Raw genomic sequence first — 72089 nt, 5'->3', positions numbered from 1 at the left:
TTGGTTTTCTTTGGATAAATATCCAGAAGTGGCATTGCTGGATCATATGATAGTTCTATTTTTAATTTTTTGAGGAACCTCTATACTCTTTTCCATAATGGCTGCACCAATTTACGTTCTCATCAACAGTGTATGAGGGTTTCCTTTTCTTCACATCCTCTCTAACACTTCTTATTTTTTGTCTTTTTGATAATAGCCTTTCTGACAGATGTGAGGTGATATCTCATTGTGGGTTTTTCTTTTTTTTTTTTGAGGAAGATTAGCCCTGAGCTAACATCTGCTGTCAATCCTCCTCTTTTCTCTGAGGAAGACTGGCCCTGAGCTAACATCCGTGCCCATCTTCCTCCACTTTATACATGGGACACCTACCACAGCATGGCTTGCCAAGGGGTGCCATGTCCGCACCCGGCATCCAAACCGGCAAACCCTGGGCTGCCGAAGTGGAATGTGCACACTTAACTGCTGCGCCACTGGGCCAGCCCCTCATTGTGACTTTGATTTGTATTTTCCTGATGATTAGTGATGCTGAGCGTCTTTTCATGTGCCTATTGTCCATCTATACATCTTCTTTGGAAGAACTTCTGTTCAAGTCCTTTGCTCACTTTTAATCAAGTTGTTTGGTTTTTTAATATTAAGTTGTATAAATTCTTTATATATTTTGGATATTAACACCTTATTTGTTGTATGATTTCCAAATATCTTTTCCCATTCAATAGATTGCCTTTTCATTTTGTTGATGGTTTCCTTTGCTGGGCAGAAGCTTTTTAATTTGATGACATCCCATTTGTTTATTTTGGTTTTTATTGCCTTTGCCTGAGGAGACTGGTCCAAAAAAATACTGCTAAGACCAATGTCAAAGAGCTGACGGCCTATGTTTTATTAGCGTCTGCTGACATTTTGAGCTTGGACTTGAAGCCTCTAGAACTGTGAGAAAATAAATAAATTTCTGTTTAAGCCACTCAGTCTGTGGTATTTTGCAACGGAAGCCCTAGAAAACCAATACGCCATCAATAAAGGCAGTGAAATGCATTCATGGTGCAAGCTGTAAACTGATGTATATACTGTATATAATGATCAGGCCTCAGGAAACTCTGGACAAATTTAATACTCTTAATGAGGTAGGGAAAAAAGGAAATTCCATTCTCCAGTTTCGTCTCTTTTTCTCATTTATTTTATTCCCATTATTTACACACATAACAGTTACGTTATGCTAATGTAGCTTTAAATATACACATGTTGAAATAAGTCTATTTATCTTTGCAGCAGCAGCAGTAGCCTGAACACGGGCCACCTCTTTCTGCTTCTTCTCCTTCACCCAAAATGGACAGTTAAGGGGAACAATAATGAGTGGTGCTGGTGAGAGGCTTAGAGAAAGACATGCAGGAGAGAAGCCCTTTGCTCCTTCTTCCTCAAATTTATCTTTGGTTCCATGAAATGGATATGAATGGGGGGGAATAAAGCCATCCTGGCTGGTGAGGGGGGAGTCCTCTGCAAAGCCTCAACAACATGGTTACTAAAGCTTTAAAGTCAGCTGTATGAGAAGCTGACAGACAAGAGTTAAAACATACCTTGAGATTGCTTGTCTCATCCTTTATTTTTGAACTATCGCAATCAGACCTCTGAGTTTTAGTCTAGTGATAGTTTTTTCCTCTCCTCCTTGTCCTTCTTTTTCTTCTTCTTCCTCTTCTCCTTTTTTTTATCAAGAGGAGCAGCTACTCCCTCTGGTGGGGATGGCAGATTTAGTGGCGGTAAGGGAGACGTCTGGTGAGCAGTGAGTATTTATTCATATTTCTATTTTACACACTTATCTCATTTTGGCTACGGTCATTTAGCTAATTAAAACTATTGGTTTGCTTTTTACTCAATTCTCCAACCAGTCCTCAATCTTGTACTTCCCAAGCATCCCACTTCTTCACAATTTCATATTTGGTGTTTCTTAAGTGTGACCAAAACTGTTACCTCATCTGGGCTTTCTTCACCTCCTCCTTTTGTCTCTTAGAACTTTAGTTTTACTTTCATTTGTGCATTACTGGTAATCTTCAAACACCTCTGCTTTCCCCCCAAGTGTTTCTCCAAAGGTCCTTGTTGCCACCTTAGAATTTCCTTACCTATGATTATCTATAAAATGATTATGTCAGGAGGTTCCAGACACATCTTCTTCTCCATTTCTGCCCTTAGATCTACCCATTTCTTTCAGTTCAGAGAGCATAAAGCATACACCCAAGCTTTGGAAATGGATTGACCATCTTTGTAGAGACAGGCTATATTTTCTATTGATTCTGAAAGTGAGAGAAGCAGGCGCTGGAGTCAGAGGGGCTCCCACCTAGAGAAGATAGAAGCTTCCACGGTTCAGACCATGTAGAACAGGCAAGTTCCACCCAGGACAGGAAATTGTATCGAAAAGCATTCACCTCACTAAAAAAATTACTAATTTAGACTCAATTGCACAATTATTTCTTCTGAGAAGAGTCATAGCATTGTGGTTAAGAGCACGAGCTTTGGAGTCCACCAGGGAATTGATCCAGGCTCAGCTCCTCAGCAGAGATCTGAGTGGCTTTGCTTAACATTTTTAAGCCTCAGTTTCCTCAAGTTGATTGAGGCTATTCGTATCTACTTCATGGGGTGTCATACGGACTGCATGAGATATTACAGATTTAGCATTTTTCACAATAACTGGCATATAGGTGTTCAAATAGGGTAACTTTTCCTATTATCATTTTATTACTATATACTTACCTTATTGTTTATGTTTTTTGCTATTTTATCACTGTACACACTTATACTTTAAAAATCTCTCCCTTAAAACGTTCTAAAATGTACATTATAGTCTTAGATTATGACCTATACTTTCACCCCTTTTATTTCACCACTCTCTGTTGTTCATATTTTTTATTTTTTAATTTGTTTTCTTGGAAACCTTTAGGGTTATGGTTTTAATGTATTTTTTGATCATTTGCAGCATATTTTTTACTAATGTTCTATAGAAAACATTAAGGAACTCATCAATTTCTCATGACGAGATTTTTACATATTGAGGTATATGGGGTAACTATATGGGTTCAAAACTGATTCAGCTTGAACTAAAAAGCCTGACTTACGGCCTATCAAACATACATTGTATATCAGCTTAACCATTAAAGTAAAGAATGCAGTCTTTTAAGATAAGAATGCATTCTTCCCCTCCTACGCCCTATTGGTAACGCCCTGTTGGTCACGCCCTCCTGGATTAGTCCCTTTCCTGACATCAGGGTCATGTTGACCTGCTAATTTGCAACTGAATACCTCTTTGAAATTTTGATGAAAATGTATCCTGTGTGTCTTTAATGTACGTTCTTTGTTCTAAAAAGATACAAAACTGTACTGAAATCCATGCTTATCCGGAATGCCTTCTAAGGCCTTCCTGGGTTACAATCCTCACTCTGGCTCATAATAAACTCATCCCAGTTTTGATTTATAGGTTGGTTATGGATTATTTGTGTCGACACCCATAAGACTGCAATTTTTGTTTATATAGTTTTCCTACATTCTTGTTTTAAAAACCTTAGCACATGAATCAATCTTCTCCATGAGCCAATCAAAATATCCTTAGGAATACTATGCCAAGAATCAAAATAAAATAACTCAGATCCCTAGGAATTTATATTGGAGTATTTCTACAAGTCTATATACTTTCTATCATGTCTGAATCTTGAGAAGCAGATCTTGAGGTTAATCAAAGTCCCCTTGTGATTAACCAGTTAAAATCTTTTAACTAGAAATGATGGCTCTTCAGCCAGGATGCTGAGCCTCAATGAGACCCTATCTCAGTGATTGCATAGCTTCTCCAGTCTCAGTATACTTCTCCTTCCCTGACATTCCTGACTTCCTAAGTTCTCCACTTCCCCACTCCTCCACTCCGTATTAAAGCTAAGGATAATCAGTGCCATTAAAATTAATTTCCATCCATCAGTAGCAGACCTCTATAAGTTGTCCAATTGAAACACTTTAGTATTTGTAAACTTTCTTTAGTGTTTATATTACACTATATTTTAATATTATTTACATGAGGGCTGGCCCCATGGCTGAGTGGCTAAGTTTGTGTGCTCTGCTTCGGTGGCCCAGGGTTTTGCTGGTTCAGATCCTGAGCGCAGACCTAGCATGACTCATCAAGCCACGCCGAGGCAGTGTCCCACATAGCAGAACTAGAAGGACCTATAACTAGAATATACAGCTATGTACTAGGGGGATTTATGGGGGAAGAAAAAATAAAAAGATTGGCAACAGATGTTAGCTCAGGGCCAATCTTAAAAAGAAAATTATTTACATGGATAACCCACACCTATGGGTTATTTATTTATTTATGTTTGCATGCCATCATGACAGGTCAGAAAAATTCAAGAAAGAGAAGGGTATCAGTTCCAAAGACTGCTACTATTGTCAGGATTAGACTCAAGCATTCACTAGTGCCAGGAAATTAAAAAAAAAGAAGTCCACACATGCTCTGGTAATTTTGTTTGCTCCAAATGACATTAGCAAACATGTACAGTATTATTGAAGAATATTTCCAGTTATAATTATATTAAATATAATTTATAATAAATTATATTCTAAAACTGATAGATTCCATTTTAACAAAATTGCATCAGCAAATTATTCAGATTCATTAAACCTCAAAAGGAAAATACAATCAAAGTAAAATAATTATAAGGCATGTTGACATTTGCTGAGTGATCTTTCCATTTAGAAGTGGATGTAGACAGTGGGGTCCTGGGCCTCTAGAACAGAGAGAATCTTACATACACATGTTCATATAGTCTTTTAGATTAGTAGATATAGAGGGACAAATATTGATGTTTTTACTCAGTAAAGAAGATTTAAAAGTCTTCTCAACATTAAAATTTATAATTCAGGAGTTATACCTTAAAAAACAAGTTAGAGTGTTTTTTTTTAAAGCTTTATTTATTATTTATTTATTTTGGTGAGGAAGAGTGGCCCTGAGCTAACATCCATTGCCAATCTTCCCCTTTTTGAATGAGGAAGATTGTTGCTGAGCTAATCTCTGTGCCAATCTCCCTCCATTTTGTATGTGGGATGCTGCCACAGCATGACTTGATGAGTGTAGCTCCCTGTGCCTGGGATTCAAACCTGTGAACCCTGGGCTGCTGATGCAGAGCGGGCAAACTTAATCACTAGCCACCAGGCTGGCCCCAGTTAGGGTGTTTTTTTTAAATGTCAGCATGAGCAAGTATGCTGATTATTATCTGAGTGATCCAACACATCCACTCTCCAGATTTCTCTTACTTGTTCAGTGCCCCAAGAGGCTGACCTTTACAGATTGCATTCCCAGAGTCTGCTCCAAGATTTCTTGTTGAGTTGAGTCAACTGACCAAACTAGCCAAAGTTTGGAGTATGAGGAGAAAAAGACGCCAAGGGACTCTTTTTGTGAGCTATCTTTTTCCCCCTGAGACCCTAGCTGATAATGGTCCCAGAAGTGACCCCAGAGGACAGATCCTCAAAATAGGATTCTAGAATTGTGATGCTCATATATTTGAGTGCATGGACAATTGCCTTGTTGGGAGGAAATGGGATACAATGTAACACGCAATAATGTCACATTATTCATATGTGATGCCATTTGAAGGTGGCATGTGATGGAGTTCAGGGAGAGGACAAAGTGAGAGATCAAGTAGCTGTGGCACTTAGTTGCTATGACAAGCATGAGGTGGATTGTGGAATGGACTGGACACTTCTGGCTGCTCTGGAGAGTGTACATAAAGGATAAACTTAAAGTCGAGGATTCCAAGCTCAAAGCACTAGTCAACGGAAAACTGTATGAGGTTAATTAAGTCAACATCACCGAGGACTCAAATTTTGCAGGAAAGAAGGTTTGGGTAACTCCACTAGATGAAGAATTGTATTCGGCCAAGTTGTTGGTAGAGGGTAAGGGAATGAACAGTAAAACAGGGAAGCTATTGTTACCAGTTTAGGTCTTGTGATCAGAGCCCTGTATCAGCTGGTTTTAAGTTAATTAATTGTTTTCCCCCTTTCTTCTTCTCACATTTTATAAAGAGTGCTATTGGTGGCTAACATTAAAATTTAGGTTTCAGTAGGAAATATGACAGAACTGACATCACTCAACAATGATACTGTGACTTGTGAGGTTTGGTGTTTCTCCTACATTAGGGTCACAAGTTCTTCCTCCAGACAAAGGTCAAGAGTGGAAGCTGAGTAGCAAACAGGGTGGACTGTACTGGTTATTCTCTGTTTGCTTCCCCCGACCCATACCTTGATCCATACCATGCCCCAGGCTGTGTGCCGCAGGATTGACCTCTCTGGATTCCATTATCAGGCTTCTCTTGCTCTTTGACTTTCAGCTAGGTTCGGCCAAAGGGAGGCAGCAGCAGGGGATTGGAAGGCAGCAGAAGAAACAGGTTGTGGTGTGTATTTCCCCCTCTCCCAGCTTTGCTCGGCCACAGTTTTGGCAGTGGCTATCTTCTATGGTTACAGCTTCTGTCCAGAAGTTCCTCTTCTACAGCTCCGAACTTTTTCCAGGCTCTGCAAACACTATTCCCCATTCTTGCCCCTTAAGTTCTGGAGTAGCAATGATTTCTCTCTCCTACCCGTCCCTGCATGTTTCACCAAGTCTTTTGGTTCCCTTAGCCTTGTCCATATCTCTTTAGATAATACTTTTCATTGAACTCTTTCAGCTACAGCCTTTGTCTGTCCCATTTTTTGCCTGCTAGTACATTGACTGATACACTATAGAAAGAAGGACAAATTGAAAGGGACCAGGTGAGGACAGTCATAGGCATTGGGATCCAGCTACAACTGGAGAAAATGCAGCAAGGAGGGCAGAACACAGAATACAGAGAATATGGGCACAGACAACAGTTGGCGTTCTAGATGAGCAGTCAGCGCTAGAGAGTAATAACTAGGACTAGTGCTGTGAATTGCAGGCACGTGGAGTAAGGAAGCATGAATCCAAGATAAGGTAGTTTTGGGGAGAACCTGGTAGCCAAGCAGACAGAATAAGAGAATTAGGGTTTCCAGCCGTCAAGCCTCCAGGAATCAGAGAATTCTTGTCTCTGTTTGGGACTTGGCAAGTGCATAGAAAAGCATCAGTCTAGATAATTCAGTTTCTAAACAATTATCAAATACTGGTTCATTTACTCCATACGTTTGTTTGTTCATCCATTCATCAAATATTTATTGAGCCCCTTCTATATTGTAGGCCCTGATTTGGACACCAAGGATATATAGGTGAATAAGATAAATTATCTGACTTCATGGAGCTCACAACCCCGCCAGGAGGTGAAGATGAGTAGGAATGTAATTGTAGTACGTGGTTATGAAACATCTTTATCTGGATATATTCTGCAGGTTTCTCAAACTAAATATGCATGAAACTCAATTCATTATCTTCTAAAAAGCACATCTCCTCCTCTACTCTGCATTTCATGAACTGCACTGCTGTGACCTTGTCTCAGCGAAACATGGTGTGACTCTTTCTAACTAAGGCACTGGTGTATCCCTTGATCCAATGGAGTTGATTATTCCTCTTATTTTTAAAAATCTATTTTGCATATATCCTTATTAGAACATTTTTTTCCTGGTAATTCTGAGGCACAGCCAAGGTCGAGAACTACTGTACTAGATATAAATTCATCCTAAACTGAGGTCATAATTGCTCCTTAGAGAATGGAGTGAGGTGTATCTTGTGTGTGTGTCTGGGAAAGGAAAGAGTCAAGTATTTCTTGCGAAGTGGACATATGGGCTTGGAGTCGGACAGTCTTTGTTGGAGATGTCAAATATATAGTACAGCTAGTTGTTCTACCAGGATGACATTATTTGTTGGAGTTCCCACATTCAAGCTCCCTCATTCTTATCACTCACTTTTGGTTCTTACGGACTGACTCATGCAAATTGAACTCAAAAGAGATTGACAAGCAATACATCAGTTTATTATTAATTTGCGATGAGAAATACATGGCACTGCTTGACAGTGCATTCTCTCTTGCACAGGGAAGTCTCTATTACAGCTGGATGCAACCTTCTCTACAGAAGTAGATGTAACATAAAGTAAAAAGACTTCAGCTTTGGCCCCACCCTTACGTGAGCCCTGTGGGAGCTATAGAGTGTTCTAGGTAGAGAAGGTAAGACAGAATTGCACCCAGGAAGCATTTTTGTACAAGCTTTTTTGGTAAATTGCCTGAAGAGATCTCAGAAGAATGGGACCTGAATTTTCAAGCCTCTAATAATTTACTGTGAATTATTTTCTTGGTGTATTTACTTTTGTACTTAATTTTGAATTTACAATTTTACCTTTTTTTATTAAAAAAGATCCACCAGATAGTATTTCATGCCCCCCAAAATCTGGATCTGCCCCTGTGTCTCTAATGTAGGGATACAGACACCCTGCTGGCCTGGTCAGACTCTGTTTACCTTTTTTAGATTCCATGAATCTCACTACTCTTCTGTTACTATATCATTGCTTCAGGCAGAAAACAAGCATTTAACTTACGTATGTTTATATGATTGTATCCCATAGAGGTCTTCTTGAGAAGACAGAAGGAGACCTGGGAAATTCCTTTGTACCTTCAGCAATTTGTTTAAAAACACTCTCTAAAGTTGGCCACTCATCTCTCCATTTTGTTGATTTTCATCTGTTTTATTTGAAGGGGATACTTTTCTGACTTTTTTTCTTTTTGAGGGCGATTAGCCCTGAGCTAACATCTGCTGCCAATCCTCCTCTTTTTGCTAAGGAAGACTGGCCCTGAGCTAACATCCATGCCCATCTTCCTCTACTTTCTATGTGGGATACCCACCACAGCATGGCCTGATAAGCAGTGTGTAGGTCCGGGCCTGGGATCCAAACTAATGAAGCCTGTGCCGCTGAAGGGGAGCACGTGAAACCAACCGCTGGGCCACAGGGCCAGCCCCTCTGACTTTTTCCTTAATCACATTCTGGGGGTTGTTGTGGCCAGTGTACCATGTATAATAATAACAATGATGCTGTTTTCAAGATCGTGTTCACCATTCTCTGATATGCTTTTTGTCAGCCTACCTAATGAGGAAGCATGAATTACAGAAGACTTGTCAGGGAGGAAGTGATTAAAAACAACTTTGTTTCCACCAGTTCCTTTTCATACATTTTTGTAAGGGACGTACTGTTGCTAAATGTGTTTGTAGAAATCACAGTTATAAGGTTGTTTCTCCAAGATCCATAGGAATAGTCACTAGAGGCCATAGCTCAGTGCACGGGTCTTTTAAAAGTAGAATCAAACAGCTTCAGCCTACCCGTATTTCACACTGATTTCAGAGCTCACAGTGAAGCTGTAGCCCATGTTCAATTTCTCTAGACATTTAGAGCAAACAGTCTTCTGAAGATCAATCTAGTGAAGAAAACTTGACTTTAAATTTCTGCCTATGCAGCTATGTATGTTTCCATCTTCTTTGTTGATTGTATGATTTCATTTTGTTTTGTGTCCTCAGACAGTGATACACGAATGCTCACCCCAACCTTGGAGGGCAACCTAGACCTTTGGTGATTTAAAGTTGTATCAATTTCTTAGAGCTGCCATGACAAAGTACCACAAACTGCGTGGCTTACAACAGAAATTTATTATTCACTGTTCTGGAGACCAGAAGTCCACTATCAAGCTGTTGGCAGGGCCATGCTCCCTCTTAGGCTCTAGAGGAAGAATCCCTCTTTGCTTCTTCCAGTTCCTGGTGGCTTCTGGTTCCCCTTGGCTTGTGGCAGCATAATTCCAATCTCTGCTCCGTCTTCACATGGCCTTCTTCCTGGTGACTGTGTGTTCTTTTCTGTCTCTTGCAAGGACATTTTCAATGGATTTAGAGCCCACCTAAATCCACTATGATCTCATCTTGATTCTTAGCATAATTTTATCTGCAAAGACTCATTTCCAAATAAGATTGCATTCTGAGGTTCTGGGTGGACACGAATTTTTGAGGGGACGTTATTCCACCCACTACAAAGGGCACTGAACTCCATTAGGTGCTAGGGCCGCAGTTCCCCTCCTGTCAGGGGAGATGGTATTTTGCTGTTGTGGGCTTAGCAGATAGCACAGCCATGCTTCTACGAGCCATGGAGCTTTGGCAGCAGTTGGGAAGCTGAGAAGCTGAGAAGCTGAGAACATAAGCAGGCAAAGGTAGCCTGTGCCCAAGAAAGAGAGGTGGAAGAAACAGGAGAAGGTGTTCCTGGCTGTGAAAGATTTCTTGAACTTAATTCCCTTCTTAAAATTCAACAGAGGTATTCTAAGATTTGGGTGTTTTCACAAAACGTGAGACCTCTTTGCTCTTTTTGAATCTCTTTTCTTTTCTGTTCTCTATAGCAGTTCATTCTCCTTGTTTTCCTCTCACTGGACTTGCTTGTAGGGAGTAAACTTCACCTTAATCCTCCTGCTGTGGGCCCCTCACCCTCCGTTCACTTCATTCTTTATCCTTGGTTTTCCTGTTCTCCTTCATTTTGTTCCTTTTTCATTTCCCAGTTTTATCTGTGGTCCAAATCTACTTCTTTCACATAACTGCATAGATCCCTGAGGCCCCAGTGTGTGGTGGGCACCAGTAGACACTGGATTCCAAAGACACCGAGCACAGGCCTCTGGCTCCTAGGAGTGTATACATTGTGGTGGTGTTTGTGGTGTTGGTCTTGACACATCTTTGGCATTTTAGGTTTTTAGCTTCTTAGGGTAGAGGAAGTGTTTATTTTATTTATTTAATTAATTTATTTTTTCCTCCCCAAAGCCACAGTACATAGTTGTATCTCCTAGGTGTAAGTCCTTTCAGCTCTTCCATGTGGGATGCCACCACAGCATGGCTTGATGAACGGTGTGTAGGTCTGTGCCCAGGATCCAAACCAGCAAACCCCAGGCCACTGAAGAGGAGCAAGGGAACCTAATGGTTACACCACCAGGCCAGCCCTGGAAGTGTTTATTTTAACTATGTTTATAAAATAGCTAATAAATGTTTGGAGTTAACCTGCGTATACAGGCCCAGACAGTACTCTATTTAGTTAATTCTTGTCTTTTAGGCTTTTGCCTTTGTTTTGTTTGAGGAGGTTGGGGTCACTCAATAATAGAAAATGACAATGACAGAAAGGCCTGTGCCTGTCATGGGCAGTGTCAACATTACACCATCCAATGGGAACATCCTTCTTTGATATTTTTTCTCTGTTCATTCAAATTCTATTATATTTGTTTCTGATGAGCTATACAGATGGCAATTATCATGAGAGTCAGTTCAATGTCAGGGTACTCTCTCCATCTTATTTTCTGCTTCCTGCTGTGACTTTGCCTACGCTGAGATTAATTTTCCTAGCTGCTACTCCTTATACTGCAAAAAATAATTTGTATGTTGCTTTTTCTCCTTCCTATCTCTACAGTGAGACGTCTACTGTAAAAGATTGGTTTCGTTCAGGACTTGACCCAGACTGGAACTAGAAAGAGAAAAGTCCTGACTCTTCTACCTCCTAAACCTGGACCATTAGTTGTCTCCAGCTCAATTACGCTTATATTTTATTTTGGCTTTAATTACTTCCTCCCTCCTTTCTCCAATCTTTTTTCAGTCCTTCAAGACATCTTCGCTTTTGAGACTTTCATTCAAGAGAGGCTGAGAGGAGGAGCACTCGATTTTCTTCCTTGATTTGAATATATCAGATCCATCATTAGGGATATATATTCCCAAATTTGCATTTCCCAAATTAGCTTATATTATTATGGCATACAATTCTCACTTAACTTATAAAATACAGTGATGTGTAACTGAAAATTTAGAAGTCCCGGTAGACTATAATAACAGTTACTCAGCAGGTGACCATGGGCAGCAAACTTGTCCAGTGAGGTTCACCCGCATGCGTAACTCTTAAGGGATGCAATGGACCCTTGGGGACTTTCTGAAACGTTAGAAACTAACAAAGGTTGACCCTGGAAATGCCAAGAAGCTTGGAATTTTCTCGAATTTTTTTCAGGAAGGTTGCCTAAGGACTGTTAATGGTAGAGGAGGTGAACTAGCAATTAGTTTTCTCAGCTCCTTTCATCTAAGGGTAGGGAAAAAAACAATCCCCGGGGACGTCACTATCTCCGCACTGAATCTGTTTGCAGGAATTGCGATTTATCTGTGTGGGTGGTTCCCGCTCTTGCTTTACCTGATCAGGTTTTTAAATTCCTTGAAGGTAAAGAATGTATGTTCATTCCCAAGATAACTAGGGAGTTAGGCAACAACAGTGATTGTCATTTAGAAATTTTTCTAAACTATTTCTTATTTTATACAACATTTGACTTTGTCCTTTCTATCAGAAAATTCTATTTAAAATACGTAGAATATTTTATTAGGGTGGGCAGATTAGAGGTGATGTAAAAATTGCTGTTCACATAAAAAAATGTAAAGTCTTGAGAAATCAATAGAGTAAACTTAAGAGCATGTTGGATTCCTTCCTCCTCCTCCCTTCAAATGTCTACTTCTTTTCTCTTTATGGTAAAGTTCACTTAAGATTGAGAGTGGGCTTTGAATACAAAGAAGGGGGAGGGGAGGATGAAACAGAATATAATAGTAAGCTCCAATAATAGCTCACATATATGGAGAACATGCATCCTTAATCTTCTTCAGAACCTTAGGATGTTTCTCAGTGACCTGATGGGGACAATGAGGCTTAAAGAGACAAAATGACCTGTGAGCGAGTTGGAAAAGGAGGGAGTAAGTCTAGGTCCAGCTCACTCCAATGCCCACATGCCTAACTATACTCTCATGGTCTCTCAGGAAGAACAAAACCAAAGTAAGGAACAACTAGAGAAGAGAGAAAGCCAAAGAAGGTGGGAGAAAGGTAGCCAGTTTGAGTGGCCTAGAACCAACTTTCTAATTTCGGGAGTGTCAACCTAGCACCCCATATGGGTGGAAGGTTCTCTCATATTGAAAGAGTCTGAGAGGTTGGCTGTGGGAGCTGACATGGGGTATATCCAACCTGGTTTTTTCTGTCACCCATTGTCCCTTTTCACTGTGAAGAAATGAGACCTGTCACACTTATTACAACAATTATCACTATGACAAAAAACATTTGAATCCCCCATTTTAACAGTATTTAACAGAATTTACTACTATTTAATAGAAACAGTACTTCTCGTGTGCACATCTTGCAAAAGTCCTGAACACCACAAGCATTTGAAGAGTAATTTGGAATTCAGAGAGGAAGGATTTGGGCCAGGTTAATGTTTTATTGGGGTGGTAGGTCAGAGGTGCATGAGATTTCAAAGTAAAGAAAGAGAGAAGCTGCCTGAGCCTGATGGGCCCTTGGTGGAGTTTCCATGTCCCTTTCCCCGCTTTGCCCATTCAGGAATGCAATTTTGGTAGTTTTCCCATGAGTGTTCAACCATTTGGAAAGTAATTCACAGTGACCAAGTATATGATTCATGCATTTCAATGAGCATTTGCTGAAGATCTTTTGAGCTGGATATTCTTTGCAGCCTCCAGAACTTCTGCCCCATCTCCACTTGCTCTGTCCCCAGGGGCTGACTTTTATGAACCGTGCCAACCCTCTGGCTTTCCTTGTGTTCAATTAGTAAAAGGTACCAGCAGGAGAGGGGAGGGCAGGAGAGTAAAGTAGGATTCTTCATTCCCTAAGCTAGGGACATGCAAACTATGATGCTCAGTCCATATCTGGCCTGCAGTTTGTTTTTATAAATAAAGTTTTATGCCACACAGCCATGTCCATCCATGGAAGTGTTGTCTACGGTTGCTGTTACACTCCAAATGGCAGAAAAGGGTAATTTGTGACAGAGACCTTATGGCCTGCAAGGCCTAAAATATTCATTTTCTGGCCCTTTACAGAAAAAAGTTTGTTGACCCCTGCCTTACGTGGCTTTCTCTTTGGGTGGGGTCATTGATTACTTAGGCAGCTCCATCCCTTCCAAAAGCCAGCATTGTTAGGTGGCACTCTGTATAGCTTCAGCTACACCACAGCTAGAACTCTGAGTTCTGATAACCTTCTCTTCCCCTGGCCCTGTTAAGGCCTACAGTAGTTGTCACTGTTGCTAGTCTGAGGGTGCATCACCAACTTTTATTGCCTTCCTTTATCCCTGCACACAGCTAATCCCTTCAAGTCTCCTAATTTACCAGTTGGATTGTGCCATCTGTTTCCTTCTGAGACGCTGACTGGCCTCTTACATGCGTAGCATTGTTTTAGAAGTAATGGGAAAAAAAAGAGAGTAAGACCAAATATATATGCTTGCTTTTTTTTTTTTTTTTTTTTAGGCACAGCCACATTCTTTTTTTAAATTTTTTTTTGAAGATTGGCAGCTGAGTTAACAACTGTTGCCAATCTTCTTCTTTTTTTTTCTTCCCAAAGCCCCCCCAGTACCTAGTTGTGTATTCTAGCTGTGAGTGCCTCTGGTTGTGCTATGTGGGATGCCGCCTCAGCATGGCCTTCTGAGTGGTGCCATGTCCGTGTCCAGGATCCAAACTGGTGAAACCCTGGGTTGGTGAAACCCTGGGCCACTGAAACAGAATGTGTGAATTAAACCACTTGGCCATGGGGCCAGCCTCCTATACTTAATTCCGTTAAGCTTTTTATGATCTGATAGTGATGACAGGTGAGGGATGGAGATAAGATAAATACAGAAAACTATTATATAAGGAAAGACTGTGGTGAGTACAACAGGAAAGGTAGATACATATGAGAGAAGGGAGAGAGCTTAGCTGGTTGGAGTATTCAGGGAAAGCTTCATTGATAAAGTGGCATTTGAGCTGAACCCTAAAGAATGGGTTAGTTTTAGAGAGGTGGACATTTTTGTAAATGAGAATGACAGATAACTGGCCAATATGAGATATTTGAGGAAAAATCGATAATAATTGCCAGTTTCTTTATCTAGACACTTGGCAGAGCACTTTGGACATCATCTCATTTTTATCCTCACAATGACTCCACGAAGTAGTTCCTATTATTATCCTATTAACAGATAATGGAGCCTAGGCTTTTTTCGAAAACTTAGTAACTTGCCCATGATTTAGACCTTGAGGGGGAATAGTAAGGATTCTGATCCAGGCTCTTAATCCTTAGAGAGAGAGCAAAGCACAGCTTGTGTTTCAGTGTTGGCTTCAGGCTAGTTCTGCTGTAGAAATAAAGCTGAGATAGCTGATTTGGGCCATATCTTGAAGCAACTCACACATTGTGTGAAGGACTTTGGATAATGTTCTACGAATAGTGTGTAGCCCCAGAAGCTTTTTGCCTGGGCCAGTGAGTTGATCAGAGTTGTGTGTTTAAAGCAATATGGTCTAGGTCGGGTCAAAAAGGGGTTTGAATGAGAGTAATAGAGGGATTCTAAAGGATAGAATCAACACCTTGGGTAAGGTTGACAGGCCAGAAGAAGAACTGAAGCAAATTTGTTGTTTCAGCCCTGGCTAGGTGGTGATTAGGAAGTTGGTGATATCAAGAACAAAGCTGGGAAACACAGCAAGAAGGGAAGGCTATAGAGGAATGACTAGGAATACGATTTTGGATATGTGGAGTTAAAGAGACAGAGGAAAATCCCAACATCCAGAGAAGATTCTAATTTTCTCTGCATTTGGAGATGTGAGTGGAGTTTATAAGAATGTTCTAGGCTCTAGATTGTTGACATGAGAATTTAATAGTAAACACGTTTGTGGCAGATATGAGAAAAGTGTAACTGTTGGAGAAGTTATAAAAACAGGAGAAGATAACCCTCTGGCCATTGACTCCCTAGGACCACAGAGGGGCTTCAGGCATTTTGTTAGCCTGTAGTACTGAGGCTAAGTCTTTATGAAATGCGTTTATCCCTGTCCCTCTAAAGCCGCTCAGTTAGGACTTTTAAAGCACATTGGACTTTGTCATATGCACATGGATTCTTCACGTTCATTGGATGTGGATGCACTACACTTAATTTCTCAGTCTCAGTTGCTGTATTCTAAAACTCAGCTTTGCTGGATTCTAAGAACTGTCTGGCTTCACAGGCTTGTTACGAAGCTGTGAAAATGCTTTGAAAACTGCATATAGCTGAACAAACGTGATCTACCCGAACTCGTAACTTTTTTTCCAGGGGGTACACACATCTATTTAGCGTGCAACTCTCGGACTCTTTTCACCCTTCTCCGTCTCCGCCTGTCCTCTGCTATGGACGGTTACAAACTTGGTCAATAACTGTCCTGGAAAGACGTAACGCCCCCAGCTGATGACGCAAGTCGGAGATCTTAAAGGAGAAGGGTTTTCCGGCAGGAGCCGGGGCAGGGGCGGGGCATGACCTAGGAGCTGGCAGTGCCGCCGATTGGCGGAGGAGAAGGTTGTTCCCTCAGGGCGGCCGCTGATTGGCTGCGGGAGGGAGAGGCGTGACGTGCTCACAAGTTGAGCAAACACCCCTCCCCTGAAGCCCATCCCAATTTCTGCTGGGAGTTCGGAGCCTGAGCTGCCCGGACGCGGGAGCTCGGAGAGGGCGGGACAGGTGGGCGCCCCAGAGAGGACGAGGTGAGGAGGGGTGCTCGGTGAGGGCTGAGCAGGCGTGCGGGGCACCTAGCTTGCGACGTGCGCTTGGACTGGCCGGCGGGACTCCGCGGTCCGCCGAGGGGTGGGCGAGCTCGGCCTCCTGCTCCCTGCGCCCCAGCGACCCGACTCGGGACCCCGGCCGTTGCCGGGACGAGCAAGGGCGTTGGGGCCTCGCTGCCGGGCCTCCCCTCCGAGGGAAGGAGGGCAGCCGGCTCAGCTTGGGAATTTCTTAGGAAAGGGAAGGGATGGCATTTGGATTTCTTTTCTTTTTTTGGTGTGTGTGGGGGGCGGTGCGGTTGTTGGGGAGTCAAGGGTTGGTGCTGAAGCTGGAGAACGAGCACCCTGTTAATTCTTGGACTGCACGCTTCTTTAGGATGCCTGGCTGCGGGGGGTGGTTGATGGAGGTTGTGGGGACAACCCCCCCTCCCCAGCTTTCTTTCTGCGCCGTTGCCGTTGACCTTTCCAACTCTGGCCTGCGTAGCCAAACTGATCACAAAACTTCTCACTCTGGCCATCTCGGGCTGGCCATTCTCTCTGAGATAGAGACCACCGCCTCCATCCCCCGTCGTCCCCCCGCCCCCCAGCTAGCTGTTGCTCCTTGTCTACGCTCTAACAGAGAGAGGAGGCGTGAGAAAGCTGGGCGCCCGGGACGGCAGCGTCTCCTGAATCCCCGAGACCCTGCAGGGGTTGTGCCGGCCAGTGTGAGCGCTTGAGCTGGGAGGGGACGCGGGTAGCAGCAGTTTCTCGCTTACTCTGGTTGACTGAACGGGGCCAAATGTCCTGACAACTTCCAGAAGAGATGTGCTTTTTAGACTCTCATTTTAGGGGAGTGAAGTGCGGTGGGGCGTGGGAAGAGGGAGGGAGAGAGAGTGTTCCCCAACCTGAAAGAAAGATGAACATTTTTTGATATTGTGGCTCATCAGTTATCGGAATGTGGAGATGTAGTTGTGATTATGCCGATGTAACTATACAAGGACAGAGGATCATTGACTCGGGCAGTGGCTTTCGCATACTTTATAATAGTAAAAAAAAAAAACCAAAAAAAAACACACCGGTAGCACCATGTGTGGGTGCCTCTGTGTCTCTGTGTGTGTGTATTCTGCATATGTTTGTCGCTTGTACTCCCCTCCCCGTTTTGCCCCCTTGAAGATGAGTAAACTTGGGGCTACACCTTCTGGCAACGTAAACTGGTGGCCATTCTGCAAAGTGGGTTAGGAGGACAAAGGTTTAAGCCAACTTACCCAAGTACTTTCCTACTCTCCAGAACATTCTTTATTTATTTTATTTAATTGATTAATGAATTATTTTGAGGAAGATTAGCCCTGAGCTAACTACTGCCAATCTTCATCTTTTTGCTGAGGAAGACTGGCCCCGAGCTAATATCCATGCCCATCTTCCTCTATTTTATACCTGGGACACCTACCACAGCATGGCTTTTGCCAAGTGGTGCCATGTCCCCGGGGATCCCAACCAGCAAACCCCGGGCTGCTGAGAAGCAGAATGTGCGAACTTAACCGCTGTGCCACCCGGCCGGCCCCTGGAACATTCTACTTGTTATCAATCTCCCTTGTTATTGGTGAAAGCATCATCAGAACTTTAATTTGATTTATTTGCAATTGAAATTTTTCTCCCTAACTAACTAGTCCTTTATTTAAGCCTTAATAGACCTTGGCTCAGGATTTTGGAAGTGATCTTTGGTGTGTAGGCTGTGCCCATTTAACAAAAAAGTTTTCATTTTTCCAAATATTCTTGTATTAATTTTCTCATAGAAATAACATAAACAGTGGCAAGTTTTCTTGGTGAGGCCACAGAAAATTCTATGGAATTCATGGAATCACAGAAACCCTATACATTTGGTATGAGAAATAACCAACAACATTATTATCATATTCATCAAATCTAAGATGCTATCAATTTTAAGATGCATCCCTATTCAGGGATGGTAAAATGTGAAAAAAATGTCTCTTAAATTTGATGAAATACAAGATTAAATAGAGGGCTCATTGGACTCCATTTTTTTCTCCTGAAAAATACAAGCAAAGAGGGGAGAGAGAGGTAAGGCCATTGTGAAGGCCTTACCACAGTGTGACAAAGAGCAAGGGAGAGTAGTGTCTTCTGAGTGGTGTGCTTGTGCTCACCTTCAAGGAGAGGGCAGGCTTGGAGTCTTTTTCTTACCCTTTATTGAGTGTTCACAGCATGCAAGGCAATGTTCAGCACTTCATGCACATTAGCTTAGATAAACTTCACAACAGCCCTGAGAGGTAGACATTAATATGACTCCATTTTGCGGATGAGGCACAGATAGGTTAAGTTATATATCAATGTCACAGAGTGAGTGGAGAGCCAAGCAACCCAGGCTATTTGTGGAGGAGAGCCAAGGTGCCTTTGAGGCATCCCTCTCCTGTTGGAAGCTCTGGGCTCCCAGTCACTGCAGTTAATGGAGGTACCTAGATGAATGTCTTATCTTCCTTAGTGTTTTTGGTGTTTGGTTTCCCTGTTTAGTGTACTTTAGCTGGATCTTCTTCAGTGAGAGTACGTATTTATGTTTTAAAATTCTAATGCTTTTGTAATCCCTAGTGCCCAGTCAGTACCATGCTTAATAGAAGCAGGATATTAGAACTAAAAGGGACTCCAGGATTATATTCCAGTCTGGATGAGGAAACTGAGAAGGAACCCCAAAGCTAGTTAAATGTCTCAGCTCCCAGGTCTGGATTTTCCTACGTATTATGTTGCATTTCATAACATTCACTGGTCATGAGATCTTGGCAGAGAATAGATCTTTTGTGAGGTGTTGTGGTGGTCGGGGAGCGGGGATGTAAGTCCCCATTCTTATCGTGTCTATTTTTTTTTTCTCTGATGCATAGGTCTTTATGACGTGCATTTAAATTTGCTCTTTTATTCATTCATTCTTCCTTAAAACGTTTGAGTTCTCCTTTGCGCCAGTAACAGAGATGAATAAAATACAATTCATTCCCTCAAAGTGTTTACAGTTCAGCAAAGAGACAGACAAATAAGCAGATAAACGTTTTGGATTAGACTTCAATTCAGAACTAACTTTGCGTTCCATCTCAATGAAACTAAATTTGTGGGCTAGAGACCGGGAGAGTCAGGGGTCTTGTATCTTTGGATGACTTTGAGTAGGTGATGGGCTTGGGAACATATGAATATTCTCAGACCAGATTAATTAATACTATTAGACTACCCCCCCCACCCCCCCACCCCTCATAAGTCTACTTGTTTTTTAAACTTCTGGCTGGCAATTTTATAAGCGGTTTAACGTGGAAGCATTAAAAGAAGGTACCTATGCAACCGGAAGTGGAAGTGTGGAGTATTGCTGCACGTACAAGCCTAATTCTAACAAGCCTAGGGTTGGGAGGTATTTGGATTAGTTCTAGGCCATCACCGGATGTTCTATTAATTTGGAACTCTTTTGGACCTCTCTAGGATTATTATGGTCTGGATAAGAAACACGTAGTGTGAACCAAGACTCACAGCCTAGGAATGGCCCACCCTTATTTACAGTATCAGGGCTTCGTGGGAAACAATGGCTTTTTAAATACACTTGCATTTCTGGAATGAATTGGAAGGGTAGATATAAATCATTTGCATTTCTCATCTATTACTTTATTTCCTTCAACTCAAGGCTACTCTATCCTTAATCTCTCAATATTTAGTTAAGATGAATGCCTAATTATTAGAAATAACTCAGCATTGAGAAATCTCCCCATGTGATTTGATGGTTTTAGAGTCACTGAATTATGTTCTAGTGGCATTATTTTAAAGATCTAAAATATAAAGACAGGGGCTGGCCCTGTGGCCGAGTGGTTAAGTTTGCACGCTCCGCTACAGGCGGCCCAGTGTTTCGTTGGTTCGAATCCTGGGCGCGGACATGGCACCGCTCATCAAACCACGCTGAGGCACCATCCCACATGCCACAACTAGAAGGACCCACAACAAAGAATATACAACTATGTACAGGGGGGCTTTTGGAAGAAAAAGGAAAAAAAAATAAAATCTTTAAAAAAAAATATAAAGACAAAGAGCACATCTGTGACTACGGGAGCTAGAGATGGAAGATTTGGCCTTAATTTCTTCAGTAATGAATTTCTAATTTTTTTTGTTGAAAGATTGGCCCTGAGCCAATCTGTTGCCAGTCTTCCTCTTTTTTTTCCCCCTCTCCAAAGCCCCCCAGTACATAGTCGTATGTTCTAGTTGTGAGTGCCTCTGGTACTGTGTGGGACGCTGCCTCAGCCTGGCCTGATGAGCGGTGCCATGTCCGCACCCAGGATCTGAACCAGCAAAACCCTGGGCCGCCCAAGCGGAGTGCGCAAACTTAACCACTTGGCCATGGGGCTGGCCCCTGAATTTGTAATTTTTTATATATGTCCCGGTGGAAGCAACAGAAATTAGGAGGAGCCAAGCCTAGCCCTTTTTGTACTTAAGCTCTTGTATTTGCTTGCATGTTGTTCTGGTTTGGGTAGGTGGTCTTTGAGTTTAAAAAGTTTTCTGATTAGGTTGATGCTATGGAAAGGATTGAAGAGACTTAAAGAATTTTTGAATATTTGATAGAAGAATAAACAGCTCTGTGTAGACCTCAGCTCTCTTCATCCACCTACCACTCTTACTCATGAAAACCTGCACAAATCAAATACATTTTTTTATGGCATAAGTACTACCTGAACAATAGCAGGTAAATATAACCTAATCCAGTTACACTGAAGAGTTATGCCAGAACAGCTGACTGTTTTATTACGATTAATCCATAGAGGCTTGGGAAATGCTTTTTATGAAGCATGGAACATCCCTTATTTCCATGGGCCTCACTACCCTGTCTGTATTATCAGGTCCATTCTGACTCTAATATTCAGTTATAATCAGTAATTGATAATTCACCATCAGATTTTGATTGGGGCCACTTAGATGAAGCTATCCCATCTTGCTCCTGTTGGATCCCATGACAGTGAGCAAGGACTGGATTGCTGCTTCTTTACAAGTATCTAACATCATGTTCTAACACCTTAAGTACCCACAAAGTATTTTTTTGAATTAAAAAGAGAAAATTAAAATATCTCTCCCATAATTAATGATGATCAATCAAAATGATAATGTAGGTTCTATTATATTTTTGTTTAAAAATTAGAAAATATTCATTCTAGAAGCAAATTATTAGCTTCTACTATATTAATATATGTAATTGTATAAAAGACCAGTCTGCTCACCATTTGAAAGGACCTTCACAGCTGCATCTGAGGTCCTCTGCCCTTGAGAGTGTCTTTTCTTCAGATATAATCTTTTATAAATACACCTCTCAAAATCGTCTTTGGTTCCTTTATGTGATTTAGGTTGATGATGTACTCAATGACTATGGTTTATTTCATGGTCACTGAAAGAAAATGGTGGGATATGTGTCTAGTGCCAAGCTCAGTTGTTCTGTCTGTCTGTCTCTCTCTCTCTAATGACCGTTTACCTTCTCATTTCTCTTGAAAAGGATAGAAAATACAAAGAGCATTTAAGCATTTTTCTTGCCCCCTATTCTCATGTGTACATTGCAGTGATAAGATAATTTTTAAATCAAAAGAACTTTGTAGGTCTTCCCCAGATTGAAGGATGGAATGAGAGGTGAGGTGGTATCATATAGTCCGCTGTATTGTGAGACTCTGTTGCTAGAGTTCGTCCACTGGCTGTCCTCCAATCTCAGTGCCTGGCTGTGCAATTCACTATGGTGCTCCCATAACTTTTAGAGATATTTCAAATTCCTAATCAACCCCAGGTAGGTAAAAATGTATACCTTAGTGCTGTTCTTGTTTTACAAAAACATAGAGAAGAATCTTTTAAATTTCATTTTTATGCTCTTTGCAACTTTGGCCCTTCGTGTGTTGAAGGGAAGACTTTGAAATTGTCAGGGGAAAGGTCTTTTTCCCCCGCCCCCTGACCATGAGAAGCTTCTCTTTCTCCCCTTTACTCCTCTTCTCCTCATCCTCCTCCTTATTCTCCTTAGTTCTTTGTTTTCCTTCACCTCTCCTCCTCTGGCTTTTCCACATCCTGCTTCCTTGTGTTCCAGGCTTCATCAGCATCGGCACTGTCAAGTAACCTCACTAGAACCAGAGTGTAAACCAGGGGTCTTCCTGCTCTGTGTCACTGAAGGCATTGCCAGAAATGTACATCACGTTTACTTCCTGATGTTCTAGAGAAAGCCCACAAAATCTAGGGCAGGGAAATTGAGAACAGCCCACTTGGGCATTTCCATGAACTACCACCAGACACTTGCAGTGCCCTACCTAAGAGCAATTCAGAATCCTTACTGTTACTTATTTCTTGGTAACCTTAGAATGAAATGAATAATGGGGCCTGGAAAATTCTATGCTGAGACCAAGTTTCATGGTTCAGGTGGTTGCTGACATCATCATACCTGCTATAATCAAATCTTTTTCTAACCACCCAGAAACTTAGATTTACCTTGGCAGGGACACAGGAAAGATTTTTGGTGGCACATAGGAAAGCGATGGATAGAGGCACCGCCCATGCTGAGAGGAGAACTAATCATTTACTACAGCTATTAAAGTTGCTGTCCTATGCATCTGCAGGCTTTGGCAATGAAAAGAAAATCCCAAGTGTTACATATTAAGCTAGGACTCCTGCTTCTGCTTAAAAGCAAGAAATCTAGTCAGACTCCAGTTCCTTCAACTGTAAAATGAGGATAACAGCATTTACTTAATAAGATTTTACAAGGACTAGATGAAATAACATCTGTAAAGTGCTCGGCATAGTGCTTGGCATGTAATGTTAAATCAGCAGTAACTATTACTACATTTGTTTAAAAACAAAGGTACAGGAATTATGATTTAAGAATTCCCTACAAAATGTGAAAGTGAAACAACTTCCCAAATAAACTCCAGAAGGTCAGCCCCTGTCACTTTCCTTTCCTAGTTCCCATAGAAAGCCTGCCTTTGCAAATATGTGTATGTGTATTACATGTGTGCATGTGTCTGTATCTCTCCTCTCACACCGAACTCCCCACCCCAGATGAAGCAGGTGGCCAGGAGGGAGAGGGAGGTGACTGAGTGACAGGAGGCTGTGATCATAAATCAAGTTTGGACTGAGGGGAGAGATTAAATTACCTCACTGTTCCCTCATGTTAGTGCCAAGAATTGCTACTAAGAATAAAGGCTGTAAGGTCACTTGGTCGCGTATGGCATGTGAAACACAGCCCCTGCTGGGAAGATGGGTCCATTTCTGGGCTGATCAGTGTGTTCAAACGAATCACTTGTCTTTGAAATGGGTTTTCCTTAAGAACATAGGGATTCAAGTTCAATGAGACGTTGCAGCTTTTCCTTTGGCTTGGGGGAGAATAAATGCTATGGGCTTGGGCTTGTGTTTGGACCTAATGTCGTCTCTTTTAAAAACAAAACTATGTAAATAAACCCCAAATTGGAGATAGTATATACCAATCTTTCACTGAACTCTTGAATATTGGTATTTTGTCTGAGTCATCATCAGCGGCTCACTTGCGGTGTGCAGTGTCATCTCTTCCTGCCTTTCTTCTTCCTAAAGCCTTCTTAGCTGGACTCCTTGCTGTTGTCTTTATTCTTTTAGTCTGTTGTGTTGTGAGCTGACCTATACATTTTTTATCTCGGGTGGCAAGGAGTTGTTTGCCTCCAGGAACGTACTTGTATGCTCCAGTGTTTGAACAAAACTTCCCCATCTGTAAGATGGGTCTGATTGAGAGTTTGCAGTCTGATGTAACATAAATGTGTTCCATAAGAATTTGCTATATGTTAGCAGTAATTGGTTGGAAATTTCTAGAAGATGTGAAATCATTTGGTCCCTACAGTGTTTTTTTTTTTTGTAAGGATCATTGGCCCTGAGCTAACATCTGTTGTCAGTCTTCCTCTATTTTGTATGTGGGATGCTACCACAGAATGGCTTGATGAGCGGTGTGTGGGTCCACACCCAGGATCCAAATCGGCAAACCCTGGGCTAAGTGCAGGAACTTAACCACCACACCACTGGGCCAGCCCCATCCCTATAGTATTTTGATACCAATCTTAAACATAGAAAACTAAGATTTAGAATCCAATATGATCATCCAAATGATCCAACAAGTTATCATCTGAAATGGTATTTGACTACTAAATGTGTGTAACCATCTGAAGAGGGAAAGAATACTGTTTGGTATTTATGCTTTAACAATTTGTATAAAGTTTGCTGTATGTGGATGCATAGTAAACCTCTTGTACACATTTCTTGATTAAATAAAAGAATGAAATTATGCAATCTGGAATAGCAGTTAGAAAACTGATGAAGACAATTCTGGGTTTAAAGTAATAGCAAAAGGATGTGGTAAGGAGAGAGAACCCTGGAACAGCACTTTTGGAGGAACAAGAGGGTCAGTGAAGGTGGGGCTGAGGGTCTCAGGTTGGGAAGGGGGAGTCAGAGCTGCTCTTCTTAAACTTCTAGCACCTGTGGTGGAGGAACATGTTTGTTTGTTTTGTTTTCTTAAATTTCCAATCTGCCGAGACTGATACTTTTATAAAATTCAATAACAAAGAATTGCTAGAAAAATGATCATGTGATATAAAGGTTTCTAAGTGCTTACCTTCTATTTCTGTACATATCTTACCGCAGACCAGTAAAAAGCAATTCACTGATGGACAACAGGCTGCAAAACAGACTGAGTGGCACGAGTTTAGGGAACGGTCAGAGGTGAAACTTGAGAGAGGTTGGAGCTAGATTGTCAAGAATCTTGTGCACAATTAAAGGATTCCAAACTTTATGCCATCAATATTGGCATCCATTATCTTCCTGTATTTGCGTTGTAGGTTGACTTGCTGAAAACTTCTGTGTGGAATAGATGTTTGATAAAACATGTATGTAAAAATGTATTTCCGCTTAGCAGTTATTGGTTAGTGTCCTGTAAGTTGCCCTGTACTTGTTTTTATTTTGGAAATAAGTAACCTGGTTTGTGGAAATTTGGGTTTGTTTGGGTAAAGGAACACTTTATTTCCAGGTTTTCCCTCCCCTCTTCTCTATCTGGCATCTGCTATCATGTGAGTTGGTTGGATTTTACAGCAGATTTCTTAGGAGACCAGAACTGATCTGTGAGCCCTCCTGCCTTCTGTTGTCCTGTTCTCTCACGATGTCTTTACAGTCACCAGGCTTCAAGATGCTGCGGGCACATAGGACCAAACTGGACAGGCTGGTGCGCAGCTTCTCCAAAGGGCTTCACCACAAAGCTGTGATGGCCCTGAGGAGGGAGGATGTGAATGCCTGGGAGAGAAGGGCGCCTCTGGCTCCCCGGCACATCAAAGGCATCACGCAGCTGGGATACAAGGTCTTAATTCAGCCTTCCAATCGCCGGGCCATTCATGATAAGGTAAATATCGCCAATTTTTAAAAAATATGTGGGAAAAAAATGAACCTGTATATGAAAATTAAGGAGCATCTGAGTGTAAATAAAATGTTTTCTAGTGTCGCTTAAATATTATATGGCAATATTCCTTTACTTTAATTACAGTGAGATTTCTAGAAAGAATCCCTACTCAAGTCCACAATTCAGTCAAAAGTGTTATTTTCCCCCCATTCCATGCTCTCTTCAGCTGAGGGGTAGAGGGATTGCTTTTATTTATTTATTTTTTTTAAAGATTTTATTATTTCCTTTTTCTCCCCAAAGCCCCCTGGTACATAGTTGTATATTCTTCGTTGTGGGTTCTTCTAGTTGTGGTATGTGGGACGCTGCCTCAGCGTGGTCTGATGAGCAGTGCCATGTCCGCGCCCCGGATTCGAACCAACGAAACACTGGGCCGCCTGCAGCGGAGCGCGCGAACTTAACCACTCGGCCACGGGGCCAGCCCCTAGAGGGATTGCTTTTAGAAGGAGATAGTATCCTTTAGTTATTCTCTCCTTCATGTGTGATTCTGGGACAGGGGAGACAAAAATCAATGACACTACTGTCTTACTGACTTATAAGACTTGTCTCCAGGAAAGACTTTTTTGGGTAGAATTTATTCATGAGTTTACCTTGCCAGCCACTGTGTGAAGCCCCTTGCAGTGGACATTCCGTTTACTCTTCACAGTAATCTTATGATATAGATTTGACTCATTTTCATTTTAGAGGTATACATATGTTTTTTCATCCTTGAACCATTTGAAAACAGGTTGCAGACATCACAACACTTTACTATTAATTGCTTCAGTATGCATCTCCTAGGAATAAGTCATTTTCTTACATAACTACTGTAATCATTTTCACACCTAAGAAATTAATAATTCTGTAACATCATCTCAGAGAGTCCATGTTCAAATTCCCCATTGTCTGAAATGCCTTTATAGTCTTTTATTTTAATTCAAGCTTAAAGTTCACTGCATTTATTGTTATGTCTCTTTAGTTCTTTTAATTGAGAATAGCACCCCTCTTTTGATTTTTATTTCAATGACATTGACACTTTTTGAAGAGTCCAGGCCAGTTGACCTTCTGGATGTAACTACTCTGGTTGTTTCCTCGTGACTAGATTCAGGTTAAACACTTTTGACATGTATATTACATAAGTGATATATATTCTTCCCATTGTATCACCTCAAAGAGACAAAATATCAGGTCGTCACCTGGGTAGGATTGTGTGATCACTTGCCTGAGGTGTGGTTCCCACCAGATCTCTCCATTGCAAAACTACCTTTCTCCCTCTGCAATTACAGAGTCATCTGTGGGATGTTTTAGGACTTGTGAATTTCTTGTTCCTCAACAACCTTTCAGCTAATGATGTTAGTTAGGATCCATTGATAATCTTTGCCTGAATCAGTTTTTACAGAGAGGCTTACAAAGTGATGAATTTCTGATTTTATCACCCTCCCAAGTTTATTCTCGGGTATTCTCTGTAGAAAAGAGATTTCCCTTAGTTTTCCCTTTTCCCTTGCTCTTTAGAGTACCATTATGGATGCACAGGTCTTTTTCTTTTAATGTATGATAATGCATTAACCATTATTCTTTTTAATGTTCCAGTTATCCCAAATTTGGGGTGGTGAGAGTCCCTTTAAGGGGGCTCCTGTGTCCTTTAGACATGAATCCATTTATCTTTGAGCTCTCTTGTTTCCTGCAACAACAAATTGTTCTAGCCTCACCTGGTGCTTTTTCTGCCCCACTCCTGGAATTAGCCATTTCATCAGGGAGCCTTGATTTCTTTTCGTAAATAGAAACCAGGATCTGATATCTGGTGTTAGATGTGCTTATTGTTACTGAGATATTGTTGCTCTTGGGCTCATTTAGTGGACAGAGCTAAGAAATACATAGATACAGACACACACCCATATACATATATATTATGTAATCACGAGTCAGTAAGATATTCCCAATTGAAATTTAATGTGGCAGGTTTTTCTTACCTTCAAAATTTTATGTTTGCATCTTTCTCCAAAAGTAAAAATCTTAATTCTTCATAACATTAATGCACAATTTTTGCTTTATCCTGTAATATGCATAAAATCGTTTTGGAATCACAATACTAATATTACAACAATAAACCTATTAAATGGAGCTTAATGTTTCTTTGAAGTTTTTTTTTTCCCTTTGGAAAACATCTCACAAAGAATATTCACAATACTGTGTTCAAAATTATTTGAATGATTTTTTTCTATGTGGTTTCATTGTCAATATGATATTTAGTTGGATTCATTTATTTTTGATTTCTATTAAATTCTAATGTTTGCTTTTAAATCTTGTGATTTAATTTAATTTTTCAAATAAGTTAAACATTTACAAGTTTCAAAGATTAAAACCATGTAAAAAGATGTAATGTATAGAAGGCTTGGTCTCCACTTAACCCCTTACATCCTGTTCCCATCCACTCCACAGGTTATGATTTTCATTAGTTTCTGATCTGTCATTCCTATATTTATTTTTGCAAAAATAAGCATGTGTGTGTGCACGTGTATTCTTGTTTCCCCTTCAGTGTTATGCAGAAGGTTGGATACTATATATACTCTTTTGCACTTTGCTTTGTTTAGTGAACAGTGTATCCTGGAAATCACTCCATGTCAGTTCACAGTGATCTGCTTCATTCCATTTAGTGGCCCTGTAGTAATTACTCCATGGTTTATTGTGGTTTATTTAACCAGTCTACTATAAATGGGCAAATAGACCGTTTTCAAAAAGACCACGTGTGAACCTTATGTTCATTCTTTTACTCTCTCTTCTGTCCACTATACTTTCCTTTGAAGTAGATTCCTAACTAGATTTATCTTCATTTAATTCAACTGCCACCTTTGATTCTCTTTTATTCTACCTGGATAATGCCATTCTTTGATTTAAAAATCTGAAATGACTGTTTACTGCCTCCATGTGTTAGCTGTGCAGTCTCAGTTAACTGTGTAAGCCTCAGGTATCCTGTTGATAAAATGGTGACAAAAATAGCACCTACCTCATGGGAGTTTGATGAGAATTAAATGAGATAATTCATGCAAAAAGCTTAGCAAAGCACATAGTAACTTATTTATAAATGTCAATGATTATTATTTTTATCCAATGAAGTTCATATTACCCACGATAATATTCAGTCTATTTTCCAGATCGATTTACCCATCCTACCCTAAACATCTTACTTTCCTGCCTCCATATTTGTATATATTCCTTCAATTCCTCTTACTGATATTGCCACCTTGTGTTTCCCCTCTACATATCTCCACATTCTACCCAGCCTTTCAGATTAATTTAAATTTCCATATTTTCATTTCACCTGGCAATTACCTCACTCTCCATTAAAGTAATATGTCACTTAGATTCTGCTGATCGTATGTTCTTTGAATTCAGCCTCATTTATTGTGTTCCTGATTTCGTTTTACTGTATTTCATGAGCTCCTTTACAGGAAGGATCTCATTTGTTTTTCTTTGTATCTTATCGTCTCATCTTGAGCACAGTCCATTGTACAGAGTAGGGCAATAATAAACACTAATTAAACCAAAAGAAAAAGAAAAATATTGCAGACATCTCTCTTCTAAAAATACAGCGGCGTATTGTCACTATTTAGTGTTTAATGTTTCAGTGCATTGTTGGTATAAAATATACATTTCACAAATATATTTAAATCATGTGTGCTAGTGGTTTTGATCAAACTATAAACTGTTCTTAAATATGAGTATTTGCTGAATTTTCTAATTTTTTTTTACTATACAAGTCAAACACGATAGATTTAGCTTTACCTAGAAAGTAAAAATATTAAAAATAGTTGTTCTATTATTTGTTCTAGTCCTTACAGAGTTTATTCTTTCAAAAGGTGGTGCCTTTAATTGCTACCCTTATTTATTAAAGAAAATAGAATGCAACAAATTAGTGGAATAACTTTTAACCGAATTTACATTCCCAGGATTATGTCAAAGCTGGTGGCATTCTTCAGGAGGATATTTCTGAAGCTTGTCTAATTTTGGGAGTGAAAAGACCCCCAGAGGAAAAATTAATGTCCAAGAAGACTTATGCTTTCTTCTCGCACACAATAAAGGCTCAGGAGGCCAATATGAGCTTATTGGATGAGATTCTAAAACAGGTAATTAGTGACCAATGGTCATAAATATTAACAGAGAAACATAATGTTTTTTTACTTTTAACTGTCAAATGGAGTTTTAGTTCTCTTTTGGCACCTAAGAAATATACCATGTTATCCACTGGAATAAGAAAGGGGACCTGTGAGTTAGTGCTTGCATAGTTCTGCTGCTCTTAGGGCTCCTCTGTGGAGCAAGTTTGGAGTTTGTAATAAGAGGAACCAAACGTATGTCATTCCTTTTGTATTCTGAAATGCAAACAATGATAGAAGTGTTTCCCAAAAATGATTACCAATTTATAAGGCTTGTTGGTCACATATTACCACGTAGAATTTTAGAGCTGAAAAGAACATCACAGATCATGTAATCCACCACCCTAATTTTTCTTTTAGAGCTCAGAGAAGTGAAGTGACTTCCCTGAGGTTGCACAGCTCTGTAGTGGCAGACCTAGACTGAAGACTTTTGCATTATTAGCATTCAAAAAGGACAAAAGAATTTTTTGAGATGTAAATACTATGGGAAAACTATTCGCTGTTTAAAATACAGAGTATTCAGTCAACAAATATTTATCAAGTGCCTACAATGTGTCTGGCACTTTTACTGCAATGACAATAAAATATCCCTGTCTTCACAGAACTTACCTTCTGGTGGGAGGAGACAGATGATAAATAAATAAGACATCTCCCATGTTATTTGGTGATGTGTGTAATGGAGATAAATATGATGCAGAAGGAGAAAAGGAGTGCTGGGCACTGGGGAGGTGACAATGCTAGTTTAAATAGGATGATCGAGGGAGCCTCATTGTGAAGTTGGCATTCAGCAAAGATTTGAAGGACATGGAGGATCAAGTCATATCCATCTGGGAAGAGTCCTCCAAACAGAGAGGATAATAGTGAAAATGCCTGAGGGTCTTTTTGAGTGGAGGGTTAGAGTAGCTCATGTTCTAAAATGCTTGTTCTGCTGCTGTGTGGATAATAGTGGGAGGTGGAAGAAGGGTAACAAAATTGATAAGATTGTTAATCTAGGCTAGTGTGGACTCTAGGCTACAAGTGATGGTGGCTTGCATGAGGGTGGTGGTAATGGAGGTTGCGATGCGTGGACAAAGCTTGGGTGTGTTTGAGAGGTGTGATCCTACAGGATTCACTGATGAAATGAATGTGAAATCGGAGAGAAAGAGGAGTCAGAGATAACTTCAAGATTTTGACCTGAGCAACTTAAAGGAGTTGCCATAGATTAAGATGATGCTACCGCAAGAAGAGCAGGCTTGGATGGGAGGATCAAGAGTCGAGTTTAATTTGTCCATTAGACATTTAAAGGCAGATGCTGAGTGGACCGTTGGATATGAATTTGTAGCTCAGGAGGGCAGTTCCTCCTGATACATTTTGTAGTTGTCAGAGACTTGATGGTATCGAGTGGGTGTGGATAGAGAAGTCCGAGGTCCAAGACCTGGCGTAAGGATGCTAGAACATTGGAAACTCGACTAGAATCTGAGAATAGAGCACAGGAAAGGAGAGCTCACAAACGTAGAAGCAATGAAGGCAAATGTATTTTATATAGACATATAGAATCATGCCTACTAATTTCATGTATGCGAGAGCTGGGCTGTAGTTAATTTGCAGGATTTCTAAAGAACAAATTCAGAAAGTAATTAATAGAAATAATGTTATAAGAAGAACGTTTTCACCTTAAGCAAATAAACTCCTTAAAAAGTACTTTAGAAACATTTTTTTATTATATGAACTTTTGTTCATTACAAGCAAATTAATAAAAACGGACCCAGCAGGGCTGCTTTTTGGCAGCATTTTGTAACCAATTACCTGGAGTTGCATGAATATTAAACATTATTAAATTCATGCACATGGTAGAAATCATATGATCTTTGAGGAAATAAAATGTTTAAAATATTCTGTAATGCCAATGTGTCAATACCTTTTAAGCATGAATTCATAAGACTTTGCTGAGAGAGGGAAGATTTTCAAGAAAAGTGGAAGAATGTGGTTTTAGTGAAGGTGAGGAGGTGAAAAGGATGCATCATGTGCTACTTTTTAAATGAAGCTTACTTGTGAAAGGATGGAGAGAGAAAAAAAAGAGGAGAGAGAGAGTCAGAGAGGGAAAGAGATAGAGCAAGAGAGAGAGAGGGAGGGAAGGAGAGAAAGAGAATGAGATATAGGTTTGTGTATGGACTTGAGAGGGAGTGTTGTTATTATTTTTAAGGTAGAAGAGATCTGGGTGTATTTGGAATGGAGGGGAAGAAGCAATGGAAAAAGAGATGATGCAGGAAAGAGAAAAAGTTCAAGAAGAGTGGTCTCAGAGGACATGGAAAAGAGCTGGGCTCTAGCTCATAGGATTAGTCTCAGGAGGGACTTGTTTTCTTTGAGACTAAAAGAAAAGATGAGTGAGCTGTAGATATATTTGTAGATGGTGCTGGACTAAAAGTTAAAGAAAATCATGCCTTTATTGTTTTGTTGACTACCATCAAGGGGTGTTTAGCACCCTGCTAGGACCGTTCTTTCACCTGTAATACAAACCTATCATTGGGTTGTGACCCAGCATTTTCTAAATATTTCATGTTGCACCTAATGGTAACTTATGTTAGCAAGTCAAGACTTGCTCATATATGTGCTTTCCTCACTGAAATTAATGTTGATGGGTCTGGTTGAGAAATTGTTTATCCTTTCTTCAGGAAATCCGACTTATTGATTATGAGAAAATGGTGGATCATAGAGGACTTCGGGTAGTGGCGTTTGGACAGTGGGCAGGTGTGGCAGGTAGGTATGCCTGGGCTTTGACGTCACCCACTTTCTAAATTTGCCTGGGGAATCAATAGTTGTTTTTTTCGTTTTTCCTCTCTTTTCTGTTGCAATGGATTGGGAGTGTTCATTTCCACCAATAAAAATAAACATGGAGATGTGACTAAGGGTGATGAATATCAGAGGAATAGAATAAGAAGGTAAATCATTAAAATATATTTATTACAAATATTAAAAATGAAAGAGAGCAGGGAGGAGGGTAACAACTGTGGACAGGCTCTGGCTTCTTGGGTAGTTCTGTTTGGAAGACTAGAAGGAGAGGTCAGTTTGGCAGTGAGTCATTGGGGAGCAGGAGGGGGAAAAAGGGAGGAAAAAGGTACACGACAGGAACCAACAGAGGAGCAGCGTAGAAAGAATAAGAGCTGGAGTTTAGGGGAAAGCGCCGCTTGATTTTTCTCGCAATGTTACTTTGAACCTTCTGTAGTTGAGAAACACCACCATACGTTATAACTCTGTATTGGATTAGACCACTTAATGGTCTGTAATTGTCAGAACAAATAGACAGAAAATTTGTAGGGATGTAGGGCACTAAAACATGAGCACTCTCTGTGACACACCTGACAGTTATTGAAAACTCCACTCAACAACTGCAGGATACACAGTCTTTTCAAGTCATGTGGAACATTCACCCAGATGCTCCATATTCTGGGTCACAGAACAACCTTTCTTTTTTTTTTAAAGCATCTTTTTTTGTTTTTGAAGATTGGCCCTGAGTCAACATCTGTTGCCAATCTTCCTTTTTTTTTTCTTCCGAAGCTCCCCAGTACACAGTTGTACATCCTAGTTGTAGGTTCTTCTAATTCTGCCATGTGGGATGCCGCCTTATCATGTTTTGATGAACGGTGCTATGTCCCCACCCAGGACCCTTGAAAGGCACAAATTACCAAAACCAACTCAAGAAGAAATAAGAAACGTGAATATCAATGTACAAAGTAAATTCCACTGATAATTTATCAAGGAGAATGAATTATTTTCTTGTAAAGACTTATTTATAGTAGCTTCATTCCTAATAGCCTGGGAACAATCCAAATGTCCATCAGCAGAGGAATGGATAAATAAATTCTGGCATATTCATAAAATGGAAAACTTCTCAACAATAAAAAGAAGCAAACTACTGATACTCACAAAGTATATATGAATCTCAAAAACATTACGCTGAGTGAAAGCAGACACACAAAAAAAGAGTATATACTTAGAATTTCACTTATATGACACTGTAGAAGAAATTAATCTATATAGACAGAAATAAGATCACTAGTTGCCTGGGGCCAAGGATTGGGAGGATCGACTAGGGTGGGGGGATTATTCTGTATCTTGATTATGTTGGTAGTAATATGGGTGTGTACATTTGTTAACAGTTATCAAAGTATACACTTTAAATTGGAGCATTTTATTGTACATAAATTATTCCTTTAAAAGTTGACTTCAGAATAAAAAGCAAAGAAAATTTGATAGGGTTATGAAGAAGGAAAGTTCTGTTCTATAAAAAAGGAGAGGGGTGCTGAGGTCTTTGCTACAGGCATGCTGAGTTTTTGCTATTTGCAAGACATCCAGATTGAGAAATCTATAAGGTGGGGTTGGTTAGGGCTTGAAATAAAATGTCTGTGTTAGAGATACAGACCTGGGGTCAGCAGCATACAGAAAGTACTTGAAATTTAGGACTTGGTGACATTAGCTAAGGAAGAAAATGAAGAGATTGAAGAGAATAGGGCCTGGGAGAGAATTCTGAGGCTGATTAACATATGAGGAAAGGGCAGAAGACACTTATATAAAAGGAATGGGCATGGGAAGAAGCATGCACAGAAATATGGGATGAAAATTTTCAAGTCAGAGGTGCTGAGGGAAGAGAGTGTTCCAACAAAGAGGGGCTCCACATTGCCAAATGTCTCTGACAAGTAAGTCAAGATCTGAAAAGTGTCCACTGAGTTTAGCTATTTAGGTCACTAAAATTGCTGATGGGGGTCATAGGGTCAATGATGGCTTTGTTTTTGTTTGCTCATTTGTTTTTGGTATGGGAGGAATGGAAGTATGTTTAAATGTTGGTAAGGATGACCCAATAGAGAAGGATAGTGAAAGGAATAAAAGTGAAGTTTTTAGAGAGGCAAGAAGGAATGGGATCTGGAGCAAAGGTGGAGAGATTAACCTTAGAGAAGAAGAGAAACACTCTTTCCATTGTAGCAGGATTGAAAGTGGAGGGAATAGATGGGGATGCAGCTGGGTTGGTGTTTTTGATGGCAGGAAGCTGAAGGGATGCATAAGATGGCTACTGTGACCCCTTCCAATTCTGAGATGCTGTGGTCTGTGCTTCCTCAGAGCACCACAGGTTGGAGAATAGGCAGAGAGAACAGCTTCGACTCCTCCCAACTAATGGTCTTTCTATTGGTCTGATTCTGCAATAGGGATGATCAACATTTTACATGGAATGGGTTTAAGGCTCCTTGCTTTGGGACATCACACACCTTTTATGGTGAGATATTTATTTTGTTTACTTTTTTGAAAATACGTGTTACATTTCAAAAGTAGAAAAATGTCTCAGGTGGTAGACTCACTTGAATCATGTGCTTGCTTTCAGCACATTGGCATGGCTCATAACTACAGGAACAGCAGTCAGGCCGTGCAAGCTGTCCGCGATGCTGGCTATGAAATTTCTCTGGGTTTGATGCCAAAGTCCATAGGGCCCTTAACATTTGTGTTCACTGGGACTGGTAATGTATCGAAGGTAAATTCCACCTGTCTTCTTTCTGTAAAGCAGTCTGAAACTCTGAAACTAATGCAAAGGCTGTGGGCTTTCGTGGGGCGTTCAGAGCCCTGCTTTTTTGTGAATGGGCATTCTATTTTTGAAACTTTTCTTACCTATCTACTTTGCCCATAGTAAAGAGCAGTAATGGTCCAAACTTATTTTCTTTGCTTTTAGTTGATTCCAAGCTGTCAGAGGCTTTGAATGCTTTTTCTTTTCTTTTTTCTTTTTAGAGGGATAACTCATTGTTAATGGTGTAAAGGTCTGTTCTTAGGGTGATCTGTTTTACCTACATCATTGAGATGTCCAAAAGTTTGAAAGTGACCCTAGAAGGTAACTTTTGCAAGACGACTTGGAGTTTTGCCAATAAAATGTTAGGAAGCTTAATTCAGGATTGGAATGTATACTTTCTTCATTGTGGAGTGGTTTTGAGCACACATCTGTGATCCCCCAGAGAAACTTACAGTTGTAAAATATTTTAGAAATAAGACATCACTATTTGTTTTATACTGTGAGATGGGCATCTAATGTTTTACTTTCCCCACTTGAAATAATTTCTGAAATGGAGCAAAAAGCAAATAGGAATATTTTATTGTACTCTCATTTCTAAACACTCTTGTTTTTACTCTAACTTAAGTAAAAAATGAAAGCCCCTCCCAGTGTGTGCCATTCAAACTGGAGTAAATCTGTTTTGCAGGCTGTGTGCAAGAAACTCGTCTGTACTTGCATGTTACAGTCCTGGTGGCAGGGCGGGACAAGCGGATCTACGTCATTGTGGGGAGAATGAATTGGAGTCTTTGCAGGAAAATGTGTTGGCTCTTCTATTGACTTCTAGATGTTTACTCATGTGTCGTTACAGGGAGCCCAAGATATCTTCAATGAACTACCCTGTGAGTATGTGGAACCACATGAATTAAAAGAAGTTTGCCAAACTGGAGGTAAGAGGGGGACGCTGACTATGTATCTTGTACTGTTTTAAACAGTTTCTGTGTTATAATATTGTACAGCTATAAATTTTTATCGCTTGTCGCCCACTTTACTCATTTCTCTCTCCTCTGCAAGACCTGAGAAAAGTGTATGGGACGGTGTTAAGTCGTCATCATCATCTTGTCAGGAAAACAGATGGTGTATATGATCCTGTAGAGTATGACAAGTATCCTGAGCGCTACATGAGCCGCTTTAGTACTGACGTGAGTATCGTATTCAGCTTCCGAGTGGGTTGCTCATGATTCACTATAGCGAGACCGTTTTCAAGGAGAGAAGTTACGAATGTGGATGTTGGTTTTCAGTTCCCCATATTGACTTGTTGTGAGCCCTTTGGGTATCATGAGTCAGCCTTAGGAGCTGTTGGCCTTCATCGATGTTTGGAGTGGCCTTTGCTTAGTGGTTTGGGTGGCTTCTGTGGATATGCCCTTTGCTTGCCTGTTTGTGTCTTTACTTCAGGTCTGCATGTGCCCAGTAGTTCTAAAACATTTCCCGTGGATTACTGATTTCTGTATTTATCCTGGATTAGTTAGTACTGTTGGCAAAGCACAGTGTTTATGAGGTTTGCTCTCAACATAGGTTTCTTCCTTCTATGGCCACAAATTGCAATCACACCCTCAGCCAACTGTCTTGAAATGCGTGCCATTGATTACAGGGCCAGGGTGAAATAGTGTGGCTATATAAATACAAACCCATGCCCACTGGACAAAAAAGTTACTTATAATTAAAATCCTTCTGATGTTGGCACACTGACCCCATCTTATAAGAAGAGTAATATGTTTGTGTGTTCTGTAGTCTTTGATCATGTAACAGTCCTCCTCAAAATAAACCAACAGAAAATAAACAAAACAAAAATGCATGCATTTATTTTGAAAAGGAATGTTTTAAATAATTTTAAGTATGTTTGAACAACAAAGCATTTTTAGATTCTAGATTCTAGCATCTTTAGATTTTAGATTTAGTGTTATAGGATATAGTGCATGTTATAGAGAAGGACTCTCACCTGTAGCTTGAGAATGCTTGAAAAATAAAAATTCTGAAACTAGTTTCAAGCTGCAAAATTTTGAATCTAGTAAATTTCCATCCTTTTTCTTTTCTCCAATCACAGAAGTGTTGGTGATTGGATGCATCCTAAAACTTATAGTGACCTAGTTACCATGTGTGCATGTATGTAGCACATTTACCCACGGACCTTACAGAGTTATCTGATTTAATAGTTACAGCATTCCTTTGAGGATTGGGGTACGTACTGTCCCCAGCTGGCAGGTAAGGACAACAGAGCCCAGAGAAGCTGAGGTAGCATGACTTAGGTCACACTCCACTGGTGGTGGAGCTGGAAGTAGAGTGCTAGGCCACTTGATTCCTTTTTCTTTTCTTTCCTTTTTCTAGGCTATGCAATACATTATAGAACACACAATATATTTATGTTCATATATTTCTCTATCCTGGGGTAATTCTACACTGAAATCTGGGTGGGTATTTATTGTCTTTGCGTCAAAAGATGGCCACTGATCTGATAAATAATGAATTCAATTAGAAGGAACATTAAATGATTTCTCATGGACTTTGCTGGTAGCTGTCTTTCAGCACACTGCATTGAAATATGCTGTTTCCTATCTTGTTGAACTTGGAAGTTGCTTTACAGATCGCACCATATACAACTTGTTTAATTAATGGGATCTACTGGGAACAAAACACCCCTCGTCTCCTAACCCGCCAAGATGCTCAGAGTCTCCTGGCTCCAGGCAAATTCTCAGATGCTGGTGTTGAAGGCTGCCCTGCATTACCACATAGGTAGGGACTTTACTTCAGCAATGATGGCAGTTTTTAGCAGCAGGGCTCACTGTAAGGGTATCACACATGGGGAATCCACATATCACAGGACTTGCCTGTTAATGACCAGTTGTCTGCCTTATCTTATTTGACCTCTTGGCAGCATTTAACAGTTAACCTTCCCTCCTTCTTGAAACTCTTTCTTAGCTTCTGTGTCTCCACATGCAGCTCAAAAGTAGCTTCCCCAGTGAGGTCCTCTCTTGCTTCCCCATTCCCATCTCTCTCTAGTCTGTTACTCTGGTTCTTTTTCTGAAATCATGATCATTCATTTTCCTGTGTTTATGATTTTTCCTCTCCTCCTAGAACTTAATCATGTTTTTTAAAGATTGGCACCTGAGCTAACATCTGCTGCCAATCTTTTTTTTTTAATTTTTCTTCTCCCCAAAACCCCCCAGTACATAGTTGTATATTCTAGTTGCAGGTCCTTCTAGTTGTGCTATGTGGGATGCCACCTCAGCATGACCTGATGAGTGGTGCTAGGTCCACCCGCAGGATCTGAACCAGTGAAACCCTGGGCCAGTGAAGCCGAGCAGGCAAACTTAACCACTCAGCCACGGGGCCGGCCCTAGAACTTAATCTTAAGGAGAGGGATCTTATTTATCTTGGTCACAAGTAACCAGTACATTGCCTGACATATAATATACATTCAAATGATTATTAAATGTTCAATTAATTAATCAATAAATATTTGTGGAACATCGGTCTACCTGGCACTCTGCTAAGCTAAAGGATAGAGAAGAGTAAAAGATATGGTTGCTACCCTCAGGCACATAGCTGGCATGAAGTAAATGCTAAGGGAATGCTAGAAGCAATCAATATCACAAGACTTTAGAAGACAGCATGGGCTCAGCAAAGCCTTAAGAGGGAGGGGTGAGGAGAACGAGAATCTCACGTGGTAGGTTTGGTGCTTGATAAATATGGAGCCACCAAAACACAATTTAACACAGTGAGCGGGACAGTCTGGCTCTGGTATAGTGTTTATATAGGCTAGTGGTAATTGGAGATTGGGCAGGAAAATTGTGGTCAACCTTTAAAGGATTTCAAATGCTGAGCTGAGACATTTGTTCATAATTCTAGAGATTTCCATGTAATAACATATAAAATTATGTTGTACTAACCAGGGTGAAGGGAGTTGGTTAAGTAGGTTAACTTTAGTCTGTTTTCAACAATTTCTCTAGGGAAGGGATTTCCCACTTTTCTTTCTTTTCCTTCTCCTCTCTTCCTCCCTCCTCTGCCTCCTCCTTCTTTTTCTCCCTCCTCCTTGTGGAGAGTGAAACTCACTGGGGAAGAGTCTGTGTATCCCAGAAGAACGCAGTGTCCTGAGCAGTGAGCTGTAGAAAAAAGAGCTAAGAGCCTAGGAAATAGTAGGCATCCACCTTGAAAATTTTCTAAGCACCTTACATTTTTATTCATTTTTTTATCTTGTTGGAGACTTCAGAGTTCCATGCTCTCAGCTAAGTATTGATGTTATTTTCAGACTTGTGGCAATATGTGACATTTCAGCGGACACAGGAGGATCTATAGAGTTTATGACCGAGTGTACGACAATAGAGCATCCCTTTTGCATGTATGATGCAGACCAGCACATTATTCATGACAGGTGAGTTTGCTAAAGCTGTTAGATGCATAATAATATGTTCACTTACCTTTATATACTAGTGTTAAAATACTCAGTATTTTACATCTTTATGAAGGCTAGGTAAATTTCTAGAGATATGCTTAAATGTATTAAAAAATTTGGTAGAAAAACCACATGCAAATTTGAACACTTAAATCCATATACACTATATTCAAATGGGAGGTGAGTTGCTGAAGAAGGAAAAAGTTTTGTTTGAAAAGTCCTGTTTATTTTCTTACATGCTTTGGTACAAAATTACAAATGGTTATGAAGCAAATATAATGGAGTAGACATCTGGAAAAGTTAGAGCTTACAAATAGCATTTTGTACATCTGAATAAAGCATATTGCTTCTCCTAGTGTTGAAGGCTCTGGAATTCTGATGTGTTCCATTGACAATTTGCCGGCAGAGCTTCCAATTGAAGCCACAGAGTACTTTGGAGACATGCTTTACCCTTATGTTGAAGAAATGGTAAGCAGACCGGTGGCATCTACAACAACTCTGGGGCTTTAAATAGAACTACGGAGTCATCTTATGAATGTTCTGGTCTTCTGTATCTAAGAAATCTGTTGTAAAAGGAAATGCCAACCCTTCCCTGAAGTACTTACTGACACCCTTATTTTGCATATTCTGCTTACTTGTCTCATGGGAAGTATGGTTATATAACTGCCTTCATGCTTAACTACAATTACATTTGTCTCTCATTATGCATATTTTGCATACATAAGAATGCATAAGAGTGTTCATGACATGTGAGATAAGACTTGTTTTATATTCAATTCTTTCTGCTGGCTAAGTCACTTCATACTGAAGCATTCTTACTGTGCTGTGATTAACAGATTTGAAAAATCAGAAATATGGAAAATTTCATTGGATTTTAGTCACTAATGCTTACTTGAGTGACAGCTTTGCCAAGGTCATGTACTTTTTGTTGTGATCAGTGATTGACTACTAAAATACTACTGTGTTATCTAAATTCCATTTTCTTTGCCAAAGATAAGCTTTCTAATTTTAGTATTTATCCTATGTTCATGCCCATCCTGCTTTATTTCTGTTGGTAATATCTACCTCTGACAATGATTCCAAAGCTATGAATAGTAGCTCTTGTCCTTTTCATCCTACTTTTATTCAGGAGCTCTCACACTAAAATGAGACAGTAGTTAGTGGGGCATGAATAAGTGAAACTTCCAGGCTGTGATCTTCCTTTCTTTCCTGGGTGGTTTCATTTTGACCTTTTACTTTTCCTCCTGGAATATGTCCACAGGAAGACATAATAGGCTTTGGAAAATGCAGGCAGCTAGCATTATCATGGTTGGACACGATGTTATATTGCACCTACCATGTGCCAGACTATATTCAACTTACTCTATATTTAATTTTTAAATGCTCATGAGAACCCTGTCCAGTCGGTGCCATTATTAACCTCCTTACTGATTTGGAAACTAAGACAAAGAGAAGTTAAGGCTGAGAAGGTTGCTTATTCAGTGTTGGATCTGTAGTGGGTCTGGGATTGGTGCTGAGGGATTAAAGTAACGTGAGAAGGACAGTACAAATGCCAGGTGTCACTGGAGACGTCGACCTGCATTCTGGCCTTGAGCGGGGCACGCCTTCCTTTCTGAGCCTCAGATGTTTCTCCTGTAAAATCAGGCTGTTTTAATATTTAATCTTATTGCTCCCTCCAGTTCTAACATTCTGTAATTGTAAATGTCGAAGTGGCTGAAAGGCATGTATATATAAAAGAAGTAGTAATAAATTTACCTGGATGTTTACCGTTTGTTTTTTTTTTTTAAAGATTGGCACCTGGGCTAACAACTGTTGCCAATCTTTCTTTTTTTTTCTGCTTTATCTCCCCAAACCCCCCCGTACACAGTTGTATATCTTAGTTGCATGTCCTTCTAGTTGTGGGATGTGGGACACCGCCTCAACGTGGCCTGATAAGCGATGCCATGTTCGCGGCCAGGATCCGAACCCTGGGCCACCGCAGCGGAGCGCGTGAACTTAACCGCTCAGCCAGGGAGCTGGCCCCTGTTTACCGTTTTTGATGACGTTCATTCATTTCTCTCTGGCATCATTTCCCTGCAGACTGAATAAATTCCTTCAGCTCTTTAAGGGAATTTTTTATTTCAGATATTGTCTTTTCAATTCTAAAATTTCTATTTGGTTCTTTTTTTTTTTTTCCTCTTTATCTGCTGGGAATTTCTATCTTTTCATTTATCATGAGTGCGCTTTTTCTTTATCACATGGCGCATAGTTATAAAAACCACTTTACAATCTTTGCCTCATATTTCTGAAATTCTGGATCAGCATAGGGTTGAACATTATTGGTTGTCTTTTCCCTTAAGAATGGATCAGTTCATAGTTTTCTTAGGTTGAATAATTTTGGATTGTTTCCTGGATGATATGAATACAGTAGTTATGCTGTGGAGATTCTGGAATGTTACATTTCTCTGAAATGTGTTGGTTTTTTTGTTTTAGTGGACAATTAGCTTGGCTAGACTTAAGCTGAAAACACTGTCTCCCCTGAGGTGGGAGGGTAGCTCTAGTAAAAGTTCAGCTCTTTCATCTGTACCTGGGCTGCAACAGTCTGACCTGCACGTGCTCAGCTGGGGGGTCATCCAGAGACTTGGAACAGAGTTTACATGGAACTTCACTTTTTCTGAATCTATCCTTTCTGGCATTTCCCCCTCACACTCTTGAGGCTGTGGTTGCTCTGAGTTCCACTTATGTTTCCTTAGATGAGAAAGTCAGTGAACCTACTGCATGTTTTTACCTCCTTGAACCACATGGCCTGTCCTCAGGAAAATGCCAAAGGAGCAGGAAACTCAACTACTGCTCTGGTTATTTCCTCCAAGTTTTGACAGAGGTGGTATTGCTTAGATTCTGATGACTAAGCCAACTTCTCTAAACTGCTCACAGCTCCTTCCTTTTTTACATGACTATGGTCCTTCAAACTTTATGGTGGGATTGTTTTGGGGACATCTATCTCAGCCTTAGCTTTAAGCACTGGACATTTGTGAAAATTGATGACTGTCTCTATTTCATAGTCTTGATATATGTGTATCTGCTTACCCCCCAAAGTTCAGTATATTGTCTATGTTCTCTTCTGCTAACTGTGTGGGAACTGTATTTAGAGTATATGCATGGTCCTTTGCCCCCAGATTCCCCTTATTGACTTAAGGGCCATCCAGACCCTGTAGCTTGCAGGGCACAGGCTATCATTTTGAACCAATATAGAAGTTTTGTTTCATTTGAATTCAGGAGATATTTACTGAGTGTCTGTTGGAATAGGACACAGCTATGGATGAAGAGAATTAAAACACAGCTTCTACCTACAGAAGCATGAGGTCCAGAAAGGGGATGAGACAAGAGTGCAACCCTGCCATAAAGTGCAATGTGACAGCTGTTGGAAAGATGTGAATGTAGTTGTGGAGAGGTCGTGTTCTGTTGGGTAGAATCAGGAAAGGTTTTATAAAAGAGGTGGCATTTGAGCTGGCTCTTGACACATGTATAGGATTCGTTCCTTTGCATGGGAGTGGGAGGCATACGATGTGATGGAGACAGGAGAGGAAAGGTGGGAGTTAACCTGACGTTGGGTTTCTGTGAGTTGTCAAGTCTGGTGGAGAAAAGGTAACTATGTTGGTTCCATATTGGGAAGGGTCTTAACAGTGGAATAAATAGCTTGAAATTAATCTAGGAAAGAGTGATGAGCTCTCAATGTGTTATATGTGAAAGTGACAAGACATACCACATGCTTCAGGACCCTTGTGCTTCTAGTGTTGTAATGGTTGAATTCTAGCAAGGGAGACAGGTAAATGCAGTAACTGAGCAGCTTTTCGTTTCTTTTTTGTTTGCCTTTCTTTAGGTGGACTCATGACAGTTATTCAGTTTTCTTAAGAAAAAGATCCATTTAATTTTAAGTAATTATTTCCTGTATCCACTAATATATTTATTAAATATTAACCATTTTATAATGTAGCAGGCATATGGTGAGATGCCAAGTGCAGTTCCTACTTTCAAGGTGTGCTTGGGGGCAGCTTTTGGTAAAGGCTCCACAGAGGAGGCAATTCTTCAGCTGCATCTTGGAGGACAAAAAGAGAGGTCCAGGTAGAGGAATAGCACGTGAGGCATCTACATGGGGTAGCACAGAGGCATGGGAAAGCATGCTGCAACTAAGCAGCTCTGAGCTGTTTCTAGGACTCAAGTGTTGGGTATGAGGCAAAAGGGCAAGCCAAGGTTGCAGAGGCAGAACCAGACTGTAGAGGGCCTTGTAGGTCACGCAGGGAGCTAGAGGTTTTATCATAAAGGCCATGGAAAGCTACTGCATTATTTTAAATAGGCACAGGAGAAATAATCAGATTTGTGTTTTAGATTGGAGATAAATGGAAGGAAGAAAGGTGGGAGGTAGTTCCCATGGTTCTTGTAAGGCCTAAATAAAGCTGTAGAATTGACATAAAGAGCAGAGAGAGTGAAAAGACACACAAGAGTTTGGTGGTTTAATCATATGCCGAGTGAAATTCGATCCTCATTTTATTGTCTACTCGTGGCTCCTGGCCTGTAGGGTGGTGGGGAGGTGGAGAAGTTTGATTGAGAAGGGGATACTCCAAAGGTGCCTGGGAAAAAGAAGCAGTGGGAGGACCCTTGGTGTGTCAGTTCCATGGGGTCCCCAAAGTATACCCTGTTTTATAGGTATACTTACCTGAATAGATATCTGGGAATACATAGTCTAGATGTCTTGTGTTTTAGATACACAAAAGTAGTTTTATATTTATTTTAACAAGTAAATAAATACTATCCTGCCAGCATCTGCTAGGTACATTTTGCTCTTTCTTAGTTGGGTGAGTGTCCTGGACCTTAGCCTATGATTGGGGAGGAAGGATTGTCTCCCTAAGGGCTTGACCAACAGAAGCAACCATGCTGACTCATGACCTTTATCCCTTGGCAGTCTATTCAAGAGTTGGATACCTTGGAAGAAAAGAGGAGGACTAGAAGGATGTTAATATGGGAGATGTGGCTTTTGTGGTTGACCATCTGACATTCTTGCGAGATAATGGGAAGAGTGTGGATGACTTCTTGAGGTCTACTTGCTCAAGTCATTTTCCTTGCGGACTTTGAAATGCTAATGTGCCTATATGTAGAACTAATATTCATCTGAGGAGACTCCCTATTGCAGGGTTGGTGGCCCTGCTGTCTGGAAGACTCATTCTCGACTTCTAATAGAGCAACCTGAACTTTGCAGTGAGATAGAGACCCTCTGAGGGAGGAGCGACTGTAAAGCTCGTGATATTTGCCAGCATGCTCAGTATGACACATCTCGCTGGTGGGCAAGGATAAGCTGTTTTGTGTTTCCAGCAAGCAAAGGTGATTGTAATCACATTCTAGTTTTAAAACTGGAAGTTGTGCTAAAATGACCTGCTCTTTGGGGCAGAATTCACTGCTTGTGGAAGACTGACTTCTCTTACCGATTATTTCTATTCAGTGATCTTCAGATAATTGTATTCTAAATTCTTTTTTTCTTTTGACTAATATTTTAATATGGATACAAACATGAAGAAGCCTTCTTTGCAATGTCATTGATCTCTTACCAATCTTATTTTCATTTCAGATATTGTCAGACGCAACACAACCTCTTGAAAGTCAGAATTTTTCTCCTGTGGTGCGAGATGTAAGTTATGAAAAGAATTTCTTTCCATGAGTGTATTTTTTCCACCATCATCCTCTCTCTCCTCTTTCTCTTCCTCTTTGTCTCTCTCTGTCCTTCTCTCTCTGTCACTCTGTCTCTTCTCTATCAGTCACAAGCCTATGTTTTTGGGACTAAAATGTGGATACTAAAGAGATGTCTTGTGTCATATACATTTAGGCAGTGATTACATCCAATGGTACATTGCCTGATAAGTATAAATATATCCAGAAACTCCGAGAGAGCAGGTAAGCATTGTTCAAATCCTCTTGTTTTATGCAATTATTCTTATCTTGGAGCTCATGAGTATTTTTTAATGCTTCCGTGTGAATTTGTGATGCTAGGTTTATTCAATATGTAAATTTTGAAAATGTCTGTAAATATAGGAAATTCAAACTAAGTGACTGGCTGAAACCAGTGTGAATTCTTCTTCCCTGAATGATATTGTAGCATCCTTTTGGCTTTCTAATATCCTATGTAGACTTGTATATAAGCAATTGAAAACCCAAACGGATGTCCTTTGGGGAAACCCTTGTTCTTCCTCTAGCATTTTGCATACTGTCGCACCTCAGTTATTTTCTCAAAGGAAAATGAGCACATGAACCCTTTCTGTGGTGCTTTCAGTCTGGTTTTTCTTGGACTCTCTTTTGTTTAATATACTGTTTAGGGAAGTGGGCTCTTGGTTAGAAATTAAGAAAAGAAATGAGGAAAGAAAATGGTAGAGGTCAGTTTTCCCTGGAGAGTCTTACGAGGAGGAAGGTGCTAAAAAGTAATGTGGCAAAACTACTCCGGAGAATAGTTTTCTTAGAAAGGAACTTAGCTAAGGCCTTTGTTTCCTTTGTTGATTTTACTACTCAAAGTTTGAAAACATTGACATCTCTGGAATGTTCTGGTCCCCTTCAGCTGATTGTACTGGATCTGTGTTTATATCTCCTCCACTGGTCTATGCACATTTAACAAAATAACTCAGGCATGGAATTCTCTGGAGAAACCAGAGTGAGAAAATTAAAAACAAACCAAAAAACTGCCTTATCTTTTTTTCTCAGTTTTTCTGCCTACAAGAAGTAAATACGCGATCTGGTCAGATCAAGTATACTGTTATGCTTTTTCGTATGTGTTAGTTTGCTTATATTTACTTTTTATGTGTCAATGAAATAGTGAAATATTCTGGCATAAGATACCATGAGTGTATAATTTGTTTTTTGAAAAAGCAGCTAGCTCTATAAACCCATCGGAGAGTCACTTATAGAGGAAACTTCATGTGTGTTTATTTTTCGTAGATCTCTGTTTCTTTTTCCTTTAATTTTTAATTTTAAAAAATTTTTTGAGGAAGATTAGCTCTGAACTAACATCTGCTGCCAATCCTCCTCTTTTTTGCTGAGGAAGACTAGCCCTGAGCTAACATCCATGCCCATCTTCCTCTATCTTATACGTGGGACGCCTACCACAGCATGGCTTGATAAGAGTGCGTAGGTCTGCACCCAGGATCTGAACCAACAAACCCTGGGCTGCCAAAGCAGAACGTGTGAACTTAACCACTGTGCCACCAGGCTGGCCCCCTCTCTGTCTTTTGATTTTCATCATCTGATGATCTCTTATAAACTAATCCTAATGATGTGTCTAATGTGACCAGTCACGATGATATCTCCCCCTTATACATCATATTTCATGTAGCAGCAGGTCTACTTGGCTCCAATTGCCAGGACTTTCTGCCCTCCTTCCCGGGTGGAATCTTGTGCCAAGAGACTGACAGTGAAGACTGCATTTTGAAAGGCAATTTAATCTATCTTGAACCCTGCCTTATTCTTATGTTCTCTTCATCACTTAACACAGTGATTATTAACCTGGAGCCTGGAGTGTGGAGTTTGGGGCTGCTGATGAGATGGACAGCATTAGAATCTATGAACAAGTTTTCAAAAGTATATTGTGAACATTTTATATTTGGACATCAAAATAGTATTTTTTAATTACGCATACTACAAAAAGTGTTGTTAGAAAGGACATACAATAACCAAATAATAATGGTTCTTTCTGGGAGGTGAAATGGGATGGGGATGGTAGTTAAAGGAGACCTCACTTCATCAGTAATATGAATGTGTTGGGGGTGAAGAGAGGCAGGGACATTTTATATTTGTGTTTATTTATTTATTATTACAACTTTTTTTATTGAGCTATAATTGACATATAGCATTATATTAGTTTCAGATGCACAACATAATGATTTGATGTTTGTATATATTGTGAAATGATCACCACAATAAGACTAGTTAACATCTGTCACCATACACAGTTAGAATTTTTTTTTCTTGTGATGAGTACTTTTAAGATTTACTCTGTTAGAAACTTGCAAATATGCAATACAATATTATTAACTATAGTTACCATGCTGTATATTACATTTCCATGACTTACTTATTATAACTACAAGTTTGTACCATTTTGCCCATCCCCACCCCCCTATATTTATTTCTATTCACTTATAATTAATGAAAAAGGTAAAACTTGAGAGACATCCTGGCCTAAAAGATTCCAACAACAGAGCCTGCTGCATAAGCCCCTGGCACCTGACCATTTCCATGGTTTTCCATTGGTATTTGAGAATTTGATTTGAAAGTTTTAACGAGTATCTTCCATATTTAAGACGAAGTGTTCTGAGCGTTAATGGGTTTACAAAGGTGGATAAGACTTAATCACTGTGTTGGAAGTCATAGTTTGTAGGAAAGACAACGAGTTATCTGTCAGGGGGTACAGATTCCAACAGAATAAACTGTTTAAGAATTAAAATCCTGCCTAGTAACTTGTCTTAGATTTCTATGTTTAACCCATGGCATTTGTCATTTCAAAATTATGGTTTTAACTGTTTTCAAGTGGCCCTAAAGATAAATGACAAAATAATGTCTAATATGGATAAAAATAATCTCCTCCTCAAGTTATTGTCTTCTCAGATTGTTGTGAGGAGTAAATAAGGTTTTTTGATGTAAAGCCCCTAGCGTGGTTTTGAATCACGTCCCCTGGAGGGATAAAGTGTGCGACCAAGCTGCTCGATCGTGAGTAAGCCAGGCAGTGGTCGAGCATCTGCACCTCACTGGTGGTATCGGAAATTCAGGACAGTCTATGGACTCACACCTCAGCAATGTCATGGTCTGTTGTTCATCATACAAAATCCAAAATAGTTAATGAAAAATGTTGGTATAGGGAGCTCCTGTTGAGGTTCTTATTGGAAGAAATGTGGGAAAAATTATTGCCTCATAGTCTAAGTTTTAATCTGGTTTGGGGATAAGATTTTGTTATTCAAAATTTTTTTGTTAAATTTTTCTCCCCCTCCCCCCTTTTTATTTATAGGGAGCGTACTCAGACACTCTCAGGCACCAAGAAAAAGGTCTTGGTTCTTGGAACTGGTTACATATCTGAGCCTGTACTGGAATACCTGTCAAGAGATGACAACATAGAAATAACAGTAGGTAAGCAAAGCCTAATTTTTAAAGAAGAAGAAGAAGAAAAATCGATTTTAAAGCATGTTTACTCTGTGAATTTTATATGACTATTTTGTTTTTAAACTTTGAAAAATTATCTTTGGAGATATTAAAATGTGTTTTACTCCCTGACTAGTGAAGGAAATCTAAAAATTAGACTTTTTTATTCTTGAAATAGGCTCTGACATGAAGAATCAAATTGAACAGTTAGGAAAGAAATATAATATTAATCCTGTTAGCGTGGACATTGGTAAACAAGAAGAGAAGTTGGGCTCCTTGGTGGCAACACAGGATCTTGTCATCAGGTTAGTATCTAGTGAGAAATGACTGCCATATGCTTAGTTCTTATTGTTGCTATTTCTCTTTCTGTGTTTCCTCTTTCTTCTCTTCTTTTCTCGTCTCTTTTCTCTTTAAGTACACTTTTTAATTGAAGTGTGCATCCAGAAAAGTACATAAATCGTAAACGTATAGCTCAATGAATTTTCACAAAGTGAACACACCATGTAACCATCATCCACGTCCAGAAACAGAATATAATAGTACCCCTGAAGCCCTTCCATTTCTAGCCCTATTCCACAAGAGTGGGCACTATCCTGGCGTCTAATAAATAAATTAGTTTTTGCTTGTTTGCAACTGTGTACAATTGGAATCATTCAGTATGTTCTCATTTGTGGCTGTCTTCCTTCATTCACTATTGTGATTATGAGAGCTGCTTGTGTTGTTTTCTATAATTGCAGTTTATTCATTCTCACTGATGTGTAATATTCCATTGTGTGAATATCTCATTATTATCCATTTGACAGTTTTGGATGTTTAGGTTGTTTCTGAAATTTGGCTATTATGAATTGTGCTGCTGTGAACATGTTAGTATTTGTCTTTTGGTTACCATATATACACATTTCTGTTGGTTATCCACCTAGAAGTGGAATTGCTAGATCATGATGTATTCATGTTTCATACATTTTGGTGGCTATTTTATCCTTTAGACTTATGCAGCTTAAATGAAAATGTAGCTTCTCTAGCTTTATGACCATCTTAAGTCTTATCATGGGAACAGATCTTGAAATACAGTGTTTATTACTATAATAAAAATGCATATCTAACTTCTAGATATAGAGCTACATGAGGTTCACTCTATAATTGAACTTGGTTTTGAAAATACCAAAATGTTAAGAATAGCTATTTATTCTCAGAATATAATTTTTCCAAGATAGAAGGAAGAAAGTTACCTGCTCATTCAGAGTTAGGTCACTTTCAGAGTTAGATCAGATTCAAGTGATATCTTTGGAGGAAGTTCTGTGATGTCCTACTTTAAAAAACAGCCTTGGAAAACAGCTACAATGAAAGGTAATTCTAAGTGAGAACTTTTGTGCTCTCTCTTGATATATTTAAATGTGAGCTCACTTTGGGCACTTAAAATGTTATTCAATTTATACAAATTTAATGTATATTAATTTTTATCCAGCAAAAATTTACTAATGACCAGTAGACCTTGTCTGTCAGTGATATGAGTATGAAAATAAGTCCTGATTCAAAATTTAATGTTCTAGTCTTCTGAGTAAAACAAAGAGAATTTATTTTGCCACACATAGGTACCTAAGTATAACATTGTTTCTTGATTTAAAAAAAAAGAAAAAATAACATTATGAGACATATTTGGAACTAAATCTGAATTATGATATGACAAGATAATGGGCAAAGTAAACAATCTATTAGTATGTTCAAATTTTAAAATTTAGCAAACTGATGGCCGTCAATAAGATTTAACAATAGAAAAATCTGTTTTGTATTTAATTTTCCTCAGTTAGTTGAGTTTTGTTGCTGAGTAGTGGGTATGCTGTTAAAGATTGTTAGCCTGTACTATTTCTTAAGTAATTTTTTATTTTTTAAGTTAGAGAAAGAATGTTTTGATGTAATCACAGTGATACGGACTAGCAAAATAAAATGAGTAAAAAATACGTTTCACAAAATATTTTATAATGATCTGTCAAACTCTTATGGTTTTTATTTTTCAATTTTAGTTTTTAATGATTTAATGCAAAGTAGTAATCAAATTTGATAAGTTACTTTTAAAATTCCATTTGTATTTTGTCTATGTTTTCACAAGTGGCATTTCCAATTATTTGGATTAATTGGGTTGGACTCAACTCAAATAATTCGAGTTATGTCCCCTTGAGTAGTTACTGTATCACGTATACAGTGAATTGTGAACTCTAATCTCTGTCTAAACAAGGCACCATCAAAGTCCTACCCTTCTAGTTCTCAGCATGTTATTAGGTTAGTGCAGATAATGCTAAAGTTTAAAAATATTAGGTCTTGGTGAAATTTTATCAGGCAAGGTTTCAATGTTGGAAATGTGACAAAAGATCCTCACTTACCCTTTAAGATAATGTCATTATATATTCTCTAGTAACACTTTTCCAACAAAGAGTTTTGAAAGCATTTTGTTCGTTGGCTGTTAAAGGGCTACCATATTTAGTAATAATTCTTTTTTATTAAAAAAAAAAAACAACATTAAAGAGGCCAGCCTGGTGGCATAGTGGTTAAGTTTGTGTGCTCCACTTCAGCGCCGTGGGGTTTGAAGGTTCAGATCCTGGGTGTGGACCTAGCACCGCTCATCAGGCCATGCTGTGGCGGCATCCCACATAAAATAGAGGAAAGTTGGCACAGATGTTAGCTCAGCAACGATCTTCTTCAAGCAAAAAGGGGAAGATTGGTAACAGATGTTAGCTCAGGGCCAATCTTCCTCACACACACACACACACACACAAAACCCAAAAAACAAAAATCAATGGCTTTCATATTGATACTGACAAAATGTGTACATAATTTTATTCCACATGATAACAATTCTGAGTAGTAATAGTCCATTCTATTGACCTGAGGAGGATTAAGTGCCTGAGAGGTGGTTTTATTGTTTTGTTTTATGTGAAATAGAGAAAATATGAAGTACGCAGGATGAATTTGACAAGTATGGTGATATAGTATGATAATGTTTATAAGTTTGTATTTATATTTTCGTTGGTACTTTGTAGATTGCTTTACCAAATAGGCAATACGCTTGTAGAACTTAAATATTGTTATGCAATTGACAGGGTGTTTTGTTATTTCTTGGATAGAATATAATTATGCTCATTTATATCAGCATTTATGGAAATTCATGTTTTGTGATTGTAGTCTCAGCACCAAATTAAGACACCAAGCCGAATTTTTAGAACACCCAATCAAACTTGAATCTTGAATACAGCTTCATTTTTTGCTCACCTATAGACTTTTAGCCATTTTCATAGCTTTACACCAATCAATGCCATTAAAGCCTATTTCCTCCCCTGGCCCTTCCTAAACTACTGTTTAGTGTAACACATGAGCCACCTTGACTTAGTTTAACCCCCTCCTGATAGCCATTTGAGAGATATGGAGGTAAAAAGAATAACAACTTTATCTTGTAGTAGAGGACCCAAGACAGAAAATCACAGATATGTAAGGATGAATGGAATACATTCCGTTAAATTTTAGGAAGAAGTAGCTGGATGCATGCCTAGGAAAGAGGCTTTGGGGGAATCTGGGAAAGCTTCTTGGAGGAGGTACCTTTCCAGACATTTCTTAAAGGAGATTATGACCTGAATGGGGGTGGATGGGTGGAAGGAGCCTTCCAAGAGCTGGAAAAGTAAAGGCTGTGAGTGGAGAATTACAATAGCTTCTTTGGTTCCCATAGATGATTTATGAAGGAGATCGGGGGAGAAAAATGGAAAGGTTAGGTGAAAGTTATATCATGGAGAGTTTTAAGTGTGATAACTGGATGAGTTTATCCTACAGTCCGCAGAGTCATTGATCATTTCTGAGAGAGTATAATCAGACTGATGCCTTAGGACGGAGTTTCACGCAATTCAAGCTACGTTGCAAGGTAGGCTTGGGAAAGAAGATCTCTGATTAATTTCTTCTTCTGTTTTTAAGCTTGTTGCCTTATGTCTTGCATCCTCTTGTGGCCAAGGCATGTATCACAAACAAAGTTAACATGATCACTGCAAGCTACATAACACCAGCACTCAAAGAGTTAGAAAAGAGGTAAGTGTCAGTCATTTTCAACAAAGTAGCACCATGGCATTATTTTTATTTTATATCCAGCTTTTCCTTCCTCCTCTTTCCGCCTATTGTAGTGTGTCAGATGCTGGCATCACAGTCATTGGCGAATTGGGATTGGACCCTGGTCTTGATCATATGTTGGCAATGGAGACAATAGATAAGGCCAAAGAAGTGGGAGCCACGGTGAGCCCAATTTACATCCAAAAGTCCATTTAGGGAAATGTTAAAAGGTCTAGACTTTTGTGTACAGAAATAATCTTTCTGTAATTTTGATTAAAGAAGCTGCTATATTCTAACCCCTACTTTTGGCAGGAAATTTCAAGTAAAATTTTGTAACTGTGGAAATATTTGTATGGTAAAACAATGTCCAAGTCTTAACAATAAATTTTTAGAGAAATAGATGCTACCATAATATAATATTCTTTAATAAAAGAATTTAGACTGCCTTAGAGATAAGGTTTGACTTTTAAAAGTGGGAAAAATTCTTTGGAATATCGTTAATCTGTTGGCAATGAAGTATCTTTTACATATGAGAAGGAAATGTTGGATATGAAAGTGTGATGAATCAAATTAAATGTTTCAGGTTATATATATGTAGTATATATAATCAAATATAGAATAAACTAATTATAATTATATATTGATTAATTAACACTAATTAATCATAATTATATATTATAATATATAATCAAATTATAATCAAATATGTAATTTGAATACCAAAGTCAAGAGGAATTGACCAAGCAGAATTGAACTAATAGTTGGATTTTTAGCTAATGTTAGTCACAATCTCTAGAGGGCTTTTAAAAAATGCATATATATCAAATATGACTGTGACTGATCAAGGATGTATTTGGCATTAAGGATGTATTTTTGAAAGCCTTAGTAACTTTAAGAAAGGAAAAACTGTAGCAAGTTTCCTTCACTTGTGTCAATGTACTCAATTAATTATTTAGATAAGTTATTCTCCCTAATTTATTGTTAATTCTCGCTAATTTATTGATTCTTTAATTTCAGATTGAATCTTACGTTTCCTACTGTGGGGGGCTTCCAGCCCCTGAGCATTCGGACAATCCTTTGCGATACAAGTTTAGCTGGAGTCCCGTGGGAGTTTTGATGAACATCATGCAGCCTGCCACCTATCTGCTCAATGGCAAGGTGAAGGAGCCTCATCACAGCTTTAGAGACATGAACCTGCAATCCCTGCCTAAGAAAGTCCAAACTCTCTCACCCAAAACCAAGGCCCTTTCGCCATGGCTGTGCTGCTTGTCCTCCGCTCTCTCCTTCTGCGCTGTTTCCCAGTGTACAATTTCTGTTCCATTTGCTGTGGTCTCCTCACCACTCCCAGCAAAGCCTGTGCTTGTTCTTTCCTCTTTGCCTTCTTGGCAATTTGTTTCTGCAATTTGCAAACTCACTTCTCATCTTCTCTGCATGTGTAAAGTTTCTTGCAATTTATTTCAGCATGATAGACATTTACTGAGTCCCCACTATGTGCTGGACTTGGGACAAGGGACCAAAGGTTGTCACCCTGAATGAAATTCCTGACCTCGGAGAACTCACAGCTGGAATGAGGGTAGCTCTTAGAATAGAAGGTTTAGTGGGTCGGGGGAAGAAACTAAGCTTTCTTTCCCAGCTGCTGTGCACCAGAATAGAAGAGCTCTTGAAGCTTAGTATTATTTTCATCATTTTACAACAGGGAAACTGTGGCTCAAAGAGAATGTTTAAGATCATTCTGCTGGCATTCAAACCCTGGTCTCACTAACTCCAAAGACTTTTCTTTCCCCTTTGACCAGATCGCCTCATGGCGGGAAAGACAGACACTGGAATAAATAGCTATAATCCAATGAGAGAATTTCCTAAGTTTGCTAAAGTGCCACACAATACAGTTGAGAGGGCAACTGATTTGACCTTGATGGAGTTGGGAGGAGGAAAATTAGCAGAGAAGACAAGATGTGCTCATCCTCGAAGGCTAAGAAGGTGCCAGCTGGGATGCTGCCATTCATGACTATGCTAAGCAGTGACTTCATTTGATTCTTACAACCCTGTCAGGTTTATAAAGGAGAAAGCAGGCATAAGAAGCTTGGCTAACTCAGCCGCAGTTAGAGAAATCCCAAGTGGCACAGCCAGTATCCAAATCAGATCTGTCTGCCTTCATAGTTTATCCTCTTAACTGTGAGGGAAGACTCATGTTTGGGAAGAAACATGACCAGACGGAAGGCTTCTCTTTAAATTTTGAGTCCTAGGCACCTCCCTCAGCTCACCCTTGTCTCCGCCCTGCAGGGAGTGATGAGTTATGCGATCAGTTGTGTGTTTTAAATAGGTTATTCTGGAAGCAGTATTATAGATTCTTAGTGTATCTGTGAATCAAAATATATTTTGCGTACAAATGAGCAAAATGAAAGAATTTCTTTAGAAACAAGGTGAATGCTATTATCAGCCGTTGTCGTCTGTGCCTATGATGTAGAGTGTGGCCCACGGCCTTGGCTGCACATGGGGATCACCAGGGCAGTTTAAAAACTACTGATGTCTTGGTCTCCTCCTGAGAGATTCTGATTCGTCTGGGTTTTGGGATCTTTAAAAATTCCCCAAGTGATTCTCATGTGCAGGTGGATTTGAGAACTGATGTAGTCAGCAGAGGACCACAGCTGCACTTAAAACTCTACTAAACAAGCAGGACACTTGAATTTGATGCTGGAAAGATATATTCACGTGTTTCAGCATAAGAAACAGGACCCCAGAGTTCTGGTCCAAGTGCTGGCATCCCTCACAGTGTCACCAAAGGCCGGGCCTGGGCATCAGCCTCCTGATGTGTGATGTGGGCACTTAGATTTCATCCAGTTCCTTAATTCTATGCATCAAGAAGCTTTGGCCTAGAAACTGCCTGATTTTCTACCAGGCACACATCTTTTTATATGCTACAGCCTATCTCCGGTTGCATTTCAACAGCTCCTTCCCCCTTCTGCAGTCGTGGAAAAGAGACTGGCCAATGTTTGGTATCAGTTAACATGCAGGAAAACTTTTTGCTTCAGTTGGGCAAAATGCTTATTTTCAGGAGACCATATAAATGATAAAGATGATAACAATGAAGGAGTCAGCAGAGTGCAACCCGTGCAACAGAAAGAGCAAGGGATTTGTTGTCAGTGGGCCTGGCTTCGTGCTCCAGCTCTGCCAGTGTGGCTGGGTGGCACTAGAACAGCCATTTAATCTCTCTGAGCTTGGGCTTCTTGTCTGAAGATAAGCATGATCATACCACCTCGCAAGCTTCTTGCAGTAGGGCTCGATGATCTGCGTTACAATTGTCAAGTGTGTCATAAGTCCCTAGCAAATATTAGCTACGTAAAGAAATTGAAGGTGGTGAGAGCTCAGGAAAAGCAAGAGGTGATTTTGAGGCAGCAGAAGTTGTTGTTGTTGAATTTGAAGTTTTTCCCTTTCATCCTGAACTCCTTTTGTAAAAAAGAGTGCTTTTTGCATCTCCCTGACACTGTGAAGAACACCAACAGAAAACACGATGCTTTGCTTTTCTTTGCTAAAATGATACTTTTTTCAAGGTCCTGCTCAAGTTTCCTCTTGTGGATGCAGCTTTTCCTGACCCTTCCAGCCCCCGTTCACTATCCTTTTGTCTGAACTCCCACACTTCGATGGGCTGTGTCTAAGAATTTTCCAAATGCTGTATCATTCACTCAGTAATTCAAGTGTATCAGACTGTCTCCCAACCCAGATTGTTAAACTTCTTAAAGCTTCTCTTTTATTCTCGTCCCTCCATCCCCTCTGCCACCATCACCCTCCACCATGGAGCAGGTCTTATATAATTCACAGAATCATAACAGAGGAACCAGGTGAACTCTCTGACTTCTGCTTAAAGTTGAAGACAAACTTTTCCAGCAACTTAGGCCTATGAATTAGGATGTGTCTCATTGTCCTACGTCCTTGTAGTAATTTCCAGCCACTGGTACTATTTCTAATTTATAACTTCTAATCCTAATTCTAATGAATCTGATTTCCTTCTTCATATTTGGACACAGAGATCATGTCTCTCTTAGTTCTGTTCCCTCCATGGGTGATGGGACATTGGTGGCACCAGGGCGTGACATGGCAGAGCTTTGTCATCTCCTTCAGCCTCCTCTCCCAAGCTACTCAAAGCTAACCAAATACTCTTAAGGAAGGATCATGCTTGCTCTGCGAACACAGCTCTGAGATGGGTTTTCTAGCTCTTTGCCATTGCCTGCCTTAGCTTGGCTGCCACACCCAGCCCCTCCTTTGTAGGAAATCAAGAGCTGCTGCTCTCTCTGTTGCCTGCAACCATTCTTAACGCAATTTTCAGGTGCATCATTGGTGGTATAATCTGGAATGCTGTATCTTGTCAATCAATATCCTTCTCAAAAACTGATCCACAAATAAGCACTATTAAGGGGACAGTATGGTATTGTAGAAAGAACATGGACATTGGAGTCAGATAGGCCCGGACTCAAATCCGCCTCTGGGTGACTCTTTCAGCCTCAGTTTTCACCTCTGAAAAGTGGGTTGTTACATGGATTAAAAGTCATATATATATAAGGCACCTGGCACACAGTGGGCCCTGAATAAATGATTGTCTGTGTATTTCCTGTGTTGGTTAGTTTAGCAATCAACCTTATTGTGAGTGATTCTCTGTGGTTGGGAGACGTGTGGGTGTAGGTGCGGGTGCATGTGTGGGGAAAAGGGTTGGATTCGGAGCAGCCTGCCACAGCAGTGAGTAATGAGCCAGTCTTTCTGCTGAGAGTGGGTTTGGGGGTGAGCATTGTCAAGTCAGAAAAAAAATACATATTCTCTTCCAAATAGATAAATATCTATCTTCATCCAAGTCATTAATAAAATACTAAACAGGACAGGGCTTATTAATGAACCCCGTGATATGTCACTAGAAATGCAACTTTGAGTTGATATCAAATGATGATGATTATCCAGTAATTTTGGGGTCCGGTTGCATCTGCAGCTGTCACTCACTCTAAATGAATCGTTACCATTCAGCTTACTTTTGCCTATTTTTTTCACAAAGCTCTCCAGATAGATTTATGAACCACTTGATTTATTTCTGATTAGTAAAGTGCTAGAATATAGTAGTCTTTACTGAATTGTTCTTTAAAGAAATGTCCTAACCTTCAAACAAGTAAACAAAACTTTAGAATTGCCATAGGTTAGAGAAGTGAGATGGGTGTGGAGAGAGACCCTAAAGGTTAACATTTACCTTCTTGTTAGATTTCTTTAGAAATTTAGAATCCTGAGAGAAGGAATTGGTTTTAAAGAAGTAGTGCAGAAGTGGTCCCTCTGGAAATGTTTGCTGTGCAGTCCAGAAGAGTTTCATAAGAAAATTAAATGAAAAGCATTCCTCACTTCCCTCAGATTCCAACTCTTGGAATTTTAGATAGTGTTGACATTCTGCAAAATGAGCCTTTTAACCGGAGAGCTGTGGCCAGACCTGACATTGCAGTCAGCATCATAGCCCATTTCCTCCTGAGGCATCAGATACATATACATACGCTTCCGTTTTCTCCCTCATACCAAGGCACGTGCAGAACTCATCCACAAATAAACTCTGGGAATCTTTAAGTTTAGGCAAAGACTCCTTTGGGTGAATTCCTCAGAATCCGTCTGAACGGCATTGGCAGCTCCCTCGTACATTGTTTTGTGTACCTTTAGATGTGGTCAGAAATTGTTCACAGTGGTGCAAACAGGACACAGTTCAGTTCACCAGCAGCCCCAACCAGAATCCTCAGCCCTGATTTTATCACTCCAGAATGTTTTCCATTATTTCAGGGATGATCATAAACCTCAGATACTAAAAGAAAAATTTAATCCTTTAATCAAAATTAAAGGAAAAAAATGCCTCACTGCATTTTGAGTGTGTGTGCTGGGGGGAGGGGTGTGGGTAAGAGGAGTACTGAGCAACCAGAAGAAGTTGGGAGTTGATGTAACTTCTCACATCAGGAAGATCACGGGGTAGCACTTTTTTGAGTTTCACCATATGTTCATTGCGTTGTCGTTGTTGTGAGGGGAGATCTCCCTTCCTCCTGGTCCCCAACATGCACCATAGGTTGTCTAGTCCAGGGTGTGAGCTCCTTATAGTTGCTGTAGCACAGCTCCTGGTGCTTGGTAGACAGTCAATGAATAAAGGAGGGAGTGGAAACAGAAATTGTATCGTATTCATCACTCTCCTTACTCCCTCCACAGTGAGTGTGATCCCTGGCACCTACAGAGTCGGTGCTCCATAAATGCTAGCCGTGCGAGTGAAATGTACAAGACTGGTGCCTGACGTGACATTCAGAAGCGGGTGGGAGTAAAGAAAAAGAACAGAGTGAGAATATTGCTATTGCTATTTGAGCATAGCAAGCATTCATCTGTTGCTTTTAGCTTATTATTTATTTAAAAACAAAACAAAAATGTAGTGGAACATAATTCAGTACCATCTTATCTAGGGGCAGGAAAAAATAGAAAAGATCTTGGTAAAAAATGAAATGCTTTAATCAGATTTTAAAGCTTGGGAGAACAGTAGCCTTGTGAATTATGATTAGTTGAACAGCTTGAGTATGGGATGCTGATTCTGGTAATTTCATTAACAATTTTTTTTCCAAATCCTCTATGCTTTCTTTTAAAACTTTAATGTCTTTATTGTGCAAATAATGCAGATAAACGCAAAAGGGAACAGATTGCTGTAACCCCACGTGTGTCTTCTCAATGTGTTCCTCAGGTTGTGAATGTTGCAGGCGGGGGCTCATTTCTTGATGTGGTTACTCCCATGGATTATTTCCCCGGATTAAATTTGGAAGGCTATCCCAACAGAGACAGTACAAAATATGCTGAGATCTATGGCATTCCGTCTGCTCACACGTTGTTGCGGGGGACGCTGAGATATAAGGTAAGTGACTGTGCTTTACATGAAGTATGTTGCCTGTTTCCATGCAAGTGATGTGTACCCTTAATTTTTCTTAGTAATCAGAATAATTAAGATGATAAACCAGGTTGGGGTCTATTTTCTGAGGACCCTCTTGATTGAATGTTTTAGGGGACAACTCAAAATGGCTTGAGCATAAAGGGAATCTTTGACTCATGAGGAGTAGGGGGCAGACGAAGGGCCAGCTTCAGGTATGGTGAGATTTGGGGGTCACATGACCTCAATGGGACTTGGTTTCTCCTCACCTCTTGGCTCTCCCTTCAAGTATTGGCGGCAGTCTTAGGCTCCACACAGTGGCAAGATGGTGGCAGCAACTCCAGCCTCTTAGGTTCAAATCCAGTGAGAATAAAAAAGAAAGTCTTCTTTATAGCTAGAAATATAATTTCTGTCTCATTAGCCCCTGAGGTCAGTGGGATAAAATGTGCCAATCTGCTTTGGCCTCTGTTTTATGTCCCTAAGGTTGAAGATGAGGTGAGCGTCACTTTTCTCACAAAGCAATCTAAAATGTTTTTACCACAAAATGGTGTGTAGATTCTAGAAGCATAAATATAAATGTCCACTGCACATTTATTAACCACAAAAGAGTAGTTCAAGTATGACCAGAGCAAATCAGTGTAATAGTTTTCTAGCACTATTATAACAAGTTACTACAAACTGAGTGGCGTAAAACAACAAATTTATTGTCTCACCACTCAGGAGGCCAGGAATCTGAAGTCAAAGTGTGGGTAGGGTTGGTACCTTCTGGAAGCTTTGAGGGGGAAACTGTCCCATGCCTCTCTCCTAGCTTCTGGTAGTTGCCAGCGATTCCTGGTGTTCTTTAACTTGTAGACACACGGGTCCAATCTCTGCCTCTATCTCCGTATCACCTTCTTCTGTTTGTCTGACTGTGTCCTCTCCTCTTCTTATAAGGACGCCAGTCACTGCATTTAGGGCCCACCCTCCCCAGATTAATTTCACATCAAGATCCAAATAAGGTCATATTCTGAGGTTCTGGGTGGTCGTGAATTGTAAGAGAGATGTTACTCGACCCACTACAACCAGCTACATCTCTCAGAATCAGAGATCTGATTTCAGATCTCTCTGTCCTGTGAGATTTCCTGGCTGGGGCCTGAGAAGGGATTTGTCTTGTGTGTCTATTGAGTATTTACTAATTTTTTTACTTTTTCTGGAAGATGTAAGACGCAGGGGCCCCTCAGTGATAACCTTTCAATTCTGTGCATGCTTTCTCCTTCTCTTCCCTTTTCACTGGCTCTTACCTTTGCCTGGAACATTTCCCCCAGGTATCTGCACCACTCTCCTTCAGCTCCTTCAGGACTTTGTTCTCAATAAGGCTTTCCATACCATGGAATTGAAAATCACAGCTCCCTCCTCTGGGACGTTTCCCATCCCCCTTCCCTACATGAGGTAGGCAGCAGAAAGCAGTGAACACTGCTGGTGTTATTCATGTGTGACAGGGAATAACTGAAAAAAACTACTGTAAGAGCAGAGGTTATTTGCACAGTGTAGGCACAGGACAGACCAACTTCTGGTTTGCCTCATTTCTCTGTGTCTAACACCTATTTATTCTTATAGAGAAGACAACCACTATATCTCTTACTCTTTAGAGCTTCTATTGCATTTTTTGGCACCTAGCATTTACATCCCAGCATTTTTAGTTAGATTTATATATATATTTTTCTTGTCTCCCGAAATAGATTTTAAGCTCCTGGAGGGCGGGTACCTCTACTCTCATGAATGTGACGTTCTCACTGTCCAGGAATCAAATGAGATGTCAGTGATAACATCCTAAGGAGATCTAGGAAGTTGGGATGTTCTACGAGCCTTCAGGCACAGCAGAGATTCTAGCGTGAGTTGAAGCCAAACCATCCCCAGCTCTGGCAGATTTCTTAATTCTGTTTTCTTCAATTTGTTCTAAGAGTATAAGTAGTAACTTTTTGGGGGGAGTTTAGGAATTAGGATTTCCTGCTAGTGTTAGGTATAGTGTCTTTCCAAACATATAGACCCAGGAATTGAAGGCTTCGAGAGATTTAAAAATTGAATAAGCTCTCAAGAATGTGGATAGATGAGAGGCATCCCCACAGATTCCTGGAGGATGGAAGATGTGACAGTGTTCATATCCATGAAGGCCACCATCCTGAGCAATGTCAGCAATCTTTCAGTGACTGGAATATTCTTTCCCGTATTGGAGATGAGGCACTATCATCAAAGGATGACAGGGAGACTCTTGTCTTGGCTGCTCTCCTGTACCTGCCTGTCACTTGCTTGTCCTTCCAGACCCAGCTTGATATCACCTTCCCCAGGGGTCTTTCCTGACTCCTTCTCCTTGACTCCCCTCCCCCACATCTATGTGAGTTTCTCCTCCTCTGTGTCCCCATAGCTCTGTGTTTGCCCGTGTCATAGCACCTATAATATTCTACTGAATTGTGGTCATCAGGGGTCATGTCGTTTTGCTCACTGTGTGCCAGGCAGTATCTGTTTGACTTATCTGACCCTTTTACTGGACGACAGTTTCTTCATGGGTGGGGACTGCATTTTTCATCTCTGTGGCCTCAGTTGCAGCGTAAGTCTGACACATGGCAGCAGTTGGCTAACTGCTTATGGATGAATGAATACACACAATAAATTCATTTCTAGAGGCCACTGAAAAAACTGTATAATCTGCTCACCATTTTCTGAGATTAAGAAATAGAAAATGTCTCAGTGTTTGAGATGTCAGATGAAGGGACCTTTGGCACTTGTCAGGTCTTAGATGCAAGCTGGGGGTATTGCTTTTTTGTTTTTCCTCTTTAAAGTGTATTTACATTGGGTTAGAGCAAGTAAATGTGAATTCTTTACTTAGTAACCTTTGAACAGTTTGAATAATACAACCTTTCAGAAATGTGAAAATTACTAGTTGACCACACATTAAGTGGTGAAATAACCAATGACTACAGGAAGTATTTTATATTTTAATAACTTTATTGCTTCCTAAAATAATTTCCTGCCCTTCTCCTCCTCCTTGTCCTCCTCCTCCTTCTTTTCTTTCTCTCTCTCAGTAGTTGCAGCAACTACAAAGCCCCTTATTTGGGCCTTCCCACTTCCCCCCTGATTTGCTCACAGGGGGAACATGCTGTTGTGGTCTTCCTTCACGTCATCGTCATTTGATCTCTTTCAGCATACTGGAATGCTGGATAATGGGGTGAGGGCGTGGGGGTGAAGGACACTCATGCACACACTTTCTAGACTTACAGTCCAGTAGCACTTGTGTTAAGTGCTGTGATAGAGTATGTACAAAACGCTACAGAAGTACAGAGAGGAAGAGAGTGCCCATTCAGCTAGGGGGCTCGGTAGGTATGCTGAGCTGGGCCTTAAGGGAGGAGTAAACATTTTATGGGCGAGGAAAGGTGGCTACCACGTTCCAGGCACAGGAGCAGCATGCACGGAGGCCCAGGTCTCTGGAAGAGCACAGCATGTTCGGGGCATGGTGAGTGGTAGAAATGGTGATTAATGAGTCAGGCTGGAGGGGCATGTTGTGGTGGGTTTTATATAATATGCCAAGGACTTCAGACTTGTTCTGTAGACAATGAAGGACCCATGTGGAATTTTTATCAGAGTGATGACATTTTAGAAAAATTTCTCTGTTTTTTTTCCTGCTCCCTAAGTGCATTAGGATAGTGATTTTTAATCAGTAGAATGAATAGAATGAATGAATTCTCTGCTTTTGGGGCAGTAGTCTTACAAGGTCCTTCTTCCTTTATAAGAGAGAGAACAACTGTTCTATTAAATACTACTCTGCTGAACTGAAAGCATAAAACACAAGAGGAAATGTGCCCTTACGCTGTCAGAAAATACCACTCACATGTAATCCTGAAACAGAAGTAAAGACCCAAGTTTTGCAAGGTCTCTTATGTATACCTGTGGAATTGTGACACTGCTGATTTTGGTTTGAACCTGAAGGTGGTTGCATCCATTATAGTAATACAAATGACTGTTTTCAACCTGTTTGCTAAATGAGTTACAAAGATAGATCCTTCTTTTGAAAAAAAGCTTTTTAATTTTTTTTCTTTGAAGAGAAAATTTTCATATACTGCTTAACAATTCTTGTTAACAGGGATATGCCAAAGCCTTGAATGGATTTGTAAAATTGGGTCTTTTAAATAGAGATACATTTCCTGCCCTTCGACCTGAGGCCAACCCTGTCACCTGGGTAAGTGACTCCAGAATTATACATTGTCTGCTGCTCTTCAGAAATGCCTTCTGAAATGGTCAGGTTTGAACTTTGGTTTGGACCAGCAGAAGAACACATTCTGTGGCTTATGTGCGGGAAGATAAACCCTAACCCGAAAGTCCTCTTTCCCTTCACCTTATGGGAGGATGGAGAGGACATGGAGGTGACTCACCTGTTTCCTGCAGTGACTGCTACTACATGACTGCTCCCTCAGTCCTGGGGACAGCTGCACTTGCTCTCTGTATTGAGCTCTGGGCTCTGCCACTTGTCTAAGTGGTAACCCAGTGATAGGAGCTAAGCTTGGGCCTCCTGAAACTGATACTGCAGGAGAACTGCTGTTGGTGTCAAAGAACTGGATTCCCAGCCCCCGAATCCCATCACTTCTTTCATTTGGCCATTTGTTACCATGAGTAATTTGTTTTCAATTACTGAGTTTATGTCCATATCTGTGTTGTATGAAATCCTAGAGTCACAGGGTTGGAAGGGACTTTGGAGGCTTGGACTGAACGTAAAGTAGGGCTTCCACTAACTGCCAGGAATTAGCTTGTTATGAGCTGATCTCTAAGTTAAATTAATGTGCCTATATTCCAGCGGAAATGCTAGATATTTATCACAAGGAGAAAAGGATCAATATTGCTCATCCCAGTGAGTCTCCCAAAGAAACTTTGGTATTCTTGCTAGCTAGTTGCTTTTAATTTCAGTTTACTGTGTATCTGAGAGCCTTTCCAAACTAAATTTTACCTTTCATAAATGTACTTGTTGGACAGGAGTGAATAAGTCTCTATAGAGTGAACCTGAGGTTGAGGCAGCTGGATTAGGAAGGTGGGTGCAGGCATTCTTGGGGCTGGTCCCAGTATCTTGGTAGCTACAGTCTAGAACTGGGGATGGCAAACTTTTCTTTGGTAAAAGTCCGTATTGTAAATATATTAGGCTTTATGGGCCTTACGGTCTCTGTCAGATTACTCAATTCTGCCGTAGAAAATACATACACAAATGAGCATGGCTATGTTCCAATAAAATGTTTTATTTATAAAACCAGGTAGTGAGCTAAATTTGGCCTCTGAACCAGTTTGTTGATCCTTAATCTAAAGCATGACTTTTTCCTTGAGAGCCTGTAAAAATGTTTTGTTCAGAAAGCAGAGAAAAAGCTACGACCACTGTTTAAGTGTTCTTCCTTTGAGATTTTATTATCCACAAAGTCTTTCTCATCTCTTAAATCTACAGAAGAACTCTGGTTGCTACTGGCAACCATAGTAATCAGCTCCTTCCACTTTGTCCTGGCCAGAATGGACTGCTGGGGGGTGAGGGAGAATGGATGAAAAAGTGATGGAGAGGACATGAAAAGGCAGGAAATGTGATGGTAAATATGGTACCATCTGTTTAGTATTGATTTGGTGTTATGATCCATTTTTGTTGCTGAAATATCACTTTGGAATACCTTGCATTTATTGGTGTGTGGGTGTGCAACATGTGTATGCACATGTATGTGTTATAATTTACTATTTCTGATTATTTCTAATTTAAAATTTGAGGTGCATTTGAGGTCCAAAGTCTTAGTAGGATAATTTCTCAATTTATTTTTTATTTTATAAGGGACTTAGAATTTTTATCTTTATTTTTTAACCAGAAAGAACTCCTCTGTGATCTAGTTGGAATTTCACCCTCCTCCAAGCATGATGTGCTTAAGGAAGCTGTCTTTAAGAAACTGGGAGATGATACCCAGCTGGAGGCTGCTGAATGGTAGGCACCTGCCAATCAACTAAGAGAAAATATTGGATCAATGATTACTTAGTCCTTTCTAGTCAAAGAAAGGTCAAGACAGAACCAAACATTTTACATTGCCTTTGATTAATTTGCTGCTCTGATGTTGGCCCGTTGTAGAGAGATTACCATGTACCATGGGCATGTGGGGATAAAAAGTTAGATAAAGAGAGAAATTCAATGGCAGTCACAACTTGGGAAAGACTTATTTTGAGACACTTTACTACACAGTTTTTGAGAAAGGTGGGATATTTTTTCTCTCCTGGAGGAGATTCTCCCAGTCTTTCTCCAACGACTTTAAAACACTCATTCACATGGCTGTGGCACATTATGCTGGTATCCTTAACATGGGAGAACAAACCTGTAAATTAAACTCGTAGAAAGCTTGCAACTGTGTGGATTTACAATGTGTTAGTTCTGCTCCAAGGAGCACTGCCTTGGGGATCCTGGGGATAATTCTAAAGGTTAAAACACTACTAGTGTTATTGTTATATTTTACAGTTTAGGAGAGTCCTATAACTTAACTTGGACTGTCACCTTGTGATTCTGCCCTTTCAAGATAAAATCCAAGGAGCTCCCTTCTTCTTCCAAGTGAGAATATGCATAGGACTAAACTAATGCAGCCATCTCTTGTGCTCCTCAGGTTGGGCTTACTTGGGGATGAACAAGTCCCTCAGGCGGAGTCTGTTGTGGATGCGCTCTCCAAGCATTTGGCCATGAAACTTTCCTATGGTAGGCTACGGTGTATTAGCTAAGCATCCCAGAAGAAGGACCATAAGATGTAGTTACTACAACTAGCGAATTAGATGGAGGGCTGGAACCAAGCAGTAGGATTGGAGAAGTATAATATGAGGGAAGGAGCACTTGGGCTATTTTTCCAGAGGGAAGAACAAGAGAACTATTAAGTAAGAGTGGACTTGAATAATATGGGAAAGGAAAAAAATATTAGTTTTATTTTAATTTTTCATGCATTAGGGAAATGTTAAAGGAGTGTTCTGGGAGAAAAGTAGGTGGTCTCTACAACAGTGCCCTTGTGTCTATAGCCAGGCCATGGTGATACCAACCTGGCTAGAGGAATGTGATCAGAGTTATAATTTCCTTGAGTTTTCCACTTGTTCTTTGGGGTGGAGAGATGTATTAGATAATTGTCTAAGGACCATAAATAATAGAAGGAGAAGCTTGTGAGAACAGAAGGGCAGGAGCAGGAGATGAAATACAATATTGGAGTTGTGATGATAGTAGCATTTAAACATGTCTTTTATTTGTTTTAAGGCCCTGGAGAGAAAGATATGATTGTGATGAGAGACAGCTTTGGAATCAGACATTCTTCTGGACATTTAGAAAGTAAAACTATTGATCTTGTGGTTTATGGGGACGTCAATGGCTTTTCAGCCATGGCTAAAACTGTGGGGTTACCCACAGCTATGGCGGCCAAGATGTTACTTGATGGTAAGTTCTTTCATTAGAGGACCGAGTCTATCTCCATATCATTTCCAAGTCATTCAGTGCCTGGACATCAAATAATTACTCTTGAGCATGACACTGGCCTTCACTAAAAGTGAGATATCTCAGAAGATCCAAGCCCCGGCTGCCTGGAGGTGACTGGAGGTCACCTTGTGGTGAATGGAGAACATGGGCTTTGGAGTTAGACCTGATTTCTGTCCCAGTTCAGTCACAGGATGGCTGAGTGATGGGGTGCAAACTCTGAGCCAGAGTTTCCCCATTTTTAATGTGGGGATTGTTATCTCTAATTCACAGAGTTGTCGTGACTCTTAAGTGAAATAACACATAAGCGGGCCCGAGGGAAAGTTAACTCCCTTGGTTTCTTTCCTTGTTTTTTTGTATTTTGGGGGTGGTAACACTGAAATAGCAGAGGATATTCACTCCCAGATCTTCAAGACTATAGGCCGTGTTTTATTAATCTTCATACCTCAGCCTATTATCAGTGCTCAAAATATTTTGGACTAAATGATTCAACTTTCAACTTTCTACTTTCCCCTTAAGGTCACAGATACATTCAATAAGTATTACCTCTGAATATAATACCCCATTTGGCTCTTGTGAACCATGGGGGGAGAGAAATCATCAAAGCATATAAATGTACAATAATGAGAAAACATATCCACAGTAGAATATCAGCTAATATCAAATTAAACCACCTGCTTAGTTATTGGGGAGCCACAGTGAAGAAGTACAGTCATGCGCTGTGTAACGATATTTTGGTCAACAACAACAGTGGTCCCATAAGATAGGTATCACGGAGCCTAGGTGTGTAGTGGGCTAACCATCTAGGTCTGTGTAAGTAGAGTCTATGATGTCTGTACAATGACGAAATCATTTAACGACACGTTTCTCAGAAGGTATCTGTGTCGTTAAGCGACATATGACTGTACTAAGGGATGAGGTCACCACGGCCTTTAAGACAAGTGCCCAGACTTACTGTTTCAGTAATCCTAACAGATGCCGGTGCCCAGCAAATCAGACTGGTTTTAATTCATTTTGTTGATGTTGTGCTTTTTTTTAAAAAAAATAACATCAGCAAATAAAGCAGACCAGTTAGGTTTACTTTACTTTCTTACTGTACTTTATTCTCTCATTGTCTTGGCAGTAGTTAATGTAGTTTAATGTATAAATTCTGACGCTATCCTTAAGTCCAACTGTGTTTTCAATCTAAACCCTTTTCCTTACAGAGTGTTGATGAAGTAATAATTAATCAAAAGTAATAATTTAGTAGGGGACATTTAAGCAGCTATCTTAAAAATGCCTAGGCCTCCAACAATTCATTGACTCTGAGTGTACTGCTGTATGGAGACTCTTGCTGTGGAAATTAACCTTTAATATCACCTTTAAAATGGGAACTACAAATTCATTTTATTCCAGGTGAAATTCAAGCTAAAGGTCTGATGGGGCCCTTTTCGAAGGAGATCTATGGACCAATACTGGAACGAATTAAAGCAGAAGGCATTGTATATACTACACGGAGCACAATCAAACCATAATTGAGAATTATATTTTGTTCTTATCTTTCTAGGCAACACAGCTGTGAACGTTTATGCGACAAACATGCTTGCCAATGTGCTTTTTTAAAGCACGATAAGTTTTGATTAAGTGAATACAGTGGTGTTTTTGAAATACCAATCTCTATTTTAGTATAAGATAAAAATACTTAGAACAGGAGATGCCAGTAATTACCAGATAACTTTAATAATTATATAATGTATTTTTTTCATGTATATGTGAAAATGATAATGACTGTGCTATTTGTTAATTTATCGTGCAACTTTTTTCTTACAAGAATATATTTTCCTATAATCAGCCGATGAAGGTATATCTTTTAGTAAGAAAAAATTTCCTCATGCAGCTGTATTTGTATTTTTCAAATTGATTCAGTTAGATTTATTTAGATTACCTACGTACAAACCTTTGCAATAGTGCTATTTTATGCTTTGTTTGTAACATTATGATTTATTTAGTAAAGGTCATTTCTTATAGTTTTTCTTTAGTGTTTGGAAAAGGCGACAGGTGAGATTAAATCACAATCCACACGATCACCTCATTAGTCACAGCAAAAGCATTTAACAAAATCTAATACGTTTTCATGATAAAAACACTCATCAAACTAGGAATAGAAGGGAACTTCTTAAACCTGATGTAGCATATCAGTGAAAAACCCATAGCTAGCATCATACTTAATGATGAAAGACTGAGGGATTTCCCCCTAAAATCAGAAACAAGAGAAGGATGTCTGCTCTCACCACTTCTATTCAACTTGTACTGGAGGGTCTAGCCAGGGCAATTAGGCAAGAAAATGAAATAAAACACCTCCAGATCAGAAGGGAAGAAGTAACACTCTCTCTATTTGCAAATGGTGTGATATTATGTGTAGAAAATCCAAAGGAACTCTCAAGAAAACATTAGAACTAATAAATGAATTCAGCAAAGTTGCAAGATAAAAGATTAATATACAAAAATCAATTGTGTCTCTATATAATATTGATGAATGAAACGATACTAAGAAAACAATTCAATTTACAATAGCATGAAAAAAGAATAAAATAGGAATAGATCAAGAGTCCAGAAATAGCTCCCACTGTTTATGGTCACTTGATTTTTGAAAAGAATGCTAAGACCACTCAACAGGGGAAAATAGTCTTTTCATCAAGGGGTGCTGGAACAACTGGATATCCACATGAAAAAGAATGAATTTAGATCTCTACCTTACACCACATCTAAAAGTTAACTCAAAATAGACCAATGACCTAAATGTATGAGCAAATACTATAGAACTTTTAGAAGAAAACATAGGCATAAATCTTCATGACCTTGGATTAGACAGTGGTTTCTTAAATAAATGACACCAAAAGCATGAGAAACAAAAGAAAAAAATAGATAAATTTGAAATCATCAAAATTCAGAACTTTTGTGCTTCTTAAGACACCATCGAGAAAGCAAAAAGATAACCCACAGAATGAGAGAAAATTTTGGCAAATCATATATCAAATAAGGGAGGAATTTGTATTTAGAATATATAAAGAGCTATGATAACTCAATAAAAAGACAAATAACTCAATTTAAAAAATGGACAAAGGATCTGAATTGACAGTTCTCCAGAGAAGATATACAAAAGGCCAATAAGCACATAAAAAGATGCTCAACATCATTAGTTATCAGGGAAATGTAAATCAAACCAATAATGAGATACCACTTCATATCCACCAGTATTTTATAATAAAAAGTGATAACAAGTGTTGGTGGGGATGGTGAGAAATTGGAACCCTCATAAACTGCTGGTGGTAATATAACATGGTGTAGCTGCTGGGGAAAACAGTTTGGTAGTTCCTCAAAAGGTTAAACATAGAGTTAGTGTATGATCCAGCACTTCCACTCTTAGGTATATACTCAAGAGAAAGGAAAACATATGTCCACATAAAAACTTGTGAACAAATATTCATAGCAGCATTATTCGTAGTAGCCAAAAAACAAAACAAGCCATAATGTCTACCAACTAACAAATGAATAAGCATAATGTGGCATATCCATACAATGGAATATTATTTGGTGATGAAAAATAAATGAATTACTGATACATACAACAACATGGATGAACCTTGACAATGTTATGCTAAGTGAAAGAAGCCAGACACAGAAGACCACATATTGCATGATTTCGTTTATATGAAATGTCCAGATTAGGCAAATCTATATGTAGAGAAAGTAGATTAGTGGTTGCCTAGGGAGGTTTTGAGGGGAAATGGGAGTGACTGCTAATGAGTTTGGGGTGATAAAAGTGTTTTAGAGTTGATTGTGGTAATGGTGTCACAGCTCTGTGAATATACTAAAAATCACTGAATTGTATACTTTGAATATGTGCATTGCGTGGGATATGAATTATATCTCAAATTGTTTAGAAAAGATTAAATTTCAAATAAAACTTGTTTTATTTTTGTTCCATGGGGCATAAATGTTTTCCTTCAGAGATGTAAATGAAACACCTGATTGACTTTCATGGCCTGTGCTCATATCCTGGCATATGAACCCAATTCTTCCCTTGAAATAAACAGCTATTATATGTGGAGTATATGGAAGTTGAGAAAGCATCTATGCTATTTGCAAAGGATCAAAGTTGATGAAGGCCTGGTCCCATCTGTCACAAATAATATATGGAGATCAATATATTAATAAATAAATAAATTCTGTTGCGGCAGGTTTTTTTGTTTTTGCTTTTTTTTTTTTTTTTTTTTTTTTTTACCACAACACTGAGTTCAACATAATCAATTAGGAAATACAGCTTGTGTCACATTGACTCCACTCCAATCTGGAAGAGCACCCAAGTGGGATGGAATTAGAGAACCAGCACCTTGGGTGGAAGGAGGAACCCGTTGAGCTCTCAATATAATTATCGATTTGGGGCAATAACTGATTTGGGCTTTCTGACAACAATGAGTGATAAAGAGTATATGATTGAAGAGC

The 72089-nt window shown here is 39.7% G+C and overlaps 1 protein-coding gene across 1 annotated transcript; it reads left to right on the top strand.

Annotated features, from left to right (window-relative positions):
* Nucleotides 1–16235: 16235 nt before the first annotated feature.
* On the top strand, nt 16236–71823 carry AASS (aminoadipate-semialdehyde synthase). The gene is made up of 24 exons (XM_008514425.2): nt 16236–16465; nt 25632–25856; nt 29837–30013; nt 32692–32776; nt 35218–35285; nt 35391–35537; nt 36415–36493; nt 36618–36745; nt 38185–38333; nt 39850–39972; nt 40350–40461; nt 45593–45652; nt 45848–45915; nt 49010–49128; nt 49319–49445; nt 53095–53205; nt 53298–53406; nt 54241–54381; nt 59948–60115; nt 64242–64337; nt 65986–66098; nt 66763–66851; nt 67392–67568; nt 69000–71823. The coding sequence occupies exons 2-24, from the start codon at nt 25647–25649 to the stop codon at nt 69116–69118; spliced, it is 2775 nt and encodes a 924-aa protein (XP_008512647.1). The 5' UTR covers nt 16236–16465; nt 25632–25646; the 3' UTR covers nt 69119–71823.
* The last annotated feature ends 266 nt before the right edge of the window (nt 71824–72089 follow it).

Source organism: Equus przewalskii, chromosome 4 (assembly GCF_037783145.1).
Source record: "Equus przewalskii isolate Varuska chromosome 4, EquPr2, whole genome shotgun sequence".
NCBI classification, from domain to species: domain Eukaryota; kingdom Metazoa; phylum Chordata; class Mammalia; order Perissodactyla; family Equidae; genus Equus; species Equus przewalskii.
This window is presented reverse-complemented; position numbering and strand designations above follow the sequence as displayed.

Bases quoted from the DNA above. Each gene is read 5' to 3' on its own strand.
- AASS (XM_008514425.2), top strand. From the start codon at position 25,647: ATGCTGCGGGCACATAGGACCAAACTGGACAGGCTGGTGCGCAGCTTC. The intron at 32,777-35,217 runs GTAGGTATGCCT...ATTCTGCAATAG, and splicing joins ACAGTGGGCAGGTGTGGCAG to GGATGATCAACATTTTACAT. The intron at 67,569-68,999 runs GTAAGTTCTTTC...ATTTTATTCCAG, and splicing joins GGCCAAGATGTTACTTGATG to GTGAAATTCAAGCTAAAGGT.